This window comes from Lactuca sativa, chromosome 7 (genome assembly GCF_002870075.4).
Source record: "Lactuca sativa cultivar Salinas chromosome 7, Lsat_Salinas_v11, whole genome shotgun sequence".
NCBI lineage: Eukaryota > Viridiplantae > Streptophyta > Magnoliopsida > Asterales > Asteraceae > Lactuca > Lactuca sativa.
The window spans coordinates 169,763,133-169,835,221 of NC_056629.2; the positions used below are offsets into that span (position 1 = coordinate 169,763,133).

General features: G+C 35.8%; 5 protein-coding genes, 1 non-coding gene and 1 pseudogene across 7 annotated transcripts; 3 read left to right on the forward strand and 4 right to left on the reverse strand.

The window, feature by feature from the left end:
- Positions 1 to 14,859: 14,859 nt before the first annotated feature.
- LOC111911995 (cell division control protein 6 homolog B-like) lies at positions 14,860 to 17,346 on the forward strand (annotated as a pseudogene).
- A 2,107-nt stretch (positions 17,347 to 19,453) lies between these two features.
- Positions 19,454 to 23,163, forward strand: LOC111912016 (receptor-like protein 7). The gene is made up of 2 exons (XM_023907776.3): positions 19,454 to 22,408; positions 22,900 to 23,163. The coding sequence occupies exons 1-2, from the start codon at positions 19,495 to 19,497 to the stop codon at positions 22,908 to 22,910; spliced, it is 2,925 nt and encodes a 974-aa protein (XP_023763544.1). The 5' UTR covers positions 19,454 to 19,494; the 3' UTR covers positions 22,911 to 23,163.
- Positions 23,164 to 23,873: 710 nt separating this feature from the next.
- LOC111912017 (glycosyltransferase BC10) lies at positions 23,874 to 26,988 on the reverse strand. The gene is made up of 10 exons (XM_023907777.3): positions 26,362 to 26,988; positions 25,787 to 25,903; positions 25,616 to 25,716; positions 25,454 to 25,525; positions 25,285 to 25,369; positions 25,096 to 25,176; positions 24,952 to 24,993; positions 24,782 to 24,841; positions 24,376 to 24,522; positions 23,874 to 24,238 (listed from the first exon to the last, which is right to left on the reverse strand). Exons 1-10 carry the CDS (start codon positions 26,626 to 26,628, stop codon positions 24,074 to 24,076), a joined length of 1,137 nt encoding a protein of 378 aa, XP_023763545.1. The 5' UTR covers positions 26,629 to 26,988; the 3' UTR covers positions 23,874 to 24,073.
- Positions 26,989 to 27,316: 328 nt separating this feature from the next.
- On the reverse strand, positions 27,317 to 29,169 carry LOC111912019 (uncharacterized). Its single transcript, XM_023907778.3, has 5 exons — positions 28,745 to 29,169; positions 28,120 to 28,276; positions 27,929 to 27,979; positions 27,750 to 27,842; positions 27,317 to 27,537 (listed from the first exon to the last, which is right to left on the reverse strand). The coding sequence occupies exons 1-5, from the start codon at positions 28,909 to 28,911 to the stop codon at positions 27,478 to 27,480; spliced, it is 528 nt and encodes a 175-aa protein (XP_023763546.1). The 5' UTR covers positions 28,912 to 29,169; the 3' UTR covers positions 27,317 to 27,477.
- A 6,989-nt stretch (positions 29,170 to 36,158) lies between these two features.
- Positions 36,159 to 36,261, forward strand: LOC111912034 (U6 spliceosomal RNA). Its single transcript, XR_002857045.1, has one exon. It is a non-coding gene; the product is annotated as a U6 spliceosomal RNA (small nuclear RNA).
- A 1,005-nt stretch (positions 36,262 to 37,266) lies between these two features.
- On the reverse strand, positions 37,267 to 41,107 carry LOC111912020 (CSC1-like protein At3g21620). Of its 2 annotated transcripts, XM_023907780.3 has the most exons (11): positions 40,842 to 41,105; positions 40,188 to 40,530; positions 39,942 to 40,088; positions 39,735 to 39,870; positions 39,463 to 39,564; positions 39,249 to 39,371; positions 39,070 to 39,150; positions 38,636 to 38,976; positions 38,327 to 38,572; positions 37,924 to 38,248; positions 37,267 to 37,861 (listed from the first exon to the last, which is right to left on the reverse strand). In XM_023907780.3, the coding sequence occupies exons 2-11, from the start codon at positions 40,499 to 40,501 to the stop codon at positions 37,358 to 37,360; spliced, it is 2,319 nt and encodes a 772-aa protein (XP_023763548.1). In that variant the 5' UTR covers positions 40,502 to 40,530; positions 40,842 to 41,105; the 3' UTR covers positions 37,267 to 37,357. The 2 variants fall into 2 exon arrangements, with proteins under 2 accessions (XP_023763548.1, XP_023763547.1); XM_023907779.3 differs by having other exon boundaries at positions 39,942 to 40,530; positions 40,842 to 41,107.
- A 6,285-nt stretch (positions 41,108 to 47,392) lies between these two features.
- LOC111912021 (uncharacterized) lies at positions 47,393 to 50,014 on the reverse strand. The gene is made up of 3 exons (XM_023907781.3): positions 49,554 to 50,014; positions 47,995 to 49,287; positions 47,393 to 47,817 (listed from the first exon to the last, which is right to left on the reverse strand). The coding sequence occupies exons 1-3, from the start codon at positions 49,734 to 49,736 to the stop codon at positions 47,590 to 47,592; spliced, it is 1,704 nt and encodes a 567-aa protein (XP_023763549.1). The 5' UTR covers positions 49,737 to 50,014; the 3' UTR covers positions 47,393 to 47,589.
- Positions 50,015 to 72,089: the final 22,075 nt, after the last annotated feature.

Genomic DNA, 72,089 nt, shown 5'->3' on the forward strand with positions numbered 1-72,089 from the left:
GACCTCAAACATGAGTTTACGGCCAAGGAGCATGCTTGGGCCGTAAACTCATAATAAGAGGGTTTTTATGCCTTTAAACCCCTCCTAAACAATTTTGGGACTTAGATATGGCTTAATGGCTTAATGGACTGGACTTAGAATTCCTTTAACATGGATTTTGAAGAGTAAACATGAGTTTACTGCCCAAGAACATGCCTGGGCCGTAAACTCATATAAATGGGGTTTTTATGCCCTTAAACCCTTCCAAAACACCATTGGAGCTTAGATACGAATTTTAGAATTAATGATTTGGCATTGGAACACCTTGAACATCAATTTAGAGGAGTAAACTTGAGTTTACTGCCCAAGATCATGCTTGGGACGTAAACTCATTGTTCATGGAGAGTAAACTCCTCTAAATGTGTTAAAATGCCACTTTAACACACCTAAAGCCTTTGGATAAATTCTAGAAGTGTATACAAACAAGTTTTAGACCTTTAAACATAATAAATCATACACTAAGGGAGTTCACGGCCATGAGGGGGTCTCATGGGCCGTAAACTCCAAAAATGTTGCCAAAAGTCCCTTAAAACTTCATGAAAGGCCTTGGAACAATTTTAGGAATCACATGTGATTAATTTGGAGACATTAAAACACTTAGTCAAGGGTATATAGGAGTTTACGGCTGTAAGCTCCATGCAAGGGCGGTAAACTCCCTTAAGTGTTGTCATTTGGTGTTTTAAATTAATTCCAAGCCCTTAAACCAACCCTAGATTTTTCCCTTTTAAGTGTTTCAAGCCAATTTGCACCATAAACCACCCCACCATGAGTTTACGGCCGTAAACTCATGGGGAATGGGTGTTATAGGCCGAAAACTCTTTTATGAGTTTACTCTTGAAGAGTAAACTCCATTTCCCGGTCATTCAAGTCCTTAAACGCCACCTGGGTCCCTCCAAACTCTTGCAATGGGGTGTTTCCGCGACTAAAAGTGTTTGTCCCTAACAATTAAATAATCTAAGTCCTAATTAGATACAAATGTGTATCTTTGCATTATACTTAGGAACCTCGTGCGTTTGCAAGCCCCGAACCAACGTTTAGCATCCTAAATCGTCACGTTTCTCGTCCGGTGAGTTCATACCCCTACCCTTTTTAAATGATTTTTCAATGTTTTCAGGGGGGGGATACAAGCAAACTATAAATGTTTTCAAAACATAACTTTGATGTATTTCAAATAGAATCTGGCAAACTTATAAATACTTTTACCCCTTATGTATTATGCTGAGCATAAGGGATGATTTATCAACTACAACTAAAGGAATGTTAGTTAAGGAAATAACCAAACTAATCAAATTATTATGGGAATAATTTGGGGTTCTTTAGTTTTCGTTTTATCATGTACTGATATGTGTATAAAGTTATTAGATAAACTATGTCTGATTCAATTTATCTCCGCATCATTTGAATGTATTGCCAGATAGTTTCATTGTATGTATATGTATTCACTGTATTATGTTTCATAATCTTTTGTATGTTTGATATCGTATGAGAACCCTGTGAATAGTTTAGTACTAGTTTGTGAGTTAGTCACTACCCTTTATGGATGATCAGTAAATCCTCCCCGTAAATGTAACCAGAGTCTCCTGGAGGGAGAGCGAGGAATTTGTGAATAGATCTATTCGGGACTGACAATCCCACACCTTAACTGCTAGCTACAGTTAGGCGGGCACGCCTGGGGTGACAAATTTTGGATATCGTCCGACGTCTGACAAGCGTCAAGGAGGTCTCGTTGTCGTATCAGCATGGTTACCCAACTCACAATATGTATTAATATAAGTTTATTCACGACTTTGGTTTTGGATTTGATTTTATATCAATCTTCTATCCTTAGATCTTATATCTAGTTCGGGACGGTAATCCCATGGTTTTAGTCTATAGGGTTCATATCTAGTGCAGGATGTTATTCCTATGGTTAGAATCTATATCTTGTTCGGGATAGTGATCCCATGATTCTATCAATCTATCTTATATCTAGTACGGGATAGTAATCCCATGGTTTTTAACAATCTATCTTGTATCTAGTCCGGGATGATAGTCCCATGGTATTAAATCTATATGTAGTACGGGATGTTAGTCCCAAGGTTTTCAAACTACTTTCTATCTACAGTTCACGTATATTAAAGTATTTTATATCTAATTCGGGATAGTAATCCCATGATTCTAAATATATAGTTTTGTGTATTAAACTATACTCTGTGATATTCAATCGGTCTTGTATTTAGGAAAATATGGGATTTTCCTGGAGTAACATACAACGCGTAATTGAACTGTAATGAAAGATAACTAAACTGTTTTACATAAGAAAATATGGGATTTTCTTGGATAACAAACCTTTTCGGAAAACTAAAGGAAACTGGTACATTTTCAGAAAACATACAATCTTATGAACTCACCAGCTTTATGTTGATTTTCAAACCGCTTGTATTCTCAGGTCCACGTTAGACAGGTACCCGGTGATGTCTTTTGGTGAAGACGGAGTGCGCAGAAGACTCGTCTCTACTTTTTTTCATATGATATATGTATAACACTTGTACAATTTACTTTTGAAACAAATGTAAACTTTCAAATATATGTAATGTAATGGTTGTTTACTGTGATTACTATGTACATTGGATTTGATACTCAACGTGGAATCAACCCCGGAAATGTTTCCGCCTTTGGTTTTCGGGGTGTGACAGATTGGTATCAGAGCCCTTGTTTATAGTGAACGGAGTATACCAAACCTTACATGGTATAAAACTATAAACATTAAAGGGCCTAAGTGCTCTGAACTAAAAGTATCCTTCAAACTATAAGTATTTTCAAAAGTATACAAGTATACCGAGCCGTCGAGATCCGTAACTACAAGTAGAACAAAACATAAGTAAATGGGTGTTGTACGCTGCGGTTAAACCTGGGCAGTTATGTAGTCGTGTCTAGGGTCAATATAGCCTGGCCAACTATATTCATTCGAGACACGGCCAACATGTGCTTGGGAGTGACTGTGGTATGCGGCATACCTAAAACTTACCCAATACCCCAAAAACGAGTCGTCGTTGCAGTGAATCATGAAATACTATGGGAGTATTTCTCGAGTCAACCCTTTGTAGAAAATCCTCGTATACGTCTTTTTCCTTGATCATTCCTCTAGCGATAAAATGTTCTGTCTTGATAACTCTTTCCTGCCTTATCGCTTAACACGGTGCTATATCGGTCTTGATGAGATATTCCCTATTCCATATCTCTTGATTCAATTCAGAGGACTTATGATCCTCTCTTTCCTGATCTTATTAGACCACGATGCCTCCAAGAAAGAGACCCAACTCGAAGAACACCAACAACCCTCCGCCACCACCTCCTCCTGAATTTGACCCTGTGATGTTCCAGATAGCTGTCAATGCCGCGGTGGCAGCTGCTATGTCTCAAAGGAACTCAGATGGTTCCGGTGGTACTCAAACTCAAAACCAAGAGAACAGTCAGGGACACCAAAAAGGGAGTTCCTATAAAGACTTCATGAACGCGAAGCCCACATCCTTTGATGGCACTGGAGGTGTCATTTCCCTCACCCGATGGTTCGAGAAAATCGAATCAATCTTTGAAATATGCGCCTGTTCGGAGTCTGATAAAGTAAAGTTCGCCGCCTGCACCTTTCTTGACAAAGCCCTGACTTGGTGGAACGGCCGAGTCAAATCCTTAACTCTACCTGTAGCAAATGCCATGGGTTGGGAAGCTATGAAGGAGCTTCTACTCGCAGAATATTGCCCTTGGGGCGAAATTCAGAAGCTAGAACACGAACTCTGGAACCTTAAGATGAAGGGTTCCGACATAGCTGCTTATACTTCAAGATTCGATGATCTAGCGTTACTCTGTCCGGGAATGGTTACCCCGGAGAGTAAAAAGATTGAGAGGTTCATCTGGGGATTGACCCAGCCAACCAAAAGGAATGTCTTGGCTGCGAAGCCAGACACCTATGACAGTGCTAAATGTCTTGCGAAAATCCTGATCGATCATGAAGACAACTCTGATGAGGAGGCTACCACTCCCGAGCCAGTCACCAGTGGAGGCGGAAGCAAAAAGAAATTCTGGAACAAGCGGAAGGCCCAAAGTACGCAAGGGTCTTCTCCCTATTGCTGTTTCGGCTGTCGGTTCCATGGCCCAAACTCCTACCAGTGGATACACTGGTACCCTTCCTTGGTGTGATAAGTGCAGCTACCATCACCGCATTCCTGGTCCATGTTGCGAAAGGATCTATGACAACTGTGGCAAGAAGGGCCATCTTGCTCGAACCTGCAGAAAACCAGTCAAATCAACGAACCAATCATCCGGAGCGGGAATCAGTCTAGCCTGCTACAGTTGTGGCGAAGTAGGGCACTTCAAAAGAAATTGCCCCAAAGCAGCTATAACCGCTGATCCCACTGTCGCCGTAGGTATACTCCTCTTTGACAATTCTTATACCTGCAACTCTTTTCGATTCTAGTACCAGAAGGGAAACTGGTTATCTATCCATCCGAGCAATTTCTAAACTTAATCCTTTGTTTGTAATCGAAATTGAGTACAATCGAGATGGCTAACCAGTGAGATAGAGAACACTAACTTCGTACCTATAGATTGCATCCTCAGTGCGGAGGATTATTCTGTTCCATTCGATTTAAATGGGGGAAACTTTTCACGAAATACTTTGATGCTATGTTTGACATGAAATGACCGAGTCTCATTCATGTTGTTATCCTTGGTTTTGAAAAGGTCGCTCGTCTAGATCTTTTCCCCGACCCGTCTCTCGTGATCTTCGACATCAAACATTCGTATCATTTCATGCCTTAAAGCTCAAAAGTTTTCCCGATATGAATTGCCATGCACCCGTCGTTCCTGTAATCATTGAGAAACGGGAAGTCAGCAGTTCTTTCCCCTAAATGTCTTTCCTGAAGAATTCCCGAGAATTCCTTTTGAACGTTTAGCTTAATTCTGCATCGGCCTAATCTCTGAATCTACCTCGTGACCGAACCTCAGAGAGAATGACGTGTTCAAAACGATGACCAAGAACTGATATGATCACTACGGATTAGTAGTGGTATCCTTTCGGTCGAATCTCTTTCCCTCGATCATGTAGCCAAGCAAAGTAGTCGTAACCGTGTACTTTTCCAACGTCTAAGGTGATAGGGAATTAGTCGGCACCGAAAATACCCATAGAAACCTGTCAATTCTTGGGTCCCATCGACTAATATCGCAGTCTTACCCATAAATTTCTTATAAAGCCATCAAATCCTTAGCTACCCGGATCCTTGAAGACGTGCCTTCCTGTTGGAGCGTGTGTCCTGTTGATGGCTTTATCCCAGAAAAGCATGATACGCTTTAGGAAGTATAGAATACTTCCATCATGATACATCAGGCCTTTCGGGATCTTCGTAGAATCAATTCTGCAATCTTCAGACTTTGGATGCCCTTAGAGCTTAGTATCATTTATTCGGTACTTCACGTCTCGAAACCTTAGAAGTATCTACCCAACGAAACCCTAGTGATTTCCTTTGAGGAAACCGAATTCGTCCAGGGTTGAAACTTCCATGAGAGAACCGATTGAGATCGTAGATTGAGAGAGAGTCAATGTACGAAACAAAGACACATCCCGATAGTGAGAATTCGCTAGAACGCCCAGCAGAGACCTGATCCCACATGAGAACGTGAAGATCCAAGGCAACAAATCCATTCGTGTCTCATTCCAATTCATGATCTATATCTTAATCTTTGAATTTCAGGACGAAATTCCCTCTAACGGGGGGATAATGTAACAACCCGAAGTTGTTCATCGCCGAAAACCCATTCTACCCGTATAACTCGCCGTATATCGAAACGTTCCGATGTCGTTTTTGGGTTAAGTTAATTAAACTTATATGTTTAATTGATGCTAATGAGTGTCCAAATCCCTTAGGAACTCATGAAATTAACCCAAAATAGTTATTTCAAAAATTATAGAAACGTCCCCGCCGGGTTACGAAAACTTAATCGGGTGCGACCAAAAGCCCCGTTTAATGCTGGTATCGGGTAGAATTCCACTGTGTCCAAGTTTTGCAACCTATATAAACGTGATAAACCTTTCATTTGAAGCTTTTTCTCTCTCTCACTACTCTCTCTCTAACCTCTCTCCTAAATTCAAGTTTAAGGGTCCAAAATCTCAAATTTAGGGCTTCTAATCACCAAGGTACCTTCCCTAACTTGTTGTACAGCCTCATTAGCCTTCAAATCCGAACTTAAACTTTGATTTTGGACCTCAAACATGATTTTACGGCCAAGGAGCATGCTTGGGCCGTAAACTCATAATAAGAGGGTTTTTATGCCTTTAAACCCCTCCTAAACAATTTTGGGACTTAGATATGGCTTAATGGCTTAATGGACTAGACTTAGAATTCCTTTAACATGGATTTTGAAGAGTAAACATGAGTTTACTGCCCAAGAACATGCCTGGGCCGTAAACTCATATAAATGGGGTTTTTATGCCCTTAAACCCTTCCAAAACACCATTGGAGCTTAGATACGAATTTTAGAATTAATGATTTGGCATTGGAACACCTTGAACATCAATTTAGAGGAGTAAACTTGAGTTTACTGCCCAAGATCATGCTTGGGCCGTAAACTCATTGTTCATGGAGAGTAAACTCCTCTAAATGTGTTAAAATGCCACTTTAACACACCTAAAGCCTTTGGATAAATTCTAGAAGTGTATACAAACAAGTTTTAGACCTTTAAACATAATAAATCATACACTAAGGGAGTTCACGGCCATGAGGGGGTCTCATGGGCCGTAAACTCCAAAAATGTTACCAAAAGTCCCTTAAAACTTCATGAAAGGCCTTGGAACAATTTTAGGAATCACATGTGATTAATTTGGAGACATTAAAACACTTAGTCAAGGGTATATAGGAGTTTACGGCTGTAAGCTCCATGCAAGGGCCATAAACTCCCTTAAGTGTTGTCATTTGGTGTTTTAAATTAATTCCAAGCCCTTAAACCAACCCTAGATTTTTCCCTTTTAAGTGTTTCAAGCCAATTTGCACCATAAACCACCCCACCATGAGTTTACGGCCGTAAACTCATGGGGAATGGGTGTTATAGGCCGAAAACTCTTGTATTAGTTTACTCTTGAAGAGTAAACTCCATTTCCCGGTCATTCAAGTCCTTAAACGCCACCTGGGTCCCTCCAAACTCTTGCAATGGGGTGTTTCCGCGACTAAAAGTGTTTGTACCTAACAATTAAATAATCTAAGTCCTAATTAGATACAAATGTGTATCTTTGCATTATACTTAGGAACCTCGTGCGTTTGCAAGCCCCGAACCAACGTTTAGCATCCTAAATCGTCACGTTTCTCGTCCGGTGAGTTCATACCCCTACCCTTTTTAAATGATTTTCCAATGTTTTCAGGGGGGGGGGATACAAGCAAACTATAAATGTTTTCAAAACATAACTTTGATGTATTTCAAATAAAATCTGGCAAACTTATAAATACTTTTACCCCTTATGTATTATGCTGAGCATAAGGGATGATTTATCAACTACAACTAAAGGAATGTTAGTTAAGGAAATAACCAAACTAATCAAATTATTATGGGAATAATTTGGGGTTCTTTAGTTTTCGTTTTATCATGTACTGATATGTGTATAAAGTTATTAGATAAACTATGTCTGATTCAATTATCTCCGCATCATTTGAATGTATTGCCAGATAGTTTCATTGTATGTATATGTATTCACTGTATTATGTTTCATAATCTTTTGTATGTTTGATATCGTATGAGAACCCTGTGAATAGTTTAGTACTAGTTTGTGAGTTAGTCACTACCCTTTATGGATGATCAGTAAATCCTCCCCGGAAATGTAACCAGAGTCTCCTGGAGGGAGAGCGAGGAATTTGTGAATAGATCTATTTGGGACTGACAATCCCACACCTTAACTGCTAGCTACAGTTAGGCGGGCACGCCTGGGGTGACAAATTTTAGATATCGTCCGACGTTTGACAAGCGTCAAGGAGGTCTCGTTGTCGTATCAGCATGGTTACCCGACTCACAATATGTATTAATATAAGTTTATTCACGACTTTGGTTTTGGATTTGATTTTATATCAATCTTCTATCTTTAGATCTTATATCTAGTTCGGGACGGTAATCCCATGGTTTTAGTCTATAGGGTTCATATCTAGTGCAGGATGTTATTCCTATGGTTAGAATCTATATCTTGTTCGGGATAGTGATCCCATGATTCTATCAATCTATCTTATATCTAGTACGGGATAGTAATCCCATGGTTTTTAACAATCTATCTTGTATCTAGTCCGGGATGATAGTCCCATGGTATTAAATCTATATGTAGTACGGGATGTTAGTCCCAAGGTTTTCAAACTACTTTCTATATACAGTTCACGTATATTAAAGTATTTTATATCTAATTCGGGATAGTAATCCCATGATTCTAAATATATAGTTTTGTGTATTAAACTATACTCTGTGATATTCAATCGGTCTTGTATTTAGGAAAATATGGGATTTTCCTGGAGTAACATACAACGCGTAATTGAACTGTAATGAAAGATAACTAAACTGTTTTACATAAGAAAATATGGGATTTTCTTGGATAACAAACCTTTTCAGAAAACTAAAGGAAACTGGTACATTTTCAGAAAACAAACAATCTTATGAACTCACCAGCTTTATGTTGATTTTCAAACCGCTTGTATTCTCAGGTCCACGTTAGACAGGTACCCGGTGATATCTTTTGGTGAAGACGGAGTGCGCAGAAGATCCTTCATATTTCTAGGGTTTTAGTCCCAAAGGTGGAGACTTTTTGAGCAAATGGTCTCCATAAGCTTAGATCCTTCATATTTCTGGTCTATTTGAGTTATAGACTCATAAAAATGTAATCTTGGTCGTGAATATTGTACCATGCATGAGATCTAGGTCCTTGAGTTGGAATATAATGATGTTATGAAGTGTGGGAGCCTTTACAGCCATGCCAAGGCTTAAAGGTCTCGACTTTATGGGTATAGACGTATAAACAGAGCCGGATCTAGAAGTTGGAGTAATGTCTTAATCGATTAAGACCAGAAATGACGTATGCTAAAGTCTGATGGTTACGCTGGGCGTAACTCCCAGTACGCGCAGCGTACTGGGTGGAGACCCCGATCCATGGGTTGGCGATGTACGCCCCGCGTACATCAAGAAGTACGCCCCGCGTACTCACAGAGTTGACTTTTGCTGACTTTTAGGGTTTTGGTAAACATGGAGACTTTGGGTCAGGGAAGGGTAAAATGGTCTTTTACCTTCTGAGGGATGATGATAAGGGGTGAAGTTTTAGTTGTGGAAGTCTTTGTTTATTAAATGATATTTTTATGATTAGGCGAGGTAGAGTCGTCGTCGGGATTTGGAGATAGCGAGTACGTGAGATCTTAGACTTTCCACGAGGTGAGTTTTCTCACTATACTGTACCCGGAAGGGTTTTATTATGTGACCGGAAGGTCGGATATGTTACGAGTTGTATGCATTGTATGTGATAAGTTAATCGTTTATATACGCCATGTATGATATGCTCGATATGGGTCGGAAGGCATTATACTATGGGCCGGAAGGCATTGTGATGTGTATCGTAAGGTAGGACCGGAAGGTTTACCGAGCCGGGACGGAAGTCCCCTGAGACACATGGACCGGAAGGTCAGGGCCTGGAAGGGCGTATGTGCGTAAGTAGTATTTTGGGGAACTCACTAAGCATTTATGCTTACCGTTGTTGTGTTATGTGTTTCAGGTACTAGCGAGGACCGTGGGAAGGCGCCGACGTGATCGTACACATTGTCTGGGAAACTATTTCATGATCATTGAGATGTGCTTTGTTATGAAACATTTGTAACAACCAGGGCACTCAAACCATTTGTAACAACCCCCTCTGGCACGTATCACAATATTGTCCGCTTTGGGCCACTCGGCACGAGGACTTCCCAGGGGGTCACCCATCCTGGTACTACTCCCGCCCGAGCACGCTTAACCGCAGAGTTCTTATGGGATCTGCTGCCCTCACGGCTTTAAAACGCGTTGTGATAGGGAAGGTATCCACACCCCCCTTATAAGGAATGTTTAGTTCTCCTTCCCAACCGATGTGGGATCAGATCTAACCCACAATATTGTGATACGTGCCAGAGGGGGTTGTTACAAATGGTATCAGAGCCAGGGCACGGGTCGATGTGTTCGACGGGGACGTCGAACCTTATAATGGGGGGTGAAAGTGGGTTAGATCTGATCCTACATCGGCTGGGAAGGAGAACTAAGCATTCCTTATAAGGGGTGTGGATACCTTCCCTAACACAACGCGTTAAGCAGATCCCATAAGAACTCTGCAGTTAAGCGTGCTCGGGCGGGAGTAGTACCAGGATGGGTGACCCCCTGGGAAGTCCTCGTGCCGAGTGGCCCAAAGCGGATAATATTGTGATACGTGCCAGAGGGGGATGTTACAAATGGTATCAGAGCCAGGGCATGGGTCGATGTGTTCGACGGGGACGTCGAACCCTATAATGGGGGATGAAAGTGGGTTAGATCTGATCCCACATCGACTGAGAAGGAGAACTAAGCATTCCTTATAAGGGGTGTGGATACCTTCCCTATCACAACGCGTTTTAAAGCCGTGAGGGCAGCAAATCCCATAAGAACTCTGCAGTTAAGCGTGCTCGGGCGAGAGTAGTACCAGGATGGGTGACCCCTTGGGAAGTCCTCGTGCCGAGTGGCCCAAAACGGACAATATTGTGATACGTGCTAGAGGGGGATGTTACACTTTACTTATATATTATATTCTATTTTCATCCGTTTACTATTTAATACATTAAGTTTGTATCCCACTAATATATTCGTGACCTCCAAGAACAACTAAGTTTGTATACCACTAATATATTTGTGACCTCCAAGAACAACTGAAACCATCAAATACAATTAAGATTATATTATTTATATATTATTTATTGTTTTAATCCATTTGATTTTCTTAAACGTTAATTTTGTTTTTAAAAATAAGTGTCTATAATTTTATTTTTTATTCTCTTTTTAAATAAGTGTCTATTTTTTAATGATGAAATAAAAAAATAAAATGGAAAACAGATTTAAAAAACATATTTTTTTTAATGATGAAATAAAAAAGAAAATAGAAAAGTAGGTTGTAACAAAAGCATATAACATATTATATTTTATTAGTTTTATTTTTTAACATATTTATCTTGTGTAATTATGAAATAATTCATCTTATCTATAAATAAACTTTACATGTATGATCCTTCATTCAAGCTTTTCTTTTTTTAACATAAATAATGTTAGGTATACACTTTTATATTTTACATTTGTTTTTTTTTTTATTTTGAAAAATAACACAATTAGAATATTTTATATACATATAAACAATATAATTTAGTTTGAATTAGTAAAATGGATTGAAGTAAAAATAAATAAATGAAAATACAAGACAGTACATAATTGGTAAAATGGATTTGAATATAAAAAATAGTCAACCATGTCATTTCAAAAATAGGGTCATCATGAAAAATATGAGTGACAATAAAATATCTCTCTCTCTCTCTATATATATATATATATATATATATATATATATATATATATATATATATATATATATATATATATATATATATATATATAATGGTGGGACCCATAATTTTTAAGTTCAAAGTCTTAAAAATAAAGAGCTTGATTTTGGACCTATAAATTAAATTTGAATGGTTTTGATTGAATAGATGATAATCCAGATGAATAAGATTAAGCCAATAGAAAGCAAAGTGACACCTTTGATGCATAAAATGCATATTTTAAACCCTAAATTAACACAAATACATTTACACGGATCAAAACATGTATAGAATTAGAGTATTAGGTGTGAGCAACAAGGTACAAAACCAAGTTGTGTCACTTCATATGCCACATAAACAAGTGGTGTCATAACACAAAATGAGGAAATGAGCAACAAGATGCGACACCAACTTTTTGAAAATAAATATGTTTTATTTTTTATTTTTTCGAAATTGTTTTATTTTTTTTACTTTTTTTTCCTTTTTGTATTTTTTTAATCATTAACATGAATATATTTTTATAAAACATAAAATTTTAAAAACAAAAAAAATGCATAATATTTAAAATCTAAAATCACGATTACAATTAAAAAAAACATAATTTTAAACTTAATATTATAACTAAAATATCATTCAAATTACTACTAAAACCACATAACAATCATAATTTGATCCTTCATTTAAGCTTTTCGTTTTTTTAAGATAAATAATGCTAGGTATACACTTCTATATTTTACATTTGTCTTTTTTTTATTTTGAAAAAATAACACAATTTGAATATTTTATATACATGTTAACAATACAATTTAGTTTGAATTGGTAAAATGGATTGAAGTAAAAGGAAATAAATGAAAATACAAGACAATACATGGTAAAATGGATTTGAATATAAAAAGTAGTCAACCATGTCATTTCAAAAATAGGGTCATCATGAAAAATATGGGTGCCAATAAAATATCTCTCTCTCTCTCTCTCTCTATATATATATATATATATATATATATATATAATGGTAGGGCCCATAATTTTTAAGATCAAAGTCTTAAAAATAAGGAGCTTGACTTTGGACCTTTAAATTAAATTTGAATGGTTTGGGTTGAATAGATGATAATCCAGGTGAATAAGATTAAACCAATAGGAAACAAAGTGACACCTTTGATGCATAAAATACATATTTTAAAGCCTAAATTAACACAAACACATTTACACGGATCAAAACAAGTATAGAATTAGAGTATTAGGTGTGGACAACAAGGTACAACACCAAGTTGTGTCACCTCATATGTCATATAAGCAAGTGCTGTCGTAACACCAAGTGGGGAAATGAGCAACAAGATGCAACACCAGCTTTTTGAAAATAAATATGTTTTATTTTTTATTTTTATTTTTTCGAAATTGTTTTTTTCGTTTTTTTTACTTTTTCGTTTTTTTCGTTTTTGTATTTTTTTAATCATTAACATGAATATATCTTTTATAAAACATAAAATTTTAAAAACAAAGAAAGGCATAATATTTAAAATCTAAAATTACGATTACAATTAAAAAAAACATAATTTTAAACCTAATATTATAACTAAATATCATTCAAATTACTACTAAAACCACATAACAATCCTAATTAACCCAAATATTTCTTCCTAATTTGTTCCTTCATCGCTTGTAGCACCGCTAGATCAGCAGGCGCCAAACCTTCATCGCTCGTCCGAATGACAACGTTTCAACTCATTTTTTTCTTTTATTAATAAATTGTGCTCGTCGAATTTCGCTCTTATTTTCGCCGCCTCTTTTGCTCTCATATCCACCTCCTCCGCATGTCTTGCAGTGCGCCTCACTTTGTCGCGTCCAGGCGGTCGTCGTGGTGGGGATATCTCTTGGATATTATTCGGGATCTCATCGTCGTCGGCGTTTAGGTCGATGTTAGTCCGTGCGTCTGACACGTCGACCGAGCTAGAATTGCGAGACCTTTTGGATTGAACCTATGACGATGTAGGTGTTTTATTCTACTTTGGATCAGCTCGCAACAATTCCCGTGATTTTTCAAAGTCGAAAACATGACCAATTTCAACCCGATATTGTTCCTTATCAGATTTGAACAAATCGAAGTCGTTGGTTCCGGTTTGTTGTTGCGCCTCAATTCGGTTGTAAATACCGTTGAATTTGTTGCACCGCTTAGTTATCATACCCCATTTGCTGCTCAACATGTCATTGTTGCGATACAGATTTTTCTTTAAAATAGCGTGAAACTTGTCTAGCACCGCCCCCTAATAAGCTCCTTTTTTCATTCCATTTCCGCGAAGTTCGTTTTTTGAAGTAGCACACCAAGCCGCCTTCAAAGCGTTTCCCAACCATCATTTTACCCCCTCCACCTCATAGGCTCTCTTATCATTTGAAAATATTTTAAACATAAACGTGCACTCTAACTTTAACCCTAAATCCAAAGTCCAACCATCACAACCCTTTATATTCTCTTGTGTGCCACAACCTTCAGTCGTACCTTCTCACGTCGACCACCCTTCCCACCACCACCATCCCCTTCGGTCTAAGAAAACCGACCAGCCACAACCAATCTCCTACCGGAGGCACTCTCTTTCTCTTTCGCTCCCGAAAAAACGACCACTATTTTGTGTCTTCCGCCCTTGTCACAGTTATATTTCAAAGTTTTGTTCTTATTTTTTCAACTAAGACGTCTCTATTTCTTCCTCTATTTTTTACACCACCGTCTGTTTTTTAACTACTGGACACAAATTAATCTGTGGATTTCTTCTGTCTGGCGTTGTGTGTGGGTGGAGTGCTAAGTAGAATATTGAATTAGGTAAAGCAATACAGACTTAGAGGGGTATGTATCGATGTTTTTGTTCCTTCTGATTATATCTACCCAAAAGCTTTCATAACAAAGTAAGCTTTGTGAGTAAGCAGGGTTGTATGTTTTAAATTTGTTATAATTTTTGTGAACTTTATGTCTCTGTTATATAATTTTTTAGATGTATGTTTTGAAGATTTGTCATAGTCAGGGTATAAAGAAGTTATGAGTTATAAGATGAGGAAGAAATGTTAACTACAAGATGATCATGTTCTTCAAGGTCAATATTATTATTTTGTAGCAAGTTTGGTGCATTAGGTTTCACATTGCTTTTCTTTTGACTGGTGTTGGTTTTATAAAATCCCACATTTTTAGGGTTAAATACTTAAAACAAATTATTGTTTATGCTTTCAGAGAATTGATTTAAGAATGTATATATTGCAATCAATGGGCAATTTAGTAAGGGCAAAGGTAGGTCCTAGGACCTACCTAATTTTTCAATTTTATTACAATGTATATAGTAGAAAAATTAGGAACTACCTTAGAAAAAATACAAGACCCACCTTGAATTTGTTTTTTTTAATGTCTTAAAAACAAGTTTAAAAAGGGAAAAAAAATAAGTTATTAGAGGCACCAATGGCGGCCCACTAGGAATTGTATTGTAGAATGCTAGTTGTCTTTGTGATACTTTCACGAAAGACCATGGGGGTGGTCCATGGCCCTCGTATGTAAGACTAAGATTTGGCCCTCGGATTACAAGGAAAGACTAGTAGGGTAGTCCATGGCACTTGTATGTAAGAACGGGATATGGTCCTCGACATTACAAATATTATGTTATCGGGTTGAAACATACCACAAGGCGGGGGCCATAGTTGTTTTTTTCGGTTGAAATATTATGTCACCTGCCAAGCTTCCGCCTATGTTGTCGGAGTAGCCGGATGGTTTCCTGGATAAACCGATCTGGAATCCAACAGGTTATCTCGATTTTCTTTTCATAGTGGAATTACCTAATGTGTGACCAGATCTATGAAATTCGTGTTCATTGGTGCGCATATTCTGAATTAAGTTGTTTTATTATGTAGATTCTAAGGAATTAAGTGCGGTCAAGGAAGCTTTACATGTATCCACAATGCCATCTGTGCTAGTATGCAGAGAGGACGAACAGAAACGGATAATGGAGTTCTGTAAACAATGCATTGAGCAAGAGAAGGCCGGGAGCTTGTACGTTTGTGGATGCCCAGGGACTGGAAAATCGCTTTCCATGGAAAACGTGAAGAAGACTCTGGCTGTTTGGGCTAAAGAGGTAATCGCCACATGCTTGATTGTTCATTTTGTAATCCCAGTAGAACTAATGCATTTACATAATAACTCACACCATCTAAAAGATGAAGATTATAACGAGTGGAATCATGTATTGTTTCCAGACAGGAGGTCAATTCCCAGACATTTTAGGCATAAACTGTACTTCTCTCTCAACTACTTTAGAAATTTTCAACAAGGTAAAACCTTATCAATACATTGATATGAATTGGCTCATATGCAACCAACTTAGTGCTTACGAGCTAATGCCTTTGGCAGATACTTGGAAAGAGTCAACCACATAAGAAGGTCAACAACTGTTCTACACCCTTAAGACAAATTCAACAATTATATTCTCAAAAGCAACAGTCATCTGGCACAAAAATGATGTAAGATGTATATGCCTTTTTTAGCTACATTTGAAAAATCCATCCAATTATAGCAATGTGAATAGTTATTGATAAATGATTTGTTAATAGATTGGTTATTGCTGATTAATTGGATTACTTGATTACAAAGGACCAGGTGGTGCTCCATGATCTATTTATGTAAACAACATTGCCCTTTTCAAAAATTATATTGATAGTTATGATTTGACATGGTGTTTTTCAGTTTAATGTGTTCTTGATTTATCTATGTTTCTCATATTGGATCTTGTTTTACAGGTATAGCTAATGTAATTGACTAAGCAGACCGTTTCCTTCCAAAACTACAATATCTAAATTATGAGTTACAATCTCTAAACTAGGTTGCTATTTATTGAATTTAGCCAGATAGGTATATGCTATTTTTTGGATTTTTGTTAATGGATGTTTTCTGTAATTGTTTCTACTAGGCAAACCAATGGTTTTGTCTTTTCGAGCATACACCATGGATCAAATCATCATGATTCTCAAACAACGACTAATGGTAAATATTCTTTATTAATCTTTTTAGCACTCTTAATTTTAATTTATTTTTTTTTGTTTTAAGTTACTTAATTTTCTAGAAAATGTTTATATTTTGATGAATGTCTTGTTTCATCAGGCACTTCTTTACACTATTTTCCAGCCACAAGCACTGGAACTTTGTGCAAGGGTGAGTATCTTGTACACCACATTATTATATATATTTTCCTTCTAATTTTAATGTCAAAATTACTTAACTTAAATATTGATTGGCAGAAAGTTGCAGATTCATCTGGAGATATGAGGAAAGCTCTTGGTATCCGCAGGTTGGCATATTCTCCATTTTTTTTAAATTGTTTTATTGCCTAAAAAGTCTCTCAAGGTTTCATATATTTGGATTAAACTCACGCTTTTATCCTTGGTTTTCAGAGGTGCAATTGAGAGGCTGGAAACAGAGCTTAGAGAATCTACTTCCACTTCAAATCTATCCTCCATGGTAAACATTTCTTCTATTTTCGAACATTGAACTTGAAATGGAACAATTAACTTTAGACTCGGAAATATTGGTTTCAATCTCACTACCAAAGTATTTTCGTTTTTTTCTTTTTTTTTTTTTTTTTTTTACTTCTTCATATGCAATTTGAATATATGTTGCTGATATTTGTTAATTTTTTATTGGCCAAGTCAATAGAAAATCTTAAAAGTTTATTAATTTACTGCATATCGATAATTATAGGCTCTTTCATAGAAAAATGATGTTGACACAATAAAACTATAGAAAATATCCAGAAAATAGCATTGTAGTCTATAAAAATATGATTTTTAACATTTTTTACAAACAAAAGTACAATGTTTTGAAAGTGTGAGTATGTTTTGTTTGGGAAAATTTGTATCGTTGTTGACAGATTTTTAAAGACTGTTTTTGCCCCGATTTGATTAAAATAGTTATTAAATGTGATATGTGCAAAATGTGGGTTAAAAAGAACAAAAAATGTTATTTTTCGTCTTTATTTTCGATAAAGGGCATTTTGGTCATTTTATAGAAAAATGAAATTTACCAATAAAACTTTTGAAAATATACACAAAAAAGCATTCTACTTTATAAAAATATAATTTTTTTAACATTTTTTACAAACGAAAGTACTATGTTTGTTGTGTGACTATGTGTTCCCAAAAAAAATATTGCAACAAATCTGACCATTTTGCCCCTGCTCATAAAATATTGGTTTCAATCTGAATTTCATTCCAACGTCATATTTTCTTAAGAACATGTTTTCGAGAATAGTATACAAGAAAAGGTTATTAAGAAATCTGACTTTCATTCCAATGACATATTTTTTTAAGAACTGTTTTGCCCCGATTTGATTAAAAAATTATTAAATGTGATATGTGCAAATGGTTGCTTAAAAAGAAAAGAAAAGGTTATTTTTTGTTTTTATTTTGGATAAAGGGCATTTTGGTCTATTTATAGAAAAATCAAATTTGACATATTTTTTAAGAACTCTATCCATATGTTTTGATTACAGTTGTGGGATCTGTTGATGAACGTTTTTATTATAGCAACTTATTTTCAAACTTGAAACCATTTACAACAAAGAAGTTTTATGTGATTAACAAGGTACAATCAATAACTTATTATTTTATAATTTCTTCAAATATGTATCTTAGATACTCATTTGATGTTTAATGCATGACTAGCAGATGAAGCAACATGATTGCAGATTGATGTAGTTTATATATCGGACATGTTATAATGTACAAAACTACACGATTACAGATTGTTGTTATTATATATATATATATATATATATATATATATATATATATATATATATATATATATATATATATATATATATATATATATATATATATATATATATATATATTGTAAAATTAAGTATGAACTATTAGATGAAATTCTAAATGTAGACTCAACTTCTGTCGTATTGTATGACTATGCACCTACCAAGAAATTATCCGTTGAAATGAACTATTCGACACAACATAGTTTACTAAATGGCCGCAATTAATAGCTCACGTCTAAAGGAAACTAATCATCACTAATAAAACTATCTTCCAAAAGAAACTTTTTGTCACCCGCGCTTAGCACGGGTAAACGGCTAGTTGACTCTAAAAAAGATTTTAGTGCATACGATAAAAACAACCGACGATTACAAGTTTGAAATTTCTATAAGCCACCAAAGAAGTTGAGACACATAGTGGGGCATTAGGTCCACACGGATTGTAGAATTTTATATAAACTTTTCGATTATATATTTTATTTTTACAATGTTAATTTTATAACTTTATTAATTCCAGTATATCAATTTAATTATTTTAAATAAGTAAAAAAGTTACATATTACTTTAAACAAGTTACAACATTAATTTTTTGTTACACGTTCAAAATAATGCAATTATTGAATACTATCGACTTTAATTCTATTTTTATTTTAAAAAAAAAAAAGTAAAGATGTTTAGTTATTTAATCGTTGAGTCCATATATATATATATATATATATATATATATATATATATATATATATATATATATATATATATATATATATATATATATATATATATATATATATATATATATAATCTTTTTTATCATATTTTTAAATGTGTTATTGATTTATTGATGCTTCAAATAAAATATTGGATTTTTGCATTTGTATGGTTAGGGCCACTAGACTTTTTCAGTTGACTTGTGGAATGTCGATGGATAGCATAGAAATATCTAACTGGTGAGAATGTTGACTTATTTCAGTGTATGAATTATATGAATATAACATAGCTAATTTATTTTATACAATTAACAAAAATGGTCTATATAAAGAACATTACAAGTTCACAAACAAATAAAATACATATCAACCCTTTTTTCTTTCATGGCTCCATACTCGAATCACTTCAACATGTTGCAAATCATCTCCCTTCTATATATTTTAATCACAGTCTCATGTGCTAGATCATCTCTAAGCCATGATGAAGAGTGTTCAGCCTTGTTTCAGTTTAAGCAAAGCATGATTCATCAAGATGATGAAGCACTTTGTAGTGCTAGTTGGTTTCAAACTTTCCACTCATGGAAGCCCACAAGCAATGCATCGATTGTTGGTTTTGATTGTTGTTCATGGCATGGGGTGGAGTGTAGAAACGGTGATGCATATGGTCATGTGATCGGCCTTGACTTGAGCGAAAGCTTTCTTTGTGGGCATATCAACTCTAACACCACCATCTTCAACCTTGTTCATCTTCAAAGCCTCAACCTTGCCATGAACAACTTTCATGAATCTCAAATCCCATCCGAGATTGCTCGTCTAAAGCAATTAAGAAGCCTAAACCTCTCTTATTGTGGGTTTAGTGGCCAAATCCCAATTGAAATCTCACAAATGATGCACTTGTCATCTTTAGATTTGTCAAGGAATCCACTAGAACTTCACACTCCTAGCATGGAGAACCTAATGCAAAACTTAACACGACTTGAAGAGCTCGATCTCTCACTCGTTGACATTAGTTCTTCCATACCCCACTTTTTGGTCAACTTTTCTTCTTTGAGGTTACTTAGGCTATATAATTGTTCGCTTCGAAATGAATTCCCTATAGCCATATTCGAGTTGCCAAAGTTGAAAATTCTTAACGTGGCACTTAATCCCAACCTCATTGGTTATCTTCCTGAATTTCGCAACAACAACTTACTCGACTTACGACTTTCTAGATGTTCATTCTCAGGGCGTATTCCACGTTCGCTCTCTAACTTGACACAACTCACTTTCTTGACTCTTGGTGGCAATAAGTTCACAGGATTTATTCCTTCATTGGTAGGTCTTTCAGAACTTAATGCTTTAGAACTTAATGGTAATAACTTTGAGAAAGGACAATTACCCGATTGGCTTGGAAAACTCACTAAGCTTAATCAGTTGTATTTGTCTGATAACAACTTAAACGGTGAAATCCCATCTTTTCTTGCAAACTTAACTAAACTTAGTGTTCTTTCATTGGGATTGAATTCTCTTAATGGTCATATACCATCCTCGTTTTTCAACCTCACCCAATTAACAATGTTAGACCTTCAAGGTAATCACTTGCAAGGACCAATTTCAAGTTCATTTTCCAAGTTTAGAGGTCTTCGAGTGCTTCGTCTAAATTATAACAGTTTTATTGGTAGGGTAGACTTAGACATATTCTTAGGACTCAACAAACTCGAAGTTCTTATGTTAGGTGATAACAAGATATCATTAGTGCCTAGTGATAACTACACCATTAGCACCTTACCACAAATGAAAGACTTACAATTATCTTCATGTAACTTAAAGATATTTCCTAGCTTTTTGCGCCACCAAAATAGAATGAGGACATTAATTTTAGATCGTAACAAAATTGAGGGTAGGGTGCCAATATGGATCTGGAATAACAGCCAAGAAACATTACAAATGATTGACCTTTCATTCAACTCCATCACTGGTTTTCATAAGCATCCTAATTTTCTCACTTGGGAATATTTGGAAGGATTTATCATCCGGAATAATCATGTCCAAGGACAAATACCAATTCCACCACAAACCATAGTTTTTTATGATGTTTCAAATAATAATATGAGTGGAGAAATACCATCATTGCTATGTGAAATGAAATCTCTTCGACAGTTAGATCTGTCTTCTAACAACATGAGTGGAACTCTTCCTTCATGTTTCGATAGCTTAAGCAATTCGTTGGTGGATTTGAATCTAAGAGGAAATAAGTTTCATGGGACAATGATGGATGCGTTTATGCATGGAAGCATGTTGGAAAGTATTGATTTGAGCGAAAATAGATTTATGGGTCAACTGCCAAGATCGTTGACAAATTGTACAAATTTAGAGGTTCTCTCTCTCGGAGATAACTCTTTTCATGGCGACTTTCCTTTTTGGTTGGGAACTCTTTCCAACTTACAAGTTCTAGTTTTACGTTCCAACAAGTTTTATGGTCCCATTCAAGGTTCGACAAGTGTTTCCTCACAATTCTCTAACTTACGAATCATTGACCTCTCGAACAATAACTTTAGTGGTGAATTGGACCAAAGCTACTTCCGAACTTGGAATGCCATGAAATCGGTATATGTTGGAGAATCATCGGCTCTAGGAATAGGGATGAACTTCGAAGCGGGGTATTCAAAATCATCATACTCGATGACATTAATACACAAAGGTGTCAGAACAAATTACGAAAAGATTTTAACCATATTCATGGCTATTGATCTCTCTTGTAACCATTTTGAAGGAGAAATTCCACTATCACTCCAAGACCTCCGAGGGCTTGAATCACTTAATCTTTCCAACAACCATTTTTCTGGAGGCGTCTTGCCATCGTTGGGGTACCTAAAGAATCTTGAATCTTTGGATCTTTCTCGAAACAAGCTACTTGGAGAAATTCCTCAACAGTTGGTGGAACTCGGCTTCCTTTCCATTTTCAACGTGTCATTCAACAATCTTGAGGGGCGCATACCCCATGGAAAACAGTTTGATACATTTGAGAACAACTCCTACATGGGGAACTCTCGATTGTGTGGACAACCATTATCCAAAGAATGTCAAGATTCAAAGGCGTCACAACTTCCACCAACAACAAGAGATACGTATGAGTCAGAGTTTGAGTCTCTCCTCCCAAACGAAAGAATTGATTGGATTATTGTATTTTGTGGAGTTGGAAGTGGGCTTGTTGTTGGTGTTGTGATTGGGAATTTTCTGTATACAAGGTATAGTCATCGGTTCACAAAGAGGAAGGAAATATGGGTAAGACCACTTCGTAACACGAGGAGAAACCAAGGTACAATAATTTGTTAAATTATCTTAAAACTTTGTAGCAATTGTTACAATATATTGTTGAGATTAATTGTAATATATATGTTTCTCAACTTTGTCTTATTAAGAATTACTTTTAATTTTTTTTATCATTTACCAAAACATTATTAAATTATATATAAAGCAAAATACGCATTTTAGCAAAGAAGATATTATATTCATATTTTAAATTTAAAATACTAAAGAAATACTGTATATTTTTTCTTTTTACTTGGATATGTAATGAGTCCAGTTATGTTATGTGATGTTGGTCTATATTTTCAACATGTTGTTTGTTTACGATACATTTATCATGATGTTAATGAAGGCATGTTTGTATATAGACATATATGTTTAAAGTAATTTGTATGTAATCCATATTTTAACCATATTTTCTGAAGTACACGTTTTATGACTGTGGATGTGGTATTTTCTATAGATAATCATAAACCTTACCTAATTAGCATGTATCTGCAGGAGTGTCATAAGCTTCAAGTTGGAAGGCCAAGGAGAAGGTGCATAAGGTCTGGTCTTCAAGGGATTTTAGCAAGTATCATGTGTCTTATAAGTTTAAGATTATGTTGATTTCAATTGTATTTCTATGAGTTAAAAGTTCATTGTAATTTGTAAGATATTTAGTATCACTTAGAAGTGTATCCTTGATACATAAAAGGCATGTTTGTTTTAAAATATGATATATATTGTAAACTCGGACTATATTCCCGAGGATTTCAATTTCAATGTCATGAAGGTGTTTCTTTCACGCTTTTAAACAATTTCATGATTCACAAACATCAATTTTCTACATGAAATCAACAATAACCCATATGATATGACAAGCAACTCCCAAAAATATGATCTCATTTGGGTAGATTATGGTTACTCGATTCAAGTGTGGTATCCGCTGCCTAACACCTCCATTCATGATTTATTGATCATCGAATTGCTTAGATTAACTTGAACATCCATAACCATAAACAGTTTGCAATTGTCCTTTTTAAAAAAGTAGTATATCATATCAATGTATTGCCCGAGTTGATCGAGAAACGCTCGAATTGACAAAATTAGGTCAAAAAACGCTATCTCAAGATAACTTTCTTCTAAGTTATTTATATGTCTTGATTTAACTTATAGATTCCAATATAAAATCATTTTACAAACATCAATTTAACACACCGTTAACAAATTTTACAACGATATTCAACATACCTTCAGTAATGAGACTTCGACTTTAAACCAGACTTACATCCTGTTCTCGAGTTCAACTTAACTAGGGAAAAGAAGGGGAATGGATGTACATGAGAAGAAAGTAAAAGAATTTGATATTCTTGAGTTTTATTAACTTATAGAAATTGAAGAAAGTGAAGATAAATGAAATAATCATTTTCCCTACTTTTTTTTCAAGTATATTATCAATTTCAACAGAAACTCTCCAAACACAAACCAAGTCATTATAAGAAGCCAACAATTTAAACATGAATCTCACGGATATCTCGTTAAGGTTAAATTGGTAATTTGACCATGTCCAACAAAGGGTAATATAGTCATTTGATGAAACAAATATTACATAACTCCCAATTTGCACAAAAACACAAATCGCCTCCATATGTACATCAGCTCAGTATACATCCATCCATCCGATACTACAAGTCTACGTGGGGTCCAGGAACAATGTTTTGGGGTCATACGGGCCCACCAGCCCATTTGTCAAAACACGCATGGCGGCCCCACGTGAAAACTTCCTTGCAAATAAGTAACAAGGACCACCACACCATTCCGTCCGGTTCTCAGACTTGAAATAAACACGGTCAATATCCTACAGTACAAGAAACAACAACTTACTTTCATTTATTTGGATCATATTGTTATAATTTAATTGGGTAGGTTTTTTCAAGCAAAACAAATTAATGAAAAAGTAGATTTGCTATTTCTTGCATTTAATTAATTTATTACCTTGATAGCTTGGATATTTTTTTGGCTAGCACTTGTGTAACCAAATGTTACAGGGTGCCAGGCTAATGTATTCATTGTTTCTGTTGATTGGTTCCATAAAGAATACGTTAATGTTCTTCTCACCAATTCACCTTCAATCCCCCGCATCTTTATTACAAAATTGAGAAAGATAACTGTTAGATTTAGCAAGGGTAAAATGGTCATTTACTTAATGAGCATCAAAAGCATGACTAGTTAAGGTGTTGTTTCTTTTTTACGTAATGGATACAAAAAGCATCTCTTTTTAAGGTTTTGCTCATCTAACCATAATTTATTTGGCAAGGGTAAAATGGTCATTTACTCTTTCATAGGTGTGCATGATGAAACAATTGTATAGAATCACTAAGATTTCAAGATTTTGCTTTACCTCAAGTAAGGTGGGAACATAATGTTCATCTGGGATGCAATTGTGTTGCTGTTGCTCTTTCTTCAATATAATAATAATAAGAAAATAATATAAGAATTAAGAAATAGTAGATGTTAAAAAGTAAAATAATAACATGAAAGCCTAAAAAATAGTAATCATTGTACACTTACAAGAGACTCGTTTCCTTTGCTCAAGTCTAAAAGTGGTCGCCTCTATTTTTTTTACAGAAAAAAAAAATATATAAGAAGGGTATTTACGTCTTTTGCACAAAAAAAGAGAACCTCAAAGGTAACTTAATCTTAATCAATCTTTACCTTGCAGTGTTTGTTAAAGATTGGGAAAACAACATGATCATAAGCAACAACCTCTGCGTGTCTTCTAACCAATGTAATCCACTGAAATCATGTGATTATTTAAAGTTAACTACAGCTGAAAGCCTGAAACTAATAATATAATGATTTACACGAATAAACCTAAGAAAAGGTTAAAATTACGAAAATGACCTGGGATCCTTTACGCCATTTGTCTTCAGGTATGTCAGGGGACATTTCTGGATTATAACGTTTTTCTGTGGCATCATCAATAAAGCTGAATAAAAATAGAAGAATACTCAACTTCAGTTGGTCAAAAAGTCAAATGAAATCAAAAGATGCCAAAGTAAATAGTAAATACCTGTCCACAAAGCTTCTTGGAGATGACATTATATATTTGTATATATAACTGAAATTATATAGTGGGACACAACTGCAAAGAAAAGGGACTTCAGATACTATAAGTGTTCTTCATCAAATATAAAGAGAATCAGACTTTAACATTTGAACAGGTGAAAGAAACCTGTCAGAGAGGAGTATGAATATCTGATTATTAGTATCTTCAAGGGCTGCTTTGAATAATAGCTTCTCTGCTTCAATCATTGTTGGTTTACCCCAACCCACCTGTACAAATAATGTATTTGATTATTTGATAATGTTGACATGAAAGCTTAACATAAATCTGATTAGTTACCTCAACACTGTTTTTCAACTGTCGATTGTAGAAGAAGGCTGATCTGGTAACCGATTCATCAAACACAAAACCAGGCTTCGAGTGTATGTAAATGGTGAAATTTTCAGGATCTGCATTCTGTAAGCTCATCAACTTTAAATGTTCGATTATGTGTCTCGAAACAATTTTGTAACTAGGGACATATACATATATATGAAGTTCACATGGTTTGCAGACACAAAAATTAGGGTAAAAATCTGTAGAAAGCAAATCCCACAACAGTTATGCAGCCTGATCTATTAAATCTAATATACAACCAATGTTAAACATTAATCCTCTAGCATTGTGTGCAAGAAGACAATGATTGAGCTTATGAGTTCATATCATCAGCAGTAAGCTCAAAAATGTAGGGAAACATCTTAGACACTCAAAGTCCAGAAGATAAGTGTTTACTTATAGAATTTAGTCGTCAGTTGTCTGAACTATATAGTAAACCTAACAATCAATATGACGCAGAAGAGCATAAGCTGGAGTTAATTATAGATTCAAAACATCAAGCATAAAAGGTAATGTAAGAAAGTTAGAAACAAACGAACCTTAAAGAAGTTGTGCCATAGGAAATCAAGAGGAAGATTATCTCGAACAAGGAAAAGGAAAGCAATCTTCATCCGATAATCTTCGAGGCGAAACTCATCAAAACCGAATTCAGTAGATACAGACGACGACTGAAGCTTGAATTGCGAGAAGAGTCCGAAAAAGACGACGAAGCAAAACAGTACCAACAATGAGATCACAAACTTGGAAACAAACGGCGGAATCTGGCGTCTCGAAGCAACGGCAGCAAATCTCTTCTTTGCCGTCATTATCTCCCCGTAAAATCCACCTTCTCCTACAGCGACAAATGCGGAATCGATTGATAACCGATAGGAACGTTGAAATTAAAGACGGAAGTCGTTTGTGTGAGTGAAATGTAGGTGGAGAGTAAATTGATGGCAGGGTTTAGGTTTGGAGATTGAAAATGGATGGGAGAAAACGGCAGCGCCGACTGTGCGGCGGCGTCGCTACGGTGGCTTGAGTTTATCGACAGAATCGGACAGAAAGTAGGAGAGAATCGGTGGCACGTGAGCTGTTATCATGTTTCCTTCATTCAAATCATTTTTTGGTGAGTATAATCATCAATACACCCAACCGGTTGCTAGATACAAAAAAAAAAAAAAGGCAAAACCGATTCCAATATTCTTTTAAACAATTTATATACTATACATTGTTTGTAATGAAAATTTCTGATTTGTAAATTCGACACTATTTGTTTCTTATGAAATGTTTATCATTGGTTTTAACACTATTTGTCCTATCATTCTGAAAATTTCTAGAAAAATAAAAAGTTTCGTTGATGCTAACTTTTTTTTTTTTTAACAAAAACTTCATGTCCAAAAGTTACTTCAAATCAAAGCATACAATATAACCTATGATCTATTTTCACCAAACATGTCCTAAAACTTTTATAAATAAATAATTTAGGAAATTTGAGCACATTTTGCAAAAATCCTATGAAAAAGTCTTGAGAATCTGCCACTATCAAGTATTAACCAATACATTTTTTTTTTCTTTTACACCATAACAGTTTGATACACTTTACAAAGGGTAAAATTGACAATTCAAATAATAATATCTTTTTTTTTCAATATAATGAGAGCAATGAACGCTTTGCATTAATCAGATGTTTTCATCACGAATGCCACCATAACTCCTAACACAGCCCCTGCAACCACCTGTTTTAAACAAGTTCATCATTAGGTAACCCATCACCATATTTTTTATTTACTTTGATGACATGGATGCCAAGTCATGATTACATGGCTTATCTTTGCCATGTCATCCATTATTGACTCTTTTAAAAGTAGAATGTTGTAACAGAAAAAAAAAAGTAGGATGTTTTTTCTTGCAAATAGTCTTGATTATATGAGTTAGATGGAAGAGAAACCTGTAATGGAGTATGTCCAAGAGAATCACGAAGAGGTCTGGATGTGGATAAAGGGTGTTCAGGAGGAAATTCACAAACAATTTGGTTTAAAACCTGCAAAAGTTTAACAAAATAAGATTTCAAATTATAATTTATTATGATTTTTTTAATTTCTGATAAGAAATTAGTTAGAATTTTACTTCAGCTTGGCGTCCAGCATGGAGTCTGACTCCAGATGCATCATACATAACCTGAAAACATTTTCAATCGTATAATATAAATAACAAGAAATTGTACATAAAGAAACAGAAAAACAGGAGATAATCATCAGGGATTTTGATGATGAAGAAGAAGAAGAAGAAGAAGAAGAAGAAGAAGAAGAAGAACATACAATAAAAGCCAAGACAACAGCAATGGCAAATGTTGATGATTCAATTCCTTCATGTAGACCTATGGATACTGCAAGTGCCACCACAGTTGAAGAATGAGATGATGGCATTCCACCTGAGCCAACAATCTTTTTAGGATCCCATTTTCTTTCTTTATACCTGAGCTTCTAAGATTGACAAGTGAAGAGGTCAGTAAATGCATCAATGTTACTCATGTTCTTATTAGAGGTCAAATTGATTGGATGCCAAAAGTAAGGGTTTACAAGAACAGATATAGCATAACAGAAAAGAAAGTAAGGTGTTGTGTTTAGCATGTTTCTGAATCGAGCAAAATCCTCAAGGTTTGAATTTAGCTCTAGCAAATTGCAAATCGCAAATCAATTGCTAACTACATGATTTACCTATCTGTTTCTACACTAAGATCTGAGTTCAGCTGCATAAGAGAAACCATAAAAATTGCGAAAATTTGGGAGGTTAATGCTAGTTCAGATAAGATACTTCAGAAAAGTTGAAATGAAAAAATAATATGAAGTTCTGGAATTACATGAAGATCTAGTAGGAAAAGTAAAACAATTCAATACGTGTAAAGGAAGATAAAGGTTCCGAATCGATGGAGATCGAACTGACCAGGTGGTGATGACCTTGAGGAATTGGGCAATAGCAAAGGCAAGGAAGGCTGACAACAGTGGCACGCTGTAGGAGAGGGCCTGAGCTGAAGGTGAAGGTGTCGCTGCCGTCTCCGTCGCCTTGCTAGCGCGGTACGCCGCGTCGGCTATGGTGATCACTTCGTCCATTGATATTTTCAAATCGATTCACACTCGAGAAATTGCTCCAATTCTCCAACAGAGAGTTGTTGATAAAATCGAAAAATCAACGATCGAATAGAGTTTGAAATAGTTACGAATTCCGTGGAGGCGGCCGGACGGCGACGTTGACGGTGGTGCACTGGTCAAACAACGCCTGTTATCCAACGAAAAGGCCGTCTTCGGCTATGCCGTCCCCTCCCCGTCAATTATAAGATCCAAAGGTACTAGTTTTGATGCGTTGTGTACAAGTATGACAACGCAGAGTTCATGTAGTTTGATTGGTGGAATCTTTGTCCTTCTGTTATTAGGTCCATTATATTTGAATTTTAAACGTTACTTTATCTATTTATGTAAAATTTAAATAATTTAAATTGTATATTAAACAATATAAAAAAAAATAAGGTCGAAAGGTATACATACAACGAAGGAGTCAGTGGCATATGCGGCTAGGAACCACGATCGTGCACACCGTCTCAGTGTGTCATGGTCGTGTTGGCTACGACAACAGAGGCAGACGACCAATGAAATTTCGAGACTTGCATTCGACCATTCAACGGTCATCTTTTTGTAGTTTTTAATTTATATATATTTTTTACAAACTCAATACCTATATAAACACAATAAAACCCTCATATTTCATCAAATATTACATTCTCATTCTTTAAACCAAAAAGCGTAAGGATTTCTTTAAAATTTTTGACTCGGATGATGACAGAGAATTTATCTCGACCTTCTTCTACATTGTGCAACAATTTCACGATGAAGAAAGTTCAAATGTTGCACGTTCGTTCGAACGTCATTTCCGTGTAAATAAGGCTGTGTTTTTACTTATTAGTAATGCTTTAGAGGTTTGTTATGATTTTTTCAAACAAAAATTCGATGCTAGAGGAATAATGGGTTTTAGTAGTTTATAAAAATGTGGATGTGTTTAGGTATTTGTGATATGATATAACATTTGATGCATCCAACGAGTATTTGAAAGTATTTGAGAGAACCGCAATTACTTATGTAGATTGGTTTTGTACATGTGTGTATGAGGTTTTTCACCAACAATATTTGTGTAAACCTACTCCACGTGATATTAAGAGATTATATTCAACTCATGAACAAAGACATGGATTTTCGGGTATGCTTGGTAGTCTAGATTATACGTATGTGGCTTGGGAAAAATGTCCAACTGCATGGCGTGGTCTTCACTCGAGGAGATATATGTGAACCAAGTATAATCCTAGAAGTTGTTTGCATCTCAAAATTTTTGGATTTGGCATTCGTTTTTTGGAGTTGCGGGGCCTAACAACGCCATTAACGTTCTTGGTCAGTCTCCCATTTTCAACGATATTTAGACCGACAAAGCACCTGATATGTCGTTCATGGTGAACGGGCATTCGTACAAATACGGTTACTACCTTTGTGATGAGATATACCTAGATTATTCTACACTTATGAAGACATACTCGGTTCCTCAAAATGAAAATATAAAATTATTCACAAAAAGACAGGAATCAACAAGAAAGGACATCGAAAGGGCATTTAAAGTCCTTAGACATGACATATAGTAAAATATGCTACACGACTTTGGGATAAGGATATGATTAAACGAATGGTCCAAGCATGTATTATAATGCATAATATGATCGTCGAAGATTAAGGTCGAACGATTTGCATGTATGACCCGGATGACATAGTCATCCCGATTGAAGAGTTTACACCTGGAACGACTGAATTTTTAGCACGAGTTGTTGAAATTCATAACAGTGAAACGTATTTTAATCTTTATTGAATAAAAAACTAACTGCAATTTTAATTTTTGCATGATCTAACAACAACCATGTTCCATAAAAAATGAGATAGACTGCAATTTCTAGGTAAGTAATTAAAATTTAAATAAAAATACTCAAAATTTTATAACTTGGAACTTTCTTTATGCAAAAATTTAAATCATTGTTTTGGTAATAAAATTGAAATATATTTATATATAAATCATTTACAAAATTAATAAAACATGTTGATCAATTAACTAACACTATGCATGTTTGTTTTCGATTGTTGGAAAAATGTATTGAGATAAATTTATAAAAGTTCCGTTGTATAATAAAACCTAAAAACTAGAAAGAGAATTTTGTCTTAAACAATTGAGAAACTTCTGAATTCTAAAATATAGGTTGACTATGATGTAGTGTAGTACAACGAATGTGATACCATCACCTCATGTTCATCACCGGAGGAGGGGGTATCTTGGGGATTTCAAATAAAAAATTACTGAATTGAGTTATCTACATCTGTATTAGGTGTTGTTTGTTTTTTCTGAGGCAAAATGTCTGCAGTCTGCGGACCACATCTGTAGACCTCTGCAGTAGAAGGGGTGGACCAAACGTCTGCAGTCTGAAAAAAGAAGATTGTTTTTTTAACATCTGCGAGCTACTAAAATAAACTGAAATCTAAATAGACTAATTTTTTTAAACTTCAAAGTGATTTTTTAATATTTTTATGACTTTGTTATAAATAATTAACGAATCTATATCAACTTTTATGTATTATTGTATAAAAAATAAAAATAAAAATGGTATCAATTAACATATATATTTGATAAAAGCCAACTTTGGTTGCAAAGTTATAACTAAACATTATAATTAGTAATCAAAGAATTTGATACATAAATAGATGAAAATAAACTTCAATTTTTTTAATTAAATCCATTAAAAACGTACCCTGCATATTTTGTCGAGAAATTGACGATACTGTATTAAATAATGTTTTACAAAATTTGGCAAAAAAATATAAGAATATATTATGATTTTTTTTCATACTTATATAAAAAACTTCAACGATTATTATTTTAATAAATCTTTATTTATAAATTTGTCAAAAATATCATGTTTGTATTGTCGAACGTTTTTTTTAAGTTTTGTAATTTTTTTTTTCAAATTGTTTATTGTTAATAAAGTTGGAAAAAATATAAATTAAAAAAACTTAAAAAAATAAAAATATATATGTTTTTTTAGGCTAGAAGATGTCTGAAGATGTTAGAAGACTCTGGTCCACATCTGCGCCAAGAAGAGGGCGCGCAGACATTTTTAGCTCTGCAGTCTTCAAAAAACAAACTGTCTGTGAAGACTAATGTCTGCGCGTGGTCTGCGCGGTGCAGAGAAAAAAGATCACGTAGATCTGCAGACAAAAAACAAAAATACTACCTTAGTTTATTTTCTTATAAAATTATAATATACACTACAGTTTTCGTTTCATGAAAAAAAAACTTTATAGTTGCTTCAATTGAAGCTACTATATGGGTGATAGTAATACATCAATAGAAAATTAATAAATTTAAATGGTATTGAACATTTGGTTTTTGGAAATGTGAAGAATTATAATAATACATTAATAAATATATTGAACACCCTCGTACCAAACATAAAGATGTTTAGGCATACATGAGCTATGTATCAGTTATCCTGTTGATTATTATATCTTAAAGCCAATAAATTATTGATTACAAGTCTAATTTAAAACATCATAGATTTTTAATTCAAATGATGGGCTAATCCTTTATCTAAGAAAAGGAAGATATATTTTGTTATCGGTGAATGCAACCAATTTGAATTTTACCAATTCATAAAGTTTTGTTTCAATTTAGGGTCAAGAATCTGTCATTTGGTATATCATTTTTTATTTTGATAGAAAAATTAACAATCTTTTTTTTTCTAAAAAAGTTTCTCCCTCCCTCCCCCACAAGGTGTTACATGTTAGGATATATTTGTCATTCTTTCTATGGATCCATAGCACCCGTTAATAACATATACCAGTACTTCATGTTAAGTACTTGGTACTGGCTATGAGGATCAGTGGTTGGATGTAGTTTGAAACGTCCGAATCTACAAATCATTGGTCCATTAATCACAATAATATCAATCATACAAACTAACGTTGTGTTAAAAACAAATTTTATTATGCAACTCACGACTATAAATAAGAACTCAACCGATCATATTCATATTTCTTGATATAGGTAGGATTAGTTTTTTCTGGATTGCAACCCATGTAAGGAGGTTAGAAATGTTTTGCTTTGTTATTTATTTATCTTTATGGATTCACTTTTGATGAACTCATTTCTAACAACATAACTTTGTCAAAATCTTAACCAACACATATGTTATAATAATTTTTTAAAGACTACAAAATATTAACCTGAAACACTTTAAATCATGTCTATGCCATATAAAGTAAAAGTATTTTTTAGAAAGGTAGTCCAAAATGTCAATATCCGAATTACTTTAGTTCCATTAAGTAAAAAAAACGTCTAATGTGATTTTGATTTCATTTGAAACTAGCCATTTTGGAATTGTTGGCCATATTTGCAAACACGCAAAATGTTGATCATTTTTCTATATTCCAAAATTACATTTGGGTTATTTTTGTGGATATCCCCAATATATATCTCCCAAAGATAACCAATGCAAAGATGGTCATTACATGATTGTCGGAGTCCCACATAAACCTGCACCCATTCGTCATCTATAGTGAAAGCTTATAAAAAAACCCTAATCAACACTTACAATTGCGGTCGTTTCATCCGAGTTGGTCCAATTTTTTGTGGAACATTAACCAACAAAGATCATGGTTGTGTGTAGGATTCCTAGGGAAAAATGTAGGTTTTATGAGTGTTAAGGCTCTTGAAATACACAAACTATCACATGGACCAAGAAACCATGGGATAATGACTTAGGAGAGTAATTAGGTTTCTAGTTTGTCCGTATTAGGTCACTAAGGTTTTTTTTGTGCGTATTAGACCAATATGGTTGTTATTACCGTTTAGAAATAATCATTTTTATCGGTTTCTTCCTGTTTAACCGGTGAAAAGGACTATTTCTAAACGGTAATAACAATCATATTCGTCTAATACGCAAAAAAAAAAAAAAAAACCTTAGTGACCTAATACAGACAAACTGGAAACCTAATTACCCTCCTAAGTCATTAACCCTAATTTTAAAGACATTGAGAATATATGACCATCAACAGTAAACTAGTTCGTTTAGAACTCACGTTGTAACATCCCAAGTTCGGAACAAGAAGTGAAGGGTGCTAAGTGTAAATAAAGGAAGGGACTCGACGAGTAGGTACGCTTACTCGCCGAGTCGGAGCGGGTTTGGATCGCGAATTTAGTGACCAACTCGCCGAGTTGGTGCTGGAAGGAGAAAACCCTAATCTTAGGGTTTGCACCCTATTTAAAGGACCTTATGTCCTCTCCTCAGCCCCCTTATCGGCCAAAAGCTTCTATAAGCGATTCCACGCCCTAATTTGAGTAAGAGGAGGAAGAAAGTGAGCTTGGGGCCTTTGCAAGAGGAAGATTTGGAGGTTTCGACCACTAAGGAGATGGAGGATTCAACTCTTTGGTTGTGAGCATCAGTTGAAGGTAACAATCTGTCACTTTGCCTTTGTTGCTTCTAGATCTTTCCTTGGATGATGTTTTGGGGGCCATTTTGGCATGTTAAGGAGCTATTTCGAGTTAGAGGCTTAGATCTGAGGTTGCTACTTCAGATCTAGGCTTGTGATAGTCCATAATGTCATAAAGTTTCAATCATCGAGTTGTTGGCGAAGCCCCTTTGTCTAAAACCCAAGCCCTAGTGTGTTTTGAGCCTATATCTCCTTGGTTTCACGTAAAGTTTGCAACTTTATATGAGGGTTAGATTGTAGAAGGGTGGATCTATGGATTGGAGCCCCTGCATGGCTCGAAAAGCCTTTGAATGGATTGAGAACTGGAGAGACTCGGCAAGTCACATGGGTGTACTCGACGAGTTGTATGAACATGTGCATGGACACGACGAGTTAGAAGAACAACTCGGCGAGTCTGTTATTGGACTCGACGAGTCTGGTTGCAGAACCCAATCTCTTTTGGGTTAAAGCTTTGGATTAGTGAGTCGGTTGGCGACTCGGTGAGTTGGCAGGAAGGGACTCAGAGATCGTTGGACTCGACGAGTTAAGTTGTGATATGAGAGTTTCTGGGTATGGGAACTTGGGGAGTCGACGGGTTGACTCGGCGAGCAGAAGTCAACCAGGAAGGTTAACTTTGACTGAGGACTTTGACTTTGACCAAGAGTTAACCAGTTTGACTTCCAAGGGTATTTTGGTAATTTTGGGTATTTATGGAATTAGTTCTTTGGTAATGTTCTGTGGTGAAGTTCGTGTCGGTGGTCGGAGCAGCTTGGTCTTATCTCTTTAGTCGGCAATTGCAGGTGAGCTATCCTCGTTATATCGACAGGGTCTACGGCACCAAGGTCGGCCCTTTATCGTATGGAAATCCGGGTATTGTTTGTTATGTTATTGCTTTGCTAGATCTGCATCCTGGTATTTAGGATGACATTATGTTAGTGACTTGGTTAAGGTCAGTACCCAGTATATAGGGTAATGTTATGCTAGTGACCGGTTAGGTTGGAATCCTGGTTAAGATGTTGATATGCTATGTGATCTGTTAGACTGTTTGTCTGGTTAAGGATTTGTTATGTGGTTAATTGTTGTATGTGCACATGGTTGTTTGACGGGGGTTGGGTTGAGGCAGGTCCAACTTTGTGTTGTAGGCCAACATACCCAGGGCGGACCGGATATTCCGAAGGCCCAACGAGCGGTCCGGATAGGCTGAAGGCCCCAAGAGGGCGGACCAGACGTACCGAGGCTCGGAGAGTGGACCAGGCCGACTGAAGGCCCGGTGTGGGCAGACCAGTCATATTGTAGACTCAGAGAGTGGACCAGGTGGATTGAAGGTTCGGTGCGGGCGGACCAATCACACTGTAGACTCGATGTACATGGCTAAACTTGGAGGGTGGACCAGGTGGACTGAAGGCTCGGTGCGGGCGGACCAGTCAAACAGTAGACCCGATGTGCATGACTGTTCTATTTGTGACATGTTATGAGTATGTTTATGTGTGGTTGGTATTTTGGGGGTAACTCACTAAGCTTTCGGGCTTACAGTTCAGTGTATTGTTTCAGGTACTTCTGGAGATCGTGGCAAGGCGAAGGCGTGATCGTACCACTCCTCATGTTTTGTGATTTATGTGATATGGTTCTGGGGAATACTCTGATGTTTAAACTATTTTGAAAACAAGATGTATGAACTTAATGGTTTTTGAATGAGATAAAATGTTTTAATTTGGCTCAAATTTTGTGGTCGTTACACGCGTCGTCCCATATCGACCAGAAGAAGAACCTGCTACTCCTCTATATGGCGAAGCTCTTCATCTATAGTCGTCCCTTCGGGGAAATCCGATAAAATTGGAACGATACAGAGAAGATTAGCATGGCCCCTGCGCAAGGTTGACACACACAAATTGAGAAATGGTCTATTTTTTTTAAACCTTTCGTCGTCTTCTCTGAAACCCTAATTCCTTTTTCAAATGCTAATAGAGTTCAATTACAATTCTTACGTTTCATGCTTCATAAACTTCCATTTGTGTTGTATATAGTCTGTATGTGTTTGTTTATGTGCTGATTTTTTATTCGTTTTGCAACTTCAGTTTCCTGGTTCATGTTATGGTTTTGCTGTTTATAAAATAATTGATAATAGACATCCTTTGCAAGTCCCTGTTGGTTTTACATTTCCATTCGTTATCAAATGTAGACATTGATGGGAGGTATCAAAGTGAGATTGTTTTTGTACATATGAATGCGTTCATGTAAACATTTAAATGACAAAAAAGAAGTTATTAATAAAATGTTGCATATTTATGTAATGAAGATCATCAATCATATGAGTTTTTGGACTTGGAAATTCTCGAAGGGTTGTATGATAAGTTTAAATGGAAGCAACTATTTTCAGTCAAACAAGTGAGTCACATTGATTAGTGAGCATGTTTTCTAAATAATTAGGGTTAATGACTTAAGAGGGTAATTAGGTTTTCAGTTTGTCCGTATTAGGTCACTAATGTTTTTTGTGCGAATTAGACCAATATCTTTGTTATTACTGTTTAAAAATAGTCATTTTTACCGGTTAAACAGGAAGAAACCGGTAAAAATGACTATTCCTAAACGGTAATAACAACCATATTGGTCTAATACGCACAAAAAAAAAACATTAGTTACCTAATACGGACAAACTGAAAACCTAATTACCCTCCTAAGTCATTATTATCCCAAGAAACCATTCTTGTGGGTAATAATTCATTTAATTATTACATTGTTTTAAAATAAACTATTTATGACTACATATAAATAAATAAAATAATGCACATAAGTTAAAGCATGATTAGCCTTATAAGAAACAACATAGCTTACAAACACTTGATTATAATAGACATTAGCAATTTTTTTTCTAGGACAAGATGGCCCAAGTTGCCAACACCAAAAACAAAGCCCAACTTTTTGATCAACCAAAACAATATACACATAAAGGCTTCATCTCAAAGTCATTCACAAACACCCCACCCACCAAAACCCTAAAAATCCGATCTTACGGACACGATCTTTCATCAGTAACACACAACAGTGTTCGCGATGACTCGCTCCGTTGGCTCCGAACCGGCGTGTTGACCCGCGACTCACGTTTCGTAGGGACAAGCGCCGGTTCTTTCGGCCACTCATCATCACTCACACCATCATCACTCCCATCCCATCTATCTTTGTTACTAAACACCGGGTGAACATACGCATCTTGTAAATAATCCTTCACATTTAAACTTGGCTCCCTTGCTCTTTCTAATGTGTCTTTCATCATAGCTTCCTGTAAAGGGTACCTAACGAAAGCTGGTTCAAATCTTCCTTTACAGAATCTATGAAACCAAAGTGTCAACACAGGGAGTACAATAAGCAATGGGGTTGATTGAGCAGCTTCTTTTGTGCTAAGTAAACCCATTAAAAGCAGCTGTGAAACAACCAGTGCAGTTATAATTCTCCCATGAACATCTGGCCAAAATGCTCCAGCGCTTTCGTATTGTTGATTATATACATTTATAATCTATATATAAATAACTGTCAGTATTTGAAGAATATATATATTATTTTATTTATATTTATTACCTGATGACGATATACAACGTAGGCTAAGGCAAAGAAGACGACTATGAAAGGAAGAAGAATTGGGGTGACAGAAGCATAAACAAGGCCGAGTAAGTAATAAAGCTGGATTTGAGGTTCACCGGTGTTGAAAGGTAAACTCCCTGGATTCATTGCTTCTTCTCTATCTTTTTCAGTTTTCACTAACAAAAAATTCTTCAAGTGATAAAATATCAGCGGTTTTAATCTTAAAATCTCTCCTGCAACTCCCGCCCATCCGTCTACCATTATGTAAGTTATGAAGAAGGTCGCCTTCATCGGTATCGATGCCCCGATTGTAGCTGGGATCCTGTAATTTATCATAAATTTCAACAATCAATCAGAATTCAGACAGAAGTTGCAGATTTTTTACTTCGACAAATCTTACGTGTTTGCAGATTGGTGGATGAAGGTGTTTAGCTGTTGAAATGCAGTTCCGGTGATTATGCTTCCAAGGAAGACGTTGATGAATTGAAAAATGTAATATCGAGTTGCGGATCTTCTCTCGAGAGCTGAAATGGATGTGAATCCTTCAAATTTAGACATCATCATGAGGATCGAAGGAAGAACAATGAGGAAGATCTTCAAAGCGATTCCAGGAAGAACACCTTGGATCAAAGACTTGATAAACTCCCTGCACCACGAAAACACAGTAAATAACTTAATGTAATAAGAGCGATATACGAGACAAACTTACAATTCGAGAAGATCATGCAAGAAGGGAGCGGCTTTGACGATTCCATCGATATTAGCTAGCGATTGAACGAATGCAATCGGAATCATGAAGAAGAAAGTAAGGAAGAAAAAGGCGACAGCGATTACAAGCCTTCGAATCGTGAGTGAAACGAATGGAATCGCGAGATTATCCCAATAAACATCGCGAGGTTCAGGCGCCCATTCCGTTAACCAAATCGTCGGATTCCTGGATTGTTCGGTTTGTGCACAAACCGCAGCTCCCCATCGTGTTTTAAACGAGACGAATGCAGCTGCCATAACATGTTTCGAGCTTTGAGTGATTTTTTCCCTCTCTTTGAATATCTGCAAATTAATAAAATCACGAACTAGGGTTTACGGAGGACGATGAAAACGTAGATTAAAAGCTAAAACAACACATTTGATTTTGGAGCTTACCTTTTTCGATAGTTTCTCGACTTCAGATTCGTAAAAGTCGATAGCATCCACTCTCTTTCCCCACAAACCAAGATAACCAGTCTGTTAATAAACAAAAGAAAACAAATTCATAAGAAAATCCCATTTAGAAAAGAAAACAAATTCATAAAGGGTAAAATGGTCATTTATGGTGATAATACCTTTACTGATGGTCTTTTTGACTGGTTATTTCTATTATATTTAAGTTGATAGTAATCAAGCCAATTTTGCTTTGTTTTCTTCTCGTTTACCAAATCAGAGAGCAAGTTTGCATCATAAACAACCTGAAATGACAATCTGCTTATAAGAAACCTGAATAAATTTATAAAACATATATTTTTTTATAAGAATTTAAAAAAAAAAAAAAAAAAAAACCTGATGAGATAGATAGTGATCAGGATGGTTGACTAGAAAAAAGTGTTCCACGAGTTCGTTGACCGATTCATCAGGGTCAGGAGGGACATTTCTAACTAGCACCTACAAAATTAAAATGTTAAATAATCTTGATTTATTAAAATACAAATTCAATAAATAAAATATATATATATATATATATATATATATATATATATATATATATATATATATATATATATATATATATATATATATATATATATATATATATGATTTTATAATAATCTTACTGTAAATTGATCGGGTCTTCGGTTTTCTGATGCGATAAAATGCAACCTCATTGATGCAACTATCTCATATTCTCTTTTTAAAATATAACATGTCCAAAAGGTAAAGGCATATGCCATGACTATATGTGTAAAGAATCTGCAACACATATTGTAAAATTATATTGGGATTCAATCTTTTTAAAATATATAATAAGTTGTCATTATTACCTGTTTGATCCAGTGGGAATGTTGGATATTGAAAGCTTGTCTATGTCACTATATGTTAATTTAGATTCCTCCAAAGTTCGATTGGTGAAATTGACTGGAACCATAACTGAGAAAGCAAGGCATGCTATTGGAACAAAGATCTTCAATCTGATATCAATTATGAACAACAAATCAAGAACACTAATCAGTATTCTTAATTGCATCTGGTAAAAGTTATAAACAAAGTAAGGTGAAGTGGAAGAATACCCTGTCAAGTAAATTCTCAAGTAAAGAACAGAGTCTAATCCGGCATGATCGATAAGCTCAGGCTCAGGCATACGTAATGCAGCAGGCATCCAATTGAGGAACTTCAAGTATGATCTGAAGTCTAAGTTTACAAACTTCTGCACAAATGCACCTGATTGAAGTGGATTGCTCCTTAATCCCCTTAGATACCATTTTGGAAAATACACTCTATCGTTTATAGGTTGAATCCGAAGTATGGCAAATGCTACCAAAAATGCAAATGCAGTGAGGATGTTTATGGTAGCTGCAAGCCCTATTTCAGAACTTGAAGCCATAATGTTACTTCACAAAATTGTGTATTCACCTGAAGAAGATTGATTAAAAAAAAACTGTCAGAATCCTATTTAACACCTAATTCCAAGTTACAACCACTACAATTTTCAAATTCAGTGAGAAATCACAATTGTATTGATCTTCGACGATATTTTATCGTGTTTCGTTCTTCAAGTCGATAATAATTTGTTATAATTGTAGAAATATGATGAGAAGAGCTTCCTGTTTAACCAGTGAAATAAGTAAATTCTACGCAGCATCAACTGGGGGTTTCAAACGAATTCATATCGATGAATAATCACAATCGAACACAAAATATACGGAAAAATCGTAGATACGTACTGATTGTGTTCGGGTATCTTCAAAACTTGTGCTCCAATTAGTACCCGATATACTTGTAAAAATCCTTCAGATGCCGAACAAAACTCGACGCTTTTAGTCGATTTGAAGCCTGTGAAAGATGCTGATGAAGACGATACACAGAGTGTAGGAATCCGTCTGGAAGAAATTGATTATAGCGGTGTTGGACTTGTGTGTGTGTGTGTGTGTGTGTGAAAGAGAGAGAGAGTGAGTGATTTGGTAAACGTTCGTTGAAGGTGAAGGGGAAGGCGGTGGGCTTTTTGGGTTTGAAAGTTGTAGAGACGTGGCATCGGATCGTAGTAACGGCTATATTCTATATGGACTCCGTTGGACTTTCTTACTTTCATACTAAGATATCTTTTACTAACGACAATTGTAATTGTATTATTGTATTGCATAAGGATGAATCAAAATTGTTAAGTGGAAAAGCTTTTATTTATAGAGTAAATTACTCTTGTGGTTTATACCAATTTAAAGTTTAAGTCTAAATTTTTAAAATTTATTATAGTTGATCGGTTGTGATATCTTTTACAATTGGTCCCTTAGTTATTTATGAAAATTTCTATCTTTCCATTTTCTTGTTATATTTATTTTAATTGTTTAATAAAAAAGCCTTATCTACCCCCATTATATTCATAGACCTTAACCTAAACCAAATTTAAATGCCTAATCTAAAATCAAAACTTAATTGAATCCTAAAGAAAAATTTATATCTATAAGTGAAAGATAAAACAAAAACAATATTCGACTACAAAGCTAACTATAACCCTAACCCTAAATCAGAATGGAAAGGAAAGAAGAAGGGTAGGCATGACGAGGCCATAGGTGGTTAGAGAAAGCAAAATGATGTTAATTGGGACACCGACGATCGGTGTTGAAGCCTAATCATCATTATCACCAATCACCACCACCATCATTGGTCGGTCTTAAGGCCACATGAGATAAAGATACAACCGGAGGAGATGAGGTGGTAAAGAGAGCACATAGGTGTTGATTGGGACATCGACGAAGATGAAGAAGACGGTTGATACTGGATATGGAGATTGGAGGAGATAGTTATGGAAGATAGAAGGGTGGTAGTAATAGTCGATTGTTGAAATCCTTTGGGTGTTGTTTTATTATTTTATAAAAACGATTCCTAAAGTTATTAATAATGTGAATATAAAATATAACATAAAAAGGGATATAATGACCATTATACATGCATCTAATGGTTGAAAATTAATGGAGTTAGTCTTAGAGACCACACATGTAACTTTTGGAAGCCATGGAAGGAGCCACAATAATTTTTATAAACTTTGACTCAACTTGCCGATAGTTAAATTGTTAAAATTGTGATCCTCTTCGTAAGGTTATACGATCCTATGATGTCATTTAGGTAAATCAATCTCGATCTTACTTTGAATGTGTTTATGTAGGATCATAATAGGATTGTATGATGGGATCGTAATATTGTTACCATTTTCTTTAGTTTTTAATAGTTTGTCTTGTATCGACTAAGTGATCCGAATATGAACTTTAGAAAAACTCATTTGAATTTTTTATTCAGTTACGTATATTGATGTATTTTCAATTTTTAAACTATTTATTGTTAGTAGAATGGTTAATTGATGGATGAGCATGTATTTTTTAAGTTTTAAAATGATTTTGGTAGGATCTTACAATCCCAAAACGAAAAACAATCATATGATCTCGATGTTGATAACCTTAACAGATATGTATATGTGCAGACACAAAGACCAAAACTGTGATTTAATATTATTTATATAGAAATGTTTGGAAATATGTAATTATAAAATTTTGAAGGTACATGATGACATAAAATATAAAAACTAAAAGTTCTTAAAATTATTAAAAGTTAGTTGAAATAGCTTTCTAAATTATAAATTTTTGTTTAAAATAAAAGTTTTAAGCATGTATTTTTAAACAAACTCATTCTTGTAATTCGAGTAAAAATACCAAAACTTGAAATCTTTTAAAATACTAGCGGTATCTTGTGTTTTCTTCCCTTCTTGAGGTAAAAGTTCAACTCTCGTCGTGGACATAGGTGAATTTAAGGTGTAGTTTAGGAGCATGTTAGATTTGTCGTTTAAAAAAAATAATAAAAAAAAACTTGATTTAAGAATACAAGTAAATTTAATGCCTACCAATCATATATCAACTGAATGTTTCATAAAACGTGCAAATGAATATTTGGTAATGTAATATACCTAATACATGCAACTATTCTCTTAAATATGTATATTCTGTAAGAAAAATATATATTTTGATGGTTTCGACGCACAAATACAATAGATATACTTCCAAAGAAACACATCAACCCCACTACCATCAAAAGTTACAATGCACATGCACTAACAATATTAAACATATAACAATAATGTATTTAAGATGATATTTATATGAGACAATACAATTTTCATGTACAAAGTCAATATATTTTAATATGTTCATTTAAGCAATGTATTTTCGTAACTTTATGGAAAACAATAACTTATTTTTAAATAAGTTAATATCATAGAATAACAACATACTTTCATAAATATTTTGTTTTTTCTACATGTGTTTTTTGTACAATATATGTGATTAAACTTAAACAAGTGTTTTTTAAAACCAACTTCAAATATGGATTAATATTTTGTTGGAAAACCCCGAGATTCAAGATTGAAATTTGGTTTCTTAATAAAAATTAATAAGGAACGTTTGGTTCGAAGGATTTGAAATTAAATTCCATTCAAATTTCATGTTGGGTTCAATGTTGATATGGAATTTGGAAGTTAGGATTTCAAAAGGTAAGGGCTTAATTTTTCTTTCTAAAAACCCCTAAAACTTAGAATTCTAGAAATCCTTCGCTTTGGTGAAGGCTTCCAAAATTAAAAAAAAAAAAAAAAGAGAGTTATCAGGATAATTATATTTTCGTTTTGTTTACATCTGAGTATTTTTTTGTACACATCTAAGTAACGAATTTGTTGGAAGTGTTTACATATGACTATATGACCGGCTGTAGCAAGTTACAACCGATCATAATGGTCATATGTGAACACTTCTAACAAGTTCGCTACTTAGATGTGTACAAAAAAAAATTATCCGAATGTGAACAAAACAAAAATATAATTACCCTGATAAGTCAATTTTTCTTTTTATTAAGATGGTTGAACATAATGTTTGTAATATTAATAGATTCGATTAAACTTCCTTAAAACAATATTTATAACATTTATGAGAATTTAAATTGGTCACGACATGTTGGGAGACGTTTTTAGTAGCATAATTATCAAATATCTCTATATATATGTGACAATAGTAATGTTATCGATGTAGTTAAAAATTAATACTATTTTTTAAAAAAATTCTTGTAATACAAGGAGAAAACTTTATTGAAAATGATGTTCTTCTTCTTCATGTTATTGGTCTCCAGTTCTAGTACTTTTAGTCTCTAGTAATTTTAATTTTTATATTTAATATCTTAAACATTAAAATTATATAAAATGACGATGTGTTTCTGTTGCACCGTCAGTTCAAGGATCCTTCTCTTGGCCCGCGCCAGGAGGCGCGTCATCAACCGGCTTGAGTATGCATGTGTACGCCATGCCAATGAGTATGCCGTGTGTATCTAATGTATGCCCAACATACTCATGAACCCTTCACCAACCTTTAATTGAAATAAGTAGAGTAATAGATTACTTTCATACTTGGCGACCTGAGTGCTACATATTTATTAAGATATAAATATTATAAATTAAAAATAATATTTATTACTATATAATAATCCAATAAAAAATAATTATTCCAATAAAAAAAATTAACTAAATAAAATTAATAATCCAATATAATAATATTTATTAATATATATAAATATTATATATTAAAAATAATATTTATTCATATATAATAATTTAATTAAAATATCTGATAACAAAGAAATTAATAATCTAATAAAACAATATATCCTTATTCTATTCTAATCCTTATACTAATAAAAGAGTAGTTTTTTTACCATGTGTCATCATATTAGACCTCTTAATTAATGTGTTGTCACTTGTCAATATATTAGTTCTCCATTTTAAATTTTTTAGATATCCTCATTAATGTGATGCTATTTGTCAATGTATTTATTATCTATTTTAAAATTTAAATTTTATATTAATGTTTTCATTAATTCACAAATAAAAAAATGTCTAATATATATTAAAAATTAATTTTACATATTTATTTGAATCAACTATTATAATTTCGCATAACTAAAAAAACATCTTTTAAATTAATAATTTATTTAAAATAACTGATTAATAATTTTGAATTTTTAATATAAAAATTTAATTAATTTTATAACTGTGGTTCCCACGGGTTATAAACTAGTAAAATAATATATTTATTCTCTTATTGACAAGTATCATACTATTAGAACTCCTCATGCCACTTGTCAACTTATTAATTATCCATTTTAAATTTCAAATTTAAAATTTCCCACACTAATTACATTAAATTAGTAATTGATTCTCCATTTTAAATTTTAAAATTTTAAATTTTAAATTTTAAATTTTCTCATGATAATTGTTTTAAATTAATAAAATAAAATTAATACAGATTATAAGGTGATATAACTTCACATATTTATTAAAAACAATGATTATAATTTTATATAACTAAGAAAATATCTCTTAAGTAATAATTTATTTAAAACAACTGATTAATAATTTTGACTTTTTAATATACAAGTTTAATTAATTTTATAACTATGTTTCTCACGGGTTATAAACTAGTTTATTAATATATAAATAGTATATATTAAAAATAACATTTATTAATATATATATATAATAATTTTAATAAAAATAAAAAAAAAAGATATGTAGAAATGATCCTTGTAGTATGGTTGCAGAAATGGTCCCTGCGGATAAAATAGTCATTTTAAAAAGTTAACAGTCAAGCTGTTAAAACGAAAGAGTGACCAAAACTCATAACAAAACTTGTTGAAAAGGACAAAATCTGTAACTTTTCAAAGGTTTTGACCATAACCACATAAAATGAGAAACCATAGGGACCATTATTACAGTTTTGTTGTTTTTTGGAGTATAGAGAGAGAGAGAGAGAGATTATATTTACATTAATGTGAATTGTGGTTTTTTTTTGATTTAATTATATGCTATTCCAAATTTAGATAAAAATCTAAAATGTCACTATATTTATTTATATTTACAAAAATATCATTATGATCAATCCAAACTATTTAATAATTTAAACAAACTTTTCGTTTTTAGTTTTTGGGTTCTCAGAAAACTATAAGTTCTCAATTCTCAAATGATTAAAGAAAAAGAACATAAATCCAATTGGTTTAGCAAGTCACATGATTAAAGAAGTATAGTAAGCAAGATATCATGATTAGTTTGAATATAATTGATTAAAACTATATAGTTTGGAGGGTTTTATATATAAGTCTAGGTACATAACAGCCATAAATTCAATTGGTTTAGCAAGTCACAAATAAAAAAATAAAAATTGATGAATAATTATTTACTAATATATATATATATATATATATATATATATATATATATATATATATATATATATATATATTAATTACTAAATGTGGCAATCGTGTCGTGTCGTGTCGAAACACTAAACGAGTTGAAAGTGCTTGACCTTAAGCCGACCCATTTAATTAACGTGTCGTGTCGTGTCAACCGGTTTATTTTCGTGTCGAGTTCGTGTCGGGTTTCGGGTTAGGGCTATACCTTGAAATATGTCGTGTCATGTGAGGTTAAAAGATTGAGCATGTTGAAATAGTAGGAGTTTGGTAGGCGGAAATGAAAAACTAATTGTTTTCAAGCAGAATAGATGAAGCCATAGCAAGTCTGATGACAAAATTAAAAGAGTGGGAGTTAGGGAGGCGGATGACAAGGTCGTGAGGATGTGAGAGTGGTGAAAGAGATTGAGTAGTTTGGAAGAGAATGAAAAAACTGAAATGAAAATTTGATCTAGACGGCTAAGTCATTTTAACATTACAAAACAATTCAATTCGAAGGTTTTCTTTTACTTATGCTTTTGGTTTTGTATCTTTCTAGTTTATTTAAATAATTCAAAAAACTTGCATATAAATAAACGGGTCATATTCGAGTTGAAATTCTCAACTCTAACCTTACCCATTTAATTTTCGTGTCGTGTCGTGTCAACCCATTTATTTAAATGGGTTGAAATATCTTACCTAAACCCGTTTCTTTCGTGTCGGGTTTCGTTTCGTGTCAATTTTTGCCACCTCTATTAATTACTAGTATTTATCATAAATATTAAAATACATAAGTTAAATGATGTGGCAATAAGAACCATTTTTGAAAGATGAGTCATGTTGCATTGACGTGGAAGTAATTGTAAAATCTAATACGGTATATTTAAAAGACCAGTAACATTATATCGGTGTGGATGGTCTAAAAAAAATAAAAGATATTCTACTTGTATATTAATTTTGTGAATGTATTAGATATTTCTTAACAATCAAGTGTTACATGTTATATATAAGACGTTCCACAAAATTTAATAAACACCAACCATATTTCATACAAAACCTCCTGTTGGCTTAAATCAAGAAACAAAGACGATTCAAGTGGTCTCACATATAAATCACAGATTTACACCAATACCACAATCAATAACATCAATTTACACAACCAACAACCCCTTCAATCAACCAATATCATAAACAATCATACTTTCAATAACAAGCACCAAATCAATTCTTCTGATGAACCGCTATTTGATGAATATCCATTTCTTTCAACATAACCGCCCGCCCACAAGAGTCACACGGGGCAGTCCGGGACCCACATCGACTCTCGTGCTCTGAAAGTCCTTTTAACCGATCCCGCGCATCCACCGCCAGTGTCCCCGCTTCCACCATATCCCCACAAAATCTACATATCACCAAACGTAGCGCGCACTCTGACGCCTGATGTTCCACCTATAATAAACAAAACCCTCATCATTATGTAAAATAACTTCACATAACAGACTGTACTGTGTTTGACATGACATATCAGGTTGTACTGCGATTGATATGTACTGGACTAGGACTAATGTCAATGGGACAAAATTTGTACTCAATAAGACTATTTTATTGTATGAAATATTTGCTTACCATTTGTGTTTTTTCAAGGGTGATCCCACAAGGACAAAGTAAAGGCTCATGGAACACTTTCATATGTTTTTCAATCTCTCTACAATGAAAAGCCAACCCACATTTCACACAATGCACATGATTCTTAACCTCTTCAACCCTAAGAACAACCCCACACCCATCATGCTCACAAACAACATTATGTCTTCTACAATACGCCTCATGAAGCCCTATAGTCCTCAAAGGTATATAATGCTTACAATTTCCACACTCCACAGTATCCACCAATGAAGAAGAAGAAGAAGACACACTTTGTTGACCTTGTTGACTTACATTTGTGGTGGGAATATCTTGAATGTTTACTATAACATTATATTTTGTGGTACCCTTGAACCCATATACACCTACACTATATCCACCAATACCCAGATTGTGATCTTTTGACCCGAGAACCAAACTTTTTGAACCCATGTCATGTGAAGACCAACCGTGCTGATGTGTACTCGGGAACAAAAGCGGGTGTCGCGAAAGATAAAGATCGGTGTCGCAATCTTTCGCTTCTGAATCTAATTTCACTTCAATTTCAGCATACCCAGATGAAATTTTCCCCCATATTTCATCGTTTATTGTGAATTTGTAATATATGTAATCACCTTCGTTTATGATTCCTGATTCGGGTTTTCCAAATGTTAGTGGCTTTAGAACATGTTGGGTGTTGTTTTCGGGAAGTGAATCGGGACCCACGATGTCGACTTCTATATCGGTTTCAAGAACGGATACACTCGGTGAAGGTTTGAGCTCGAGGACATGGAGATGATAAGTCAACACACCATGTTTGACTGTTAAAATGTCGTTTTGAGAAAGGGTTGCGTGTTGGCGAAGGGTTGTTTCAAGGACTGCTTTGTGGTTGGGTATGTCTGAGAATCCGAGTTCTTGTGATTGAAGCTTTGCGTATGTTCCTTTTGGAAGCCATACGTATTTGACTTCGATTAGAGGGGTAATTGGGTCTTTTTTGGAGTATAGGTTGTTCCAGATGTGAGGAGGGATGATAACAGTACCTTCATCTGCAGTGAATTCGAGGACACCAGCATGGGTTGTTATGGTTTCTGATGGAGAAGAGTTGTTTTGGTGATGTACTGATAGTTGGAAATGGAGGGGGCCTTTGTCGAAAGCACCTTCACTGGATAAATCGTTGAAACAGGAAGGTGGGAGTTTGATTTTATCACCGGAGCCTTCGAATGGTACAGCTTCAAGAACACGATTGAAAGAGATTCCTCTTCCGACGAGTATGTTTTCTTCCATCTGTTGATCTGCCTGAATAATAGCAAAATGATCGAAGATTAAAATGTTGCAATTTAGTCGTTATTGTGTTTCTGTGCCCTAAAACATTATGAAGTTGGATTACATGAGTCGTATCAAGTAATCAATACATAGAATCTGATGAAAATCGTGATTTCAATCATGAATGTATTTATTCAATGGAATTGGATAACAATCGTTAAAGATGAATAAACAAAATGGCATTGATTTCAATCACTTGACAATCAATCGAGAAGAACAAAAGGGGGGAAATGATGTACCTTAAGTTGGGCTTCCATGGCATCGATTCTACGAGCTCTCTGAGAAGCCTCGATCGCCTCACGCTGACGATTAGCTTCTTGTTTGGCCTTTCTCTCTTTATCTAATCTTGCCCTCGCCTTCTCTTTTCTATCCTTTTGCTCTTTCTCCAATTTCTCTCTCGCTCTTCTCAACTCAAAATCCATCTTCTATAAACTTCACAGATCTCCAACAACAACTTCAATGTCAATATGAATCTTCGATACGTTTGATTATCGATCCGATTTAATATACTTTAGAAAATCTGCAAATTAAGCTTTGCCCTGTTCCTCAAGAAACTTGGTTAGGTTTTTTCCTTCCTCTTTCCAGTTTCCACTTGATATTTGTAGTTTTACATGCGATCCCAAATAATAATATGACAAGATAATTGTAATGGATCGAGAAGCATCCACTACCTTCGTAGCTTTCCTTCTTCGGTTTGAAGTCTTCAATGGAGGCTGGCCCGGGTTTCTCGAAGCCCAAATTCAAACAGCTTGCCGTGTGTTCATACGAAGGTCCGATGATCAAATAAAGTTTTAAAAATAGACACATGTTCATGTTGGTTTGATTTAATATTTTAAGATGTAATTCGGTTCGGCCCACAACGAAAACAAAACCAAACAAGTATCTTTCCCATTTTATTTTCCTAACAATGGTTGTAAGGTTTATTAAGATCAGGATTTTTTTTAAATATTATTTTATATTTTATAAAATTATGGTTGTAAATTAGATTCAGAATCGATTATCAAAATTAACTAGTTTTCAAATTTACTTGCAATGTCTTGTTTGTACATAGACCTGACAAATGTGTCGTGTCAGGACATTAATGTCACACCCCAAAACCGGAACGGCGGAAACGTTCAGGGATGGAGGATGTCATGTACAGTATCACAACAATGCATAGTAGTAAACAAGCAACAACATCATCCATTGCATTAATAATATAATTTAATACAAGTGTGTTCTGTGAAGTTTAATAGACACCAAAAATGTAAATCAAAATATGAGATGAGCCTTGAATGTGCTCCATCTTCTCAAAAGCCTGGCATCGGTACCTGTCTACTGATGACCTGAGAATACAAGTTATTTTGAAAGAGTTGATCAGCTTTAAAGCTGGTGAGTTCATAAGTATTTCAGTGTCAACGTTTGTATGAAAGTGTTTGTATGTACTTGAAGTATAAGTTTGTAAATGTTTGTATCTCCTAGAAAATCCTATATTTTCTACTAAACGTAGCCTTCTACCAAGGCATCAATTGAAATGTATGTTTGTTTCTTGTAAAAGTGTGTATTTTCCTAAGTGTGACTACCATTAACCAAAAATATAGTTTTTACATTACTGTTCATTGTGTGAAAATCACAAAGTGAATGCAATGGGGAAATATTAAAGTACTGTAGTGTTGTATTAAGTAACTACTACTGTACTAATTACCTTAAACCAATTTGTTATTTAAAGTAACATGTGATATGCCTGTACCATACTAGCGACTATAAACACAACGATAAAAGACGTCGGAAGATATGACATTTGGCACCCGTAGACTTGCAAGTCCCACTGTAGCGAACAACAAGGTGTAGGATAGTCAATCCAGTATATATCTATACACAAATTCAACGCTCTCCTTCTAGGAGACTCTGGATACAAAACGAGCCATGACAGGTGATGTCATGCCCCGTTACGTGGCTCATATACTGTTGTAATGTTCTTGTATATGTATTGTATGTACTAGCCGTATTGTATGTTCTCTCTCTGTCTAGTATGTATGTATGTTCTCTCTCTGTCTAGTATGTATGTATGTTCTCTTTATTTCTCATAATAGTATGTTCTCTTGTATAATGTATAGTATGTACTAGCTGTATTGTATGTTCTCTCTCTGTCTGGTATGTGTTGACTCATTGTATGTTTCATTGTTCTAGTAATAGTATTTGTAACTTCCTAAACTATACCTATTATAGTTTACTAGTAATGTTGTTTGTATGTATGAACATGTTTGTGTTCCTTTGCTACCCAAAGGTATTGAAATGAAAGAAGTAACTTTTATATCTATATATACATAATACATAACTAGGATTCAAATGACCTTCGGACAAATAACCGATATCCTAAGTCCACAACCAAACAAGGAACAGGAAGCAAGGCGAGCTATCAGTCCTAAGTCCTTTCAATCCTACTTATATAACTATATCTATATAAATACATATTTGACAAAGTATAAGTTTAAAAGAGTTTAATAAAAGTATTTAACATGTAAAAGAGTTTGCAAAAAAGCTTGAAGTAGTTTGTTTGATAACACAGTTTGAAAAGTAAGCAAATCCATATGTTTGATAGTTATTAATCACATGTGATTGATATAATAACTATAATAGTTCAACTTGTATCCCCCCATAAAAGCATTTAAAATCATTTAAAAGGTTGACTAAGGGGTATGAACTCACCTATAGTGAGTGGTTTGGATGAACGGATGATATAGGATGTTAAGTGTCAAGTGAAGACTTGAGCACACACACGGATCCTATTTGACATATAATGACACATATATGTATTTAATTAGTCATTTAACAATTAATTAACCAAGTTAAGACACCATAGAACATGGAAAAAACTTTGATTCAAGTGCTATAAGCACCAAAGGGTTGCATCTAAAGGTTGTATGGCCTCACATTGGAGTTTACTGCCCAAATGGTAACACCATGTGAGTTTACGGCCAATGGTCATTTCCCCCATGAGTTTACAGCCGTAAACTCATGGTAATTAGTACCATTTTGTGTTTTAAGGTCTTATAAGTCAAGGTTAAGTATCCTATGATCAAGCCCAAGCCTTACGAAGTAATTGTGGCACAATTGTACCACCTTTTAGAGTTTACGGCCCATGGTCAATTCCCCATGAGTTTAGGGTCGTAAACTCATGTGTGCTTGATTCTTTTGTTTGTTTAAGGTCCGATACTCTTCAAGGAAGTGATCTAGACTTGTATCCAAGGCTTAGGAAGGGACTAGGGCTCATAATGGCCCTTTCATTAAAGTTTACGGCCTAAGGAGATTTCCTTGGCCGTAAACACTTATGATCTTGTGTTTCTTGATGTTTTCTAGTTGATTAACAAGTGTATTGTGACATCCCCTAATTTCTTGGCCATAAAAGAGCAATTTAATTTATGCTTTTTAAAATCAAATCAGAGAAATCTTTATAAAAGATGTTGCGGAATTGGTCCCTAAAACAAAATATGATAAAAGTTTGTCAAAACCTTTCTTTAAGAAATATATCATTTCCTTTTATATTAAAACCTCGGGATGTCATGTTTCGATACAGATCAAAAGCATAAACAAGACCTTATAAGCCTTACAACAGTTATTGTTAACTACTGGCCTATAATCCAAAATCACTCATCATCATCATCCGACTATGCTCGGGGTCCTCTACATGTAATATAAACAGTTGAGTGGGTCAGGCTTGGAAGCCTGGTGAACATATAGGGTTTTCAACCCACAATACATAAATTTATTATGTTTAAACATCAATCAATCAACCGAATTACCCCAAATCCCATTATTTTATTTATTTCTTAAGGGTTTACCCTAAGAATCAACTATCACTCCTTCCTAAGGATTCATCTTAAGGAATAGACACAAAGTCACCTCGTGACCGGGGTTTATACAACGGGCAATAATTCCATAGCTGCCAAGGTTTATTCAACATGTGCTAAGTCTATAGCTCTCATTTATCGACAATATTATTTACAGGTACTCTCTCCTGTAATACATGTCAATGGGTTTTTAGAGTACAACAAATGAACATATAGTTCATTACACCTACAGGTTGCGGGCCTACTAGTGTTCCATAGACTGTCTAGAATAGTCCATGGTTCTCATCCATACTCTGCTGAATGACGGGGGCCAACAATTTGGGTAAGTGATTCTCTCAAATTTCACCACTCACCCTCAACTCATGATCAATATTATGATCATCTCCTTTATCCAACTCACCTTTCATCATACCCACTATTTCATCTACCCATGTTTTACCCAACATTTATCGTAGATAAAAATACATATATAGTTTAAATTATTTAAAAACATGTATAAATCATTCCTTCAGCACCCATCTCAAATAAACAAACAATATATATTCACACAACATGTATTTTATGTAAAGTACTTCATATCTATGTGTAAGGTGAAAGTAACTACACACTCACCTGATTTAATGAGAACCGGGCAGCAATACGTTTCCTAAAACGATCGTTTCTAATAAAACCGGGAGTTTTATTGAGAAAACGGGCTTTGCGAGGGTCGGGCTTCGAAACCGAAAAGATAAATTTTCCGGGCTTCTCGGGCACTTTGTGGAGTATTCCGGGGCTTATAATTGATATCGGGGCTTTGGGGGATGCTAATATGAGAGAAATATGAGATTTAGGGTGAAAAGTGGCAAATTTCCAAAGTTACCTAGGAAGGCTCCCAGCCTTCTATTTATAGGGTGGAGCTTCTGATCGGACGCCTGAGAAGGAACCACGCGTCGCAGATCCGAGGGCTCGCAGGGGAAGGCTCGCACGAGGGCTGCACGTGCGAAGGCTTGCTGGCTTCCTGTGATTGGAACGAAGTCTACTGGTCCGAAGTCGGCTTGGTGGTGGGGTCCGCAGGCGAGGGTGCGCAGGTGGCAGCATGTGCGAAGGCCTCGGTGGCAGTTACTAATTGGACCACGGAGAAGTGACCCATGTCGAGGCTCGGACACGAGGATAATACATGCGTCGGACTGCTAGTGGACCGCGGTTACTGTTCATGCGAGGGTGACTCAACAGATTTTGCCACGTGGCTTCGCATGACTCACTGATTTCGGACACGTGTCACACTCTAAGCGAGGGTGACGTTGCAATTGTGACTATGCGAATTTTCTCGGTTTTTGTGCAGAAACTTCTAAAATCCATAACTTTCGCATACGAGCGTCGTTTTTGACGTTCTTTATATGAACGCATAGCTAAAATTACGCTCTACAACTTCCGTTTAGACTTCGTCGGCTAATTTTGACTTTAATTTTTATATTAGTATTTTTAACAGACCGGGACAGGAAATCCATTAAAAATTCATAACTTGCTCATCCGACGTTCGTTTTCGTCACATTTTTTACCGTTGTGCTACTAATGACGAGACCTTCAATTCTCGTTTAGGTTGTGTCGGCTAAAAATCGCTTGATCTAAAATTTGAGTTTTAGCTGTCTACTGCTAAGCTGAAACTTCGAAAAATCATAACTTCCTCATACTAAGTCAAATTTGGGCGTTCTTTTTATCGAACTTCTCGGTTTAACGAATACTATGACTTTCGTTTAGATTACTAAGGCTAAAAAGTAGTTTATCAAAAACTCACTTTTTACGACATTCAGCATCGTGCCGGTTTATCGTGAAACTTCAACAGGTCATAACTTCTTCGTTATAACTTGGATTTTGGTATTCTTTATATCCCCGAAATCCTTGTTTCAACCACTACAACTTTATGTAAAGATATCGGCTTTATCTAATATTTATTTTTGGCGCTCATTTTTATTCTTAATTAATTAAATCCTAATAATTAAGCATAAAACACATAATTCCTTTTCATTTCTTCTAAATGAGTTACAAAGGTTTACCTAGAACATTATGTCAATATTAATGCCTAGCCTAGAAACACGGGTGTTACAACTCTCCCCCCTTAGGATGATTCCATCCCCGGAATCACACAACGACAAACAACTACGAGTAGCGACTCACTATGTCACTCTCCATTTCCCAGGTGGGATTTGGCCCATTTATATGTTTCCAACGTACAGGCACTAAATCGACTATCTTACGTTACAACTTCTTAGTCTTACGGTTAATGATTGCCTCAGGTTCTCCAATTAACCTTTTGTTCTCGTCCAACCTTAATTCAGAAATGGGAATTATGTCGGGCACACCTCCCGTGAACTTTCTCAAATGACACACATGAAAGGTGTTATGAATACTCTCTAGTTCTTCCGGTAATTCTAGCTTGTAAGCTTGATTCCCGATCCTCTGAAGAACTTTAAATGGTCCAATAAACCTTGGACTCAACTTTCCCCCTCTACCAAATCTTATAAGTCCTTTCCACGACGAGACTTTAAGTGAAACCGAATTTCCAACTCCGAATGATATCGGTTGTCTTTTCTTGTCAGCATAGCTCTTTTGAGCAGCTAACATCCTTTTCCCTAATCACTTACAACTTTTCAGCAATCTAATGGACTATTTCAAGTCCTATAAACTGCTTTTCCTCAGCTTCCAGCCAACATGATGGCATCCGACACTTTTCCCCATACAAAGCGTGATAAGGTGCCATCTTAACTCTTGAGTGGAAACTATTATTATAGGTGAATTCTACTAGAGGTAAGTGTTCATCCCAGTCACCTTGAAATTCTAGGGTACATGCTCTCAGCATATCCTCCAACGTTTGAATCGTTCATTCGCTTTGACCATCGGTTTGCGGATGGTAAGCTGTATTCAAACACCATTAGGTACCCAATTCCTCTTATAGACTCCTCCAAAACCTTGAGGTAAAACGGCTATCACGATCGGATACAATCGTTAATCAAACACCGTGAAGCCTCACACTTTCCTTCATATAAGAATTCGCAAGTTTATCCATAGACCATTTCTCGTTGGCTGCTATAAAATGCGCACTCTTAGTGAAGCGATCAACGACCACCCAAATCATGTCGTGACCGTTCCTTGTTCTGGGCAGTTTAGTCACAGAATCCATAGTGATGCCTTCCCATTTACCCATGGGTACAGGTAAAGGATCTAAACTCCCATATAGTTTCTGATGTTGTGCCTTAACCCTAGCATAAGTTACACACTCAGCCACATACTTTAGCAACTTCGAGCTTCATCGTCGGCTACCAGTAATAGGGTTTTAGATCCCTATACATTTTCGTATTGCCGGGATGAATCGAGTACATGGTATTGTTGATGGGTTTGAGCCATAAGAACTTTCCTATGGGCACATGCAAACGCTAATGCTTGGATCTAGGTTTCTCTAATTGAACATGCATTGAATCCAAGACTTACAATACTAGATCTATTGTAAACAATTGAATCAAACCATATGAAATTGGATCTAGAACAATACCTTAGATTACTTGCTTGATACTTCTTATTCTTGGAGCTTAGAGTCATAATTGTCACTCCTCTAATGGCTTACAAACACCAACTAGCAAGAGGATGATCTTGAGAGAGAGAGAGAAGAGGGTGAGAAATCGGACCTAGGGTTCCTTGCCTTGCATGAGTGCCGATTTCCCTCACCCTAGGGATCTATTTATACTATGGGATACTAGGGTTCCACCTTTAACCCTAATTGAATAACTTAGGCCCTAAGCAATCCAAGATCCTTCTAGATTCTAGGCTTGGACGAATTTAAGGTTCCCACACCCTAAATTTCATCCACCCCATTATCTATAAGGATAGATAGCCCAAAACACAACTATCACACATTTGACAGTTTATGCCCCTTTATTCAATTAACCTCTTTAAGTTACCAAATTAATTCTTAATTAATATATGACTTATATTAATTAAATAACAATATTATTCCTTTTAATATATTATTCTTATAATATATCAACAATAATATCTCTTCTCTCTTAACAAATCATCCTGTCAAGTTGCTATGATGAAGGCAACCCAAAAGGACCATGCACAACCGGGTCAAGTACATACCAAATATAGTTATAGCCTTAGACACTAATCCAACAGTCTCCCACTTAGATAAGTCTAGTAACTATATATGCAAACACAAACCGATTAGCAATCGTAGCTCTCAAAGACGCTGTCAACTCTGATCTTATCAATCTCTTTTCCTTTAGATAAGGGATCGTACAATCCTCTGTTTAGATATTATGCTGACAATCTTATGGAACTTATTGTCCAACATTTTGGTTTCTTGATCTCGGATTCATTTGACATAAAACTTAATTGAACACATCAATTCAGTCCTGACCGGGCCCGGCACATAAGTCAAATCAAATCATCGAGCGGCCGTGATATCGCTTTTATTCTCTTAGGATAAAAGTAACAGATAAACTTCGACTTATATGCATTTACTATTTACTAATCAGCTACACACAACAATGCATTTTATGACATCAATTTACTGATGCGGTTCCGCATTGTCAATGCACAACCAATTAATAAACAATAAACCATATATCTTGGTTTTAAGACCATATGATATTATCGTCTTGCGATCACTCACGTCACATTCCATAGAGTGATTCCAGTAAGCGCGGGTTTATTCCAATGCTCAAAACTTGTTCATAAGCACTCATGAACGTTGTAGCAAACCTTTTTGCTATGTCTAATACCCTTTTAGACAATCTACACACCAATTCATGACAATCTTCATTCATACCTACTTCCAACATATGAACGATTGTGGACCATTCGAATAATTCGATTATTCTTAATAACTCAACTATTCAGGAAGTCAAAACATGCAAAGTGAAACAATAGTTTAAACAATCAACATAAGACAGTAGCTTTACTTATAAATAATACTCTTTTATTTAATCATCAAATGTCAATTACATTTATCTATTACATGTTTCAAAACTATCTAATCTAAACTAATATCGTCTTTCAGCCCAATGCTCCTAGCGTGCTGCAAATGCTTAACCCTACTCAGTCCCTTCGTAAGCGGATTTGCTGGGTTATCCTCTGACAATACCCTCTTTACTACGAGGTGTCCTTCTACTCGATGTCTAATAAAGTGATACTTTCTGTCGATATGCCGAGATCTACCATGATCCCTCGGTTCCTTGGTCAAGGCAACCGCTCCCTCATTATCACAGAAAATTTCCATAGGTTCCTTTATGGCAGGTACAACTCCAAGATCACCAATGAAGTTCTTCAACCACATCGCCTCCTTTGACGCTTCGCTCGCTGCAATGTACTCTGATTAGCACGTTGAATCAACTACGGTTTCTTGTTTGGAACTCTTCCGAGTCACTGCTCCTCCATTCAGGGTAAAGACCCAGCCCGACTGTGAACGGTAGTTGTCCCTGTCGGTCTGGAAGCTGGCGTCACTATACCCTTGCACCTTTAAGTCATCACTCCCTCCGAGGACTAAAAACCATTCCTTGGTCCTCCGAAGGTACTTAAGTATATTCTTGACTGCAATCCAATGAGCTCTGCCAGGGTTCCCTTGATATCTACTGACCATGCTCAAAGCAAAGGCCACATCAGGGCGAGTACAAGTCATAGCTTACATGATTCAGCCAACTGCGGAAGCGTAGGGTACTCGGCTCATCTCAACTATCTCAACTTCGGTACTCGGACTTTGAGTCTTACTCAACTTGGCATTACTTTGTATTGGTAGCTCTCCCTTCTTCGTGTTTTCCATACTAAAATGTTTTAGTACTTTATCTAAGTAAGTATTCTGACTAAGTCCTATTAGTCTCTTACTTCTTTCTCTCACTATCTTTATTCCCAAAATATAGGAAGCCTCTCCGAGATCCTTCATAGCGAAACACTTCCCGAGCCAGGACTTAACCTCCTGCAAAGTCAGGACGTCGTTTCCTATGAGCAGTATGTCATCGACATACAAAATGAGGAAGCTAACTATACTCCCACTGGCCTTGACATATACACATGATTTATCTTCACTTCGTACAAATCCAAACTCTTTGACTCTCTCATCGAAGCAGAGATTCCATCTACGCGACGCTTGCTTAAGTCCATAAATGGACTTCTCAAGCTTGCACACTCTATTGGGACGCTTCGGATCGACAAAACCCTCTGGCTGAGCCATGTAAACATCCTCAGCCAACTTTCCATTAAGGAAAGAGGTCTTGACATGCATTTGCCATATCTCATAATCATGAAATGCAACAATGGCAAGCATCACCATATAGATTTTATCTTAGCAACTGGTGAGAAGGTCTCATCGTAGTCTACTCCGGGAGTTTGAGTAAAGTCCTTCGCCACCAATCGTGCTTTATACGTGTGCACATTCCCATCCACGTCGATCTTCTTCTTGAAGATCCATTTGCACCCATCGGTCTTACATCCGGGCACATTGTCAACCAAATTCCAAACTTGGTTGTCATACATGGACTGAATCTCGTTGTCCATTGCCTCTTTCCATTTTGCAGACTCCGGGCCTGCCATGGCTTCCTTATAGCAATTAGGTTCATCTAGATTTATTAGTGTACCATCATTAATATACGTGTCCCCTTCGGTAGTAATATGAAAACCATAGAACTGGGGTTGAACTCTAACTCTTTCGGAACGTCTAAGAGGTAAGGAATCGTCAATGGGTTCAACCGGAGTTTCCTCCTCGGGTTGAGTGCCAGCGGTAGAGATTCCTTCATCGCTCAACTCTTGAATCTCATCAAGATCGATCTGCCTCCCACTGTCTCCTTGGCTTATGAGTTCTCTCTCTCGGAAAACCCCTCTCCTCGCAACGAAGACAACATTGTCACTCAGTCTATAGAAGAGATATCCAAAGGATTTCTGCGGGTAGCAGATGAAAATACATCACTCACTTCGAGGTTTGAGCTTGTCGTGAGTTTCTCGTATTACGAAAACCTCACAGCCCCAAACCTTGATATGTGCCAACGAGGGAGCTTTCCCTGTCCACATCTCGTGAGGTGTTTTGGCAACCTTCTTTGTAGGGACTCGGTTAAGGACATGGGCGGCAGTCTCTAAGGCATACCCCCAGAATGAGATAGGTAGTGAAGCACGACTTATCATAGAACGAACCATGTCTAACAAGGTTCGATTACGCCTTTCTGCCACACCATTCAACTGTGGTGTCCTAGGTGGCGTCAATTGCGAAACTATTCCGCATTCCTTGAGATAGTCGTGGAATTCAAGACTTAGGTACTCTCCTCCTCGATCGGATCGAAGCATCTTGATTTTCCTGCCCAATTGATTCTCCACTTCATTTTTGAATTCTTTGAACTTTTCAAACGTTTCTGACTTGTGCTTGATTAAGTAGATATACCCATATCTACTATAATCATCGGTGAAAGTCACGTAGAAGCGGTTCCCATCCTTTGTGGTGGATCTAAAGGGCCCACATACATCGGTATGTATGAGATTCAATAAACCCTCACCCCTGTCACAAGTGCCAGTGAAGGGTGACTTGGTCATCTTTCCAAGTAAACAAGATTCACACGTGTCATTTTCCCTAAGGTCGAATGACTCCAACACTCCATCCTTTTGGAGTTGGGCTATGCGCTTCTTGTTGACATGTCCAAGACGACAATGCCACAAAGATGATTTATCCATACCATTGGAAGAATCCATACACAACACATCATTTCCTAGGTTATCTACAACCATAACAATTTCATAAATTCCATTACAAGGCATTGCTTCAAAATATAAAACACCATTCAGATAAGCATAAATAGAACCATTCTCATTATTAAACGAATATCTAAATCCTTGTTTAAACAAACCATGAAAAGAAATGATGTTTCTTGCCATATCTGGCGAGTAGCAACAATTATTTAAATCTAAATTCAATCCATTACTAAGCACTAAAGAATACACTCCAATCTTGGTAATAGGCGACGATCTTCTGTTCCCCATGATTAGATTTATTCTTCCGAGCTTCACATCTCTACTTCTTCCTAGTCCCTGCAAATCAGAACAAATTTGGTAACCACAACCTGTATCAAGAACCCAAGAAATAGTATGGGATGAATTACTAGATTTAATTGTGTATATACCTGCAAAAGATGGCTTGATCTTTCCATCCTTGATGGCTTGCAGATATTCCGGGCAGCTTCTTTTCCAATGCCCTATTTTGTGGCAATGATGACACTCTGCCTCCTTTGGGTTAGGGTTGGTCTTAGCAGGATCAACCTTGGTCCCACTAGAAGAGGAACCATCTTGGGACTTTCCCTTGCGGTGGTTCTTTGAAGAAGCCTTCCTCTTCTTGCCCCTTCCCTGCCCAATTGCCAAAACAGGAGCAACAGACGGATTGGAAGATGGTGCAACAGACTTGTCCTTAAGATTGCTCTCAGCAGTCCTTAGGAGCCCTTGGAGTTTGCTTAGGGTGACCTCTTCCTTGTTCATGTGGCAGGTCATCCTAAATTGGTTGTAGCATGAGGGTAAGGAGTGGAGAATAATGTCGATAGCCAAATCTTCCCCAAAGTTGACATTTAACTTGCGAAGACGATCGACATACCTTTGCATCTTTTGCAAGTGCACGGTGAGAGATTCTCCACTTCCCATTTTAGCAGTGATCATATTCGTTATGATCTCATAGCGCTCTTGCCTCGTGCTTTGGTGGTATCGCTCCATCAAGTCTAGATACATCTCATAAGGATACATGTCCTCATAGGACTTTTGGAATTCAGAGTTCATAGTGGCTATCATGATGCAATGGACTTTCGTTGCATCACGCTCATGTGCCTCAAACACAACCGTTTCTTCGGGAGTGGCAGTTTCTGGATTGATCTTCTTGAGCTTCTCATCAAGAACATACTCCTTGTCCTCGTAACGCGCGATCGTGCGAATGTATGTTATCCATTCGCTAAAATTCGATCCATCGAAAGTCACCTTTTGACAAAGGCTCATTAGCGTGAATGAGCTAGCAGTAGCGTTGTTTGCGTTAGACATCTACAAATAGAAAGAAACAAAGTTGATTAGAGTTAAGTCCCTAATTAACAACCAAAACGAAATTTAGGGCTAGGACCCAACAACATTATTTACACATTAGAAAAGGGGTACCGTAATCCAGCATGCAAATAATTTGGAGGTAAGTGAATGACGATCCACTAATTCTTCACCATGAAAAACATAAGTTCTAAGTTTTAAATGTATTGAGAATTCCTAGATTTTTGAGATTCATTGAAGTTTTCAATGACACGTTTAAATGTCGATATGCCCCTCTAGTTTGTGACTGGGATACCGAGGATCACAAAGCGGGTGTGAATAACCATGCAAATCTACATGGTGCCTTCATTGTTACAATCACCTATTGGATGTGCCGGTAAACCACACACACTCCATCGAACTATGACAAACAATGAATCACCCTTTTCCACCTTTGCTTAGAACTAATTAGTGTGCCGGTTAACCACACACGCTCCACTAACATCTAAACAAGGGTGCAAAGTGTAATTTCATGGGATTGCATCAATTCACTTTTCCTAAAGTAACTAAGATTGGGAATTTTATAAAATAGTTTAGTTACTTTATAGATTCATTATAATTATTAATGAGGAAAGAGAGTTGCCCTATCCTACCCGTTCGGCTAACGACCCTCCACCGATCAAGCAAGCGGTGGGTGTGAGTGTACACCCATTAAGCGCCATTTTATAGGCAGCAACCTTATACCCACCTTATAGACTGGCTTCGTGAATGAGGCCTACTAACGGTAAGACTAGCATAGTTTAACTCATACATACACACACACACACACACATATATATATATGTATATATATATTAAGCTTGTAATCATATAATAGTATAAGGTTGAATTTTAAACTTGTAAAATTCTAGGGTTTGAAATTTAAATTATTCAATTTAAACTTTTAATCACAAAACTTAAATTTCAAAACTTGAGGACAAGTTTTAAACTTTTTCAAAACATAAGGATCAAAAAGCGAATAATGTAAATCAACAATTAAATTATCTCAATTTGATCTTATTCAATATTATTTGCAAAATAATTAACCAATTCAATTCAAATAATCAATTATTATCACATAAGGAAATTATTATTCAACTAATTGATAATTATCTTTTGTTTGGTCAAGAATATACTCATATATATGGTTAAAATCGGATTTTAATGATCCAAAATAGTTAAGGCAAGTTTCCTCAAGTAAAACAGCAAGAAATCCCGAAACTCCCTCTTTCTGACGCTCGAACTTGCCGAGTTCCCTCTATGGACTCGACGAGTTGGAGCTACTCGCCGAGTCCACAGTGGGATTCGCTGAGTTCATCAGGCAGAAGACCAAAAATCGAATTTTACAAGCAACAAGCAATTAACCAATGCATCAATTCAATAGAAATCAATCAAGGCTCTGATACCACTGATGGGTTTGAGCCATAAGAACTTTCCTATGGGCACATGCAAACCCTAATGCTTGGATCGAGGTTTCTCTAATTGAACATGCATTGAATCCAAGATTTATAATACTAGATCTAATGTAAACAATTGAATCAAATCATATGAGATTGGATCTAGAACAATACCTTAGATTACTTGCTTGATACTTCTTCTTCTTGGAGCTTAGAGTCATAATTGTCACTCCTCTAATGGCTTACAAACACCAACTAGCAAGAGGATGATCTTGAGAGAGAGAGAAGAGGGTGAGAAATCGGCCCTAGGGTTCCTTGCCTTGCATGAGTGCCGATTTCCCTCACTCCAGGGATCTATTTATACTATGGGATACTAGGGTTCCACCTTTAACCCTAATTGAATAACTTAGGCCCTAAGTAATCCAAGATCCTTCTAGATTCTAGGCTTGGACGAATTTAAGGTTCCTAAACCCTAAATGTCGTCCACCCCATTATCTATAAGGATACATAGCACAAAACACAACTATCACACATTTGACAGTTTATGCCCCTTTATTCAATTAACCTCTTTAAGTCACCAAATTAATTCTTAATTAATATATGACTTATATTAATTAAATAAAAATATTATTCCTTTTAATATATTATTCTCATAATATATTAACAATAATATCTCTTATCTCTTTACAAATCATCCTGTCAAGTTGCTATGATGAAGGCAACCCAAAAGGACCATGCACAACCGGGTCAAGTACTTACCAAATATAGCAATAGCCTTAGACACTAATCCAACACTTGTGAGCTTCTTCCATCAGAAGACCTCTTACTCCTCCCATCCTGGGTACCAAAATCCTATCTTTGAATACCTCCGGTCCTTGACCGTTTGTATCAATCACCAACATTTTATCCCAAACGTTCCTTCTTTCGGTCATTTTTCTCTAAAGCTTCCTGTTGAGCTTTCTTTATACTTTTCACAATTGTCAAGACAACTTTAATTCTCAACGCTCTTGGTCCTTTTCTATTCAAGACTTACCTTCCGACTGAGAGCATCAGCAACAACATTTGCTTTACCAGGGTGATAAAGTATCTCACAGTCGTAGTCATTGAGTAATTCTAGCCAGCGTCGTTGCCTCATGTTCAATTCCTTCTAATTAAAGAGATATTGAAGACTCTTATAATCAGTGAAAAGTTTGCATTTAGTACCATAAAGATAGTGCCTCCTTATCTTTAGGGCGAATACTACCGCTGCCAACTCCAGATCATGAGTGGGGTAGTTCTTTTCATGCTCTTTCAATTGCCTCAATGCACACACTATCACTTTATCCCTTTGGGTCAGAACACAACCTAACCCAACTCCAGAGGCATCACTTTAAACTGTGAAGTCATCAACTCTGTCAGGTGACGAAAGAGTTGGTGCTTCACACGACGTCTTCTTTAACTTCTCAAAGCTTCCTATGCTTCTCATTCCAAGTATAGACAACTCCTTGGTAGGTCAAAACTGTCAATGGAGTCGCGATTGAAGAAAAGCCTTGGATAAATCAACGATAATATCCAGCTAATTCTAGAAAGCTTCAGATCTTCATAGGATCTTCAATCGTAACCTTCGAGTTACAAAATAAATCCTTATTGAGGACTCCTTCTTCTTCTTGGAATAAGTACTTTCCTTCGTTTATTGTAACAGACCGATGGGTCATGTTCTAATGATCTCTCATTGATTTTCCTAGACTCTACTAGGACTTCTTTACTAGGACAAAACAATTTAACACATACAAATGTCTCCAATTAATCATAAAATTTTCCTAGACTCTACTAGGACTTCTTTCACGCGCATCTTCAATGATCAACTCTACTTCAACTTGGTTGGTGATGGAAATTCCAGATGATTGGGACAACTTCAAAAATTACACCAACCATTCTATTCATCAAACGACAAAACCAGGGTTTATTTTATTTCCTTGAAACGATTACACAAAGGTTCAAGTTTACCCTATACTATGCCTCTCATAGGCTAAACCACTTGTTACTATTCACATTACTAATTCGTAACTTGATCTTCGGGTATCAAGTCTTGACTTCTACTTCCTCGTGTTATTCATCGCTTCATCAAGGATATCCTAAAATTCCTTTCGCGTCGATGGTGCACTTGGCCTTGTTACTTCATTGTTCTTCGGACATTTCTTAGAAATATGGCCTTCTTCTTTACATCCGTAGCACACCTCCTTGGGAATCATACACTTATTGGCGTAATGCCTTATTTCTCCACACTTAAAGCACTTTACCTTCCCGTCACAATTCCAGAGTGTTTATTTTTGCACTTCCCGCACCATTTTCCTTTATCTCTTCTTTTGCCAAACTTTGAGGATATGTTGCTCTTGTTGGGCCTTGAAGACCCCTCAAATTTCCTCTTCTTGCCAACTTCAACTTTGCTAGCGGTTGTGTCATTGATCATTTCTTCAATAGACTTAGCAACCCTAATAGTCTCCTCAAGAACAGATGCCTGACATACTGGCACAATAAGTTCATCCTTACTTTGTTGAAGTAAACGTTTTGTTTCTTCCATCTGTTCACCTAACATCGTACGTACCATTGCCTGCACTCCAGTCATCGTGATTGGCTCAGGCTGTGGATTATCACTTCCGAACCCACTTTGAGTACTCACAATTTCGATCTATACACCAATCATAGGTGAATTTAGATCTTCATTTTCGTTAGATGTTAAGTCTTCGAAACGTTTATATGTTAGTTCCAATATCGTAGTCATACGTTTAGAATCCTACACACATAAGGTTTCCAGATCCGGTCGGCAACAGACCATAGATCCGAACAAATAGTAGCATCATTATAGCTATAACACAAAACATTTAGCACATAAAAGCATTTTAGGCATCCTTCCTAAAATAAACTAGTGCTCGTGTCTAAATTATGGTAGACACTCATCTCACAATCATCACTTATCATTCTAAGTTTAAGTCTAGAAATCCTACAATTTCTTAGTTCGCTTAAACTAATGCTCTGATACCAACTGTGACATCCCCTAATTTCTCGGCCAGAAAAGACCGATTTAATTTATGCTTTTTAAAATCAAATCAGAGAAATCTTTATAAAAGATGTTGCGGAATTGGTCCCTAAAACAAAATATGATAAAAGTTTGTCAAAACCTTTCTTTAAGAAATATATCATTTCCTTTTATATCAAAACCTCGGGATGTCATGTTCCGATACAAATCAAAAGCATAAACAAGACCTTATAAGCCTTACAACAGTTATTGTTAACTACTGGCCTATAATCCAAAATCACTCATCATCATCATCCGACTATGCTCGGGGTCCTCCACATGTAATATAAACAGCTGAGTGGGTTAAGCTTGGAAGCATGGTGAGCATATAGGGTTTTCAACCGACAATACATAAATTTATTATGTTTAAACATCAATCAACCAACCAAATTACCCTAAACCCCATTATTTTATTTACTTCTTAAGGGTTTACCCTAAGAATCAACTATCACTCCTTCCTAAGGATTCATCCAAAGGAATAGACACAAAGTCACCTCGTGACCGGGGTTTATACAACAGGCACTAATTCCATAGTTGCCAAGGTTTATTCAACATGTGCTAAGTCCATAGCTCTCATTTATCGATAATATTATTTATAGGTATTCTCTCCTGCAATACATGTCAATGGGTTTTTAGAATACAACAAATGAACATATAGTTCATTACACCTACAGGTTGCGGGCCTGCTAGTGTTCCATAGACTGTCTAGAATAGTCTATGGTTGTCATCCATACTCTGCTGAATGACAGGGGTCAACAATTTGGGTAAGCGATTCTTTCAAATTTCACCACTCATCCTCAACTCATTAATCAATATTATTGATCTTCTCCTTTATCCAACTCACCTTTCATCATACCCACTATTTCATCTACCCATGTTTTACCCAACGTTTTTCGTAGTAAAAATACATATATAGTTTAAATTATTTAAAAACATGTATAAATCATTCCTTCAGTACCCATCTCAAATAAACAAACAATATATATTCACACAACATGTATTTTATGTAAAGTACTTCATATCTATGTGTAAGGTGAAAGTAACTACACAGTCACCTGATTTAATGAAAACCGGGCAGCAATTCGTTTCCTAAAATGATTGTATCTAATAAAACCGAGAGTTTTATTGAGAAACCGGGCTCTGCGAGGGTCGGGCTTCGAAACCGAAAAGATAAATTTTCCGAGCTTCTCGGGCACTTCGTGGAGTATTCCGGGGCTTATAATTGATATCGGGGCTTTGAGGGATGCTAATATGAAAGAAATATGAGATTTAGGGTGAAAAGTGGCAAATTTCCAAACTTACCCAGGAAGGCTCGCAGCCTTCTATTTATAGGGTGGAGCTTCTGATCGGACGACCGAGAAGGAACCACGCGTCGCAGATCCGAGGGCTCGCATGGGAAGGCTTTCATGAGGGCTGCACATGCGAAGGCTTGCTGGCTTCCTGTGATTGGACCGAAGTCTACTGGTCCGAAGTAGGCTTGGTGGTGGGGTCCGTAGGCGAGGGTGCGCAGGTGGCAGCACGTGCGAAGGCCTCGGTGGCAGTTGCTGATTGGACCGCGGAGAAGTGACCCATGTGCGAGGCTCGGACACGAGGATAGTACACGCGTCGGAATGCTAGTGGACCGCAGTTACTGTTCATGCGAGGGTGACTCAGCAGATTTTTCCACGTGGCTTTGCATGACTCACTGATTTTCGGACACGTGTCACACTCTAAGCGAGGGTGACGTTGCAATTGTGACTATGCGAATTTTCTCGGTTTTTGTGCAGAAACTTCTAAAATCCATAAATTTCGCATACGAGCTCCGTTTTTGATGTTCTTTATATGCACGCGTATCTAAAATTACGCTCTACAACTTCCGTTTAGACTTCGTCGGCTAATTTTGACTTTAATTTTTATATTATTATTTTTAACAGATCGGGATAGGAAATCCGTTAAAAATTCATAACTTCTTCATCCGACGTCCGTTTTTGTCAGACTTTTTACCGTTGTGCTACTAATGACGAGACCTTCAATTCTCGTTTAGGTTGTGTCGGCTAAAAATCGCTCGATCTAAAATTCGAGTTTTTAGCTGTGTACTGCTAAGCTGAAACTTCGAAAAATCATAACTTCCTCATACGAAGTCAGAGTTGGGCGTTCTTTTTATCGAACTTCTCGGTTTAACGAATACTATGACTTTCGTTTAGATTACTAAGGCTAAAAAGTAGTTTATCAAAAACTCACTTTTTACGACATTCGACATCGTGCCGGTTTATCGTGAAACTTCAAGAAGTCATAACATCTTCGTTATAACTCAGATTTTGGTATTCTTTATATCCCCGAAATCCTTGTTTCAACCGCTACAACTTTATGTAAAGATATCAGCTTTATGTAATATTTATTTTTGACGCTCATTTTTATTCTTAATTAATTAAATCCGAATAATTAAGCATAAAACACATAATTCACATAATTCCTTTTCATTTCTTCTAAATGAGTTACAAAGGTTTACCTAGAACATTATGTCAATATTAATGCCTAGCCTAGAAACACGGGTGTTACAACTCTCCCCCCTTAGGATGATTCCATCCCCGAAATCACACAACGACAAACAACTATGGGTAGCGACTCACTATGTCACTCTCCGTTTCCCAGGTGGGATTTGGCCCATTTATATGTTTCCAACGTACAGGCACTAAATCGACTATCTTACGTTACAACTTCTTAGTCTTACGGTTAACTATTGCCTCAGGTTCTCCAATTAACCTCTTGTTCTCGTCCAACCTTAATTCAGAAATGGGAATTATGTCGGGCACACCTCCCGTGAACTTTCTCAAATGACACACATGAAAGGTGTTATGAATACTCTCTAGTTCTTCCGGTAATTCTAGCTTGTAAGCTTGATTCCCGATCCTCTGAAGAACTTTAAATGGTCCGATAAACCTTGAACTCAACTTTCCCCCTCTACCAAATCTTAAAAGTCCCTTCCACGACAAGACTTTAAGTGAAACCGGATTTCCAACTCCGAATGATATCGGTTGTCTTTTCTTGTCAGCATAGCTCTTTTGAGCAGCTAACATCCTTTTCACTAATCACTTACAACTTTTCAGCAATCTAATGGACTATTTCAAGTCCTATAAACTGCTTTTCCTCAGCTTCCAGCCAACATGATGGCATCCGACACTTTTCCCCATACAAAGTGTGATAAGGTGCCATCTTAACTCTTGAGTGGAAACTATTATTATAGGTGAATTCTACTAGAGGTAAGTGTTCATCCCAGTCACCTTGAAATTCTAGGGTACATGCTCTCAGCATATCCTCCAACGTTTGAATCGTTCATTCACTCTGACCATCGGTTTGCGGATGGTAAGCTGTATTCAAACACTACTTGGTACCCAATTCATGTTATAGACTCCTCTAAAACCTTGAGGTAAAACGACTGTCAAGATCGGATACAATCGTTAACGAAACACCGTGAAGCCTCACACTTTCCTTCATATAAGAATTCACAAGTTTATCCATAGACCATTTCTCGTTGGCTGCTATAAAATGCGCACTCTTAGTGAAGCGATCAACGACCACCCAAATCATGTCGTGACCGTTCCTTGTTCTGGGCAGTTTAGTCACAGAATCCATAGTGATTCCTTCCCATTTACCCATGGGTACAGGTAAAGGATCTAAACTCCCATATAGTTTCTGATGTTGTGCCTTAACCCTAGCATAAGTTACACACTCAGCCACATACTTTAGCAACTTCGAGCTTCATCGTCGGCTACCAGTAATAGGGTTTTAGATCCCTATACATTTTCGTATTGCCGGGATGAATCGAGTACATGGACTTGTGAGCTTCTTCCATCAGAAGACCTCTTACTCCTCCCATCCTAGGTACCCAAATCCTATCTTTGAATACCTCCAGTCCTTGACCGTTTGTATCAACCACCAACGTTTTATCCCAAACGTTCCTTCTTGTGGTCATTTTTCTCTAAATCTTCCTCTTGAGCTTTCTTTATACTTTTCACAATTGTCAAGACAACTTTAATTCTCAACGCTCTTGGCCATTTTCTATTCAAGACTTACCTTCCGACTGAGAGCATCAGCAACAACATTTGCTTTACCAGGGTGGTAAAATATCTCACAGTCGTAGTCCTTGAGTAATTCTGTAACGCCCCAGTTCTTCTCGGTACGTTTGGTTATTTTAATTTTATTATCCTTGTAACCTTAGGTTAATTTATTTAACCAATGTCTGATTTCTTATGTTATTGGACTCTTTTTATCATCTTGTAAACTCCTTTTATTGAAGTCCATGGACTATGGGCCTATTCGCAAAGTCCATCTAGTAAATAGTACTTAATGTGTTAATTGAGTCATTTGGAACACACACAAGAAAAACACTCTAAACCCTCCCCCTCTCTCTCTCTCTAAAATCGTCCTCTATCTCTTTGGGATCAAGAGCAGCCAAGGGGATATTTTTTGGAGCTTAATTCTTGTTCATTTCCAGCCTTGATTCATATTGGTATGAACCTCCTTATCATTTCTTACAACTTGATTCATAACCTTGTTCTAGTTTTATGATTTCATCTTCACTTCTTCTCCTTCTTATTTGATTTGTAATTGTATGTTATACATCATCTCAAGATCCTATCTTCACCCCATATATGGTGGATGATGGATCTAGGGGATTACATGTGGCAAAAGATCATGGAAACCCTAAAAGGAAGAATGATGATTTTATGTGCTTTATATTCATTTTCATGTTGATTGTTATTACAATCTTGTGGCAAAATGAAATCCTAATGATACCTAACCCTTTTTAGTACCACCATGATCATGGGGACTAAATTGGGATGATGAACACATCTTAAAATGTGTTTCAAAGGGAGAAGGATGGATAGGCCAAAAAGGAATCACGGTTGGCTACGATTCTGTTTTCCATCAGATCTGTAGTCATTTTGTAAAACTTATATCTTGAGCTCTAGAACTCAAACGGACCCCACAACAGTTCCAAAAGTTCAGAAATTGAGTTGGCTAACTTTCTTAAGCAGGCCAGCCTCACTGATAAGGACTTTATCTATGGGAAAGAATGGCATCTTTGCTGTTAGGTCTGATCCGGGTCTGTTCTAATATGTCATTTTGTTTTCATCATTTCTAAGGCTTGGAAAAGTATCCAGAGTGATTCCAAGTTTCTATATGTTCCTTATATTATGAATTTAAGATCTGGAGACGATGGGGTGTTATTTCCAATTATAAATTGGTTAGAATGGATCCGCACTCCAGATCAGTGGGCAGTCACCAGCTTTTGCTAGTGCTGTGATTGTCCATAATGTGAATTTTATATCTGGAGTTTGGGAGATTATTTTCATTCAATTCCAACTCCAAAACTTTCATTTGTATGTCCTTTACTTCTATTAATTTTGTTTTGGACGAATTCTACTCACAAGTTAGGTAGAATTGGCCAACATCACTTGACTGTATTGT

Bases quoted from the DNA above. Each gene is read 5' to 3' on its own strand.
- LOC111912016 (XM_023907776.3), top strand. From the start codon at position 19,495: ATGGCTCCATACTCGAATCACTTCAACATGTTGCAAATCATCTCCCTT.
- LOC111912017 (XM_023907777.3), bottom strand. From the start codon at position 26,628: ATGACGGCAAAGAAGAGATTTGCTGCCGTTGCTTCGAGACGCCAGATT. The intron at 25,904-26,361 runs GTTCGTTTGTTT...ATGAGCTTACAG, and splicing joins TATGGCACAACTTCTTTAAG to AATGCAGATCCTGAAAATTT. The intron at 24,994-25,095 runs GTAAAGATTGAT...TAAAAAAAATAG, and splicing joins TCTTTAACAAACACTGCAAG to AGGCGACCACTTTTAGACTT.
- LOC111912019 (XM_023907778.3), bottom strand. From the start codon at position 28,911: ATGGACGAAGTGATCACCATAGCCGACGCGGCGTACCGCGCTAGCAAG. The intron at 28,277-28,744 runs GTCAGTTCGATC...TTAGAAGCTCAG, and splicing joins CTCAAGGTCATCACCACCTG to GTATAAAGAAAGAAAATGGG. The intron at 27,843-27,928 runs GTAAAATTCTAA...AAACTTTTGCAG, and splicing joins ATGCTGGACGCCAAGCTGAA to GTTTTAAACCAAATTGTTTG.
- LOC111912020 (XM_023907779.3), bottom strand. From the start codon at position 40,501: ATGGCTTCAAGTTCTGAAATAGGGCTTGCAGCTACCATAAACATCCTC. The intron at 38,977-39,069 runs GTAAGCTCCAAA...ATTAATTTGCAG, and splicing joins TCGAGAAACTATCGAAAAAG to ATATTCAAAGAGAGGGAAAA. The intron at 38,249-38,326 runs GTAAGATTTGTC...GATAAATTACAG, and splicing joins ATCCACCAATCTGCAAACAC to GATCCCAGCTACAATCGGGG.
- LOC111912021 (XM_023907781.3), bottom strand. From the start codon at position 49,736: ATGGATTTTGAGTTGAGAAGAGCGAGAGAGAAATTGGAGAAAGAGCAA. The intron at 49,288-49,553 runs GTACATCATTTC...GCTATTATTCAG, and splicing joins CCATGGAAGCCCAACTTAAG to GCAGATCAACAGATGGAAGA. The intron at 47,818-47,994 runs GTAAGCAAATAT...TGTTTATTATAG, and splicing joins CCCTTGAAAAAACACAAATG to GTGGAACATCAGGCGTCAGA.